Source organism: Nelumbo lutea, chromosome 1 (assembly GCF_056320005.1).
Source record: "Nelumbo lutea isolate HS-2025 chromosome 1, American lotus-T2T, whole genome shotgun sequence".
NCBI lineage: Eukaryota > Viridiplantae > Streptophyta > Magnoliopsida > Proteales > Nelumbonaceae > Nelumbo > Nelumbo lutea.
In genome coordinates this window covers 166,410,557-166,472,406 of record NC_142684.1, presented here as the reverse complement: position 1 = coordinate 166,472,406, position 61,850 = coordinate 166,410,557, and the positions used below count along the sequence as shown (strand labels likewise).

At 37.2% G+C, this 61,850-nt stretch overlaps 1 protein-coding gene, 2 long non-coding RNA genes and 1 pseudogene across 3 annotated transcripts; 2 read left to right on the top strand and 2 right to left on the bottom strand.

Annotated features, from left to right (window-relative positions):
* Nucleotides 1-16,903: 16,903 nt before the first annotated feature.
* Nucleotides 16,904-32,689, top strand: FLK (RNA-binding KH domain-containing protein). Its single transcript, XM_088960315.1, has 7 exons — nucleotides 16,904-17,137; nucleotides 21,274-21,574; nucleotides 26,185-26,434; nucleotides 30,715-30,863; nucleotides 31,004-31,285; nucleotides 31,586-31,780; nucleotides 32,102-32,689. Exons 2-7 carry the CDS (start codon nucleotides 21,293-21,295, stop codon nucleotides 32,282-32,284), a joined length of 1,341 nt encoding a protein of 446 aa, XP_088816441.1. The 5' UTR covers nucleotides 16,904-17,137; nucleotides 21,274-21,292; the 3' UTR covers nucleotides 32,285-32,689.
* A 6,522-nt stretch (nucleotides 32,690-39,211) lies between these two features.
* Nucleotides 39,212-39,800, bottom strand: LOC148878968 (cucurbitadienol 11-hydroxylase pseudogene; annotated as a pseudogene).
* A 486-nt stretch (nucleotides 39,801-40,286) lies between these two features.
* Nucleotides 40,287-42,281, bottom strand: LOC148878967 (uncharacterized). The gene is made up of 3 exons (XR_016105395.1): nucleotides 42,143-42,281; nucleotides 41,996-42,067; nucleotides 40,287-40,991 (listed from the first exon to the last, which is right to left on the bottom strand). It is a non-coding gene; the product is annotated as an uncharacterized LOC148878967 (long non-coding RNA).
* On the top strand, nucleotides 41,435-42,687 carry LOC148878966 (uncharacterized). The gene is made up of 2 exons (XR_016105396.1): nucleotides 41,435-41,550; nucleotides 41,622-42,687. It is a non-coding gene; the product is annotated as an uncharacterized LOC148878966 (long non-coding RNA).
* Nucleotides 42,688-61,850: the final 19,163 nt, after the last annotated feature.

Sequence of the window (61,850 nt, the reverse complement as noted above, 5' to 3'; positions counted from 1 at the left end):
TGTTCAATTAGATGTATTTCTCTCTTTTAATTAATATTGAACAAAATCATTGCTATTTGGTTATCTTTAAAAGTAGGTTCATTTTTCACTATATAATGATTTTAAAATGTGGATTTTGAGTATGGCTCCACAATTTTTATTATAGTTTTTCCATTTGTTTATAAGTAGTTTTTGCCCAATTTCAAGATATTCGAGAGGGTCTCATCTGAAATATCCATTTCAAAGATTCAATTTTTTTCTAAAAAAATTGTCAAATAGAGTTTAAAAGTTGATTTCTAAGATTATGAGCATCCCAATATCAACAAACAAAGAAAAATACTTAAGTATCTCGATTATTCAAGGCATAATTGATAAGAAGGCTTTGAATAACATAACAACTAAAATTAATTAAAAAAAATTAAGGTTGTAAATTGAAAACTCTTTTTAAAGATGAAAGAGTAATCATTATTAAATAAGTTTCGAATGTGGTTCTTCTATTTAAAAGGTGCCAATTGGCCAGTCGGTAAGGTCTCTTGATGGTTATATCAAAGAGACTTGGAATCAAATCCCACCTGCACCTAGATTAGGGGTTATGGGTTTGGGAAATGGGCCACCCCCGTTGTGTAGCCCCATGAAGTAAAAAAATGAAAAAAGAAAATATAATTCCTCTATTCCAAATGATGTTCAAATGAACATAACCTCGGAAAAATTAATAAAATTCAAAGTCAATTCTTTTAAGGCCCGAGAGAAGGCAAGGAAGCAATTGTAGGATAAGTTAGAAAAGGCTTTACAAATTAATGACTTTTATTTTTGGGAAAATCACTAAAAAGCCCTATAATTCTTGTAAAATCTATAAAAAGTATTTTCCCCTTTCTGTTAATGCTTTCATATTTGAATTTGAGGGCAAATCAAGTATATTGTTGATTGTTTAAAATGAGATTAAAATATGACAAATTGAGTCCTCCATTGTTAACTTCTTGCTGAATTGTATAAGAGGATAAAAATGGAATTCTTTTATGCTTCTTAAATAACTACACAACATGTCTGATTTTTTTTATAACTCGCAACATGTCTAGTATTTAGCTAGACAAATTTAACTACTCTAAACACTTGAAGCAACATGTTGATTTGTAGATGAATTACAAATTACTTGGATTCTATAAAAAGTGGCAATAGATCTTTAAGGCCTTTGGAACATTTTATTGACTTAAAATGCCCCTCCATTTTTCTCATGAAGATATAAATTGTAAATTGAATATTATTTTTCATTTCATTTTGTTCTCTCTCATTAAGTCTCATATTTAAGGTTAAGTTACATTCTCTCTCATTGAATCATATGTTTAATGTATTTTGTTTCTCATCATAAAATTTCACTAATTAAATTCACAAATAACAATTTTAATAGTATAAAACTTATGTATTCAAAATCGACTTGGGAAACAAAGCTGGTTTTTAGGTACAATAAATAAAAGAATTTTTAGTTTATGAATAATATAAGTGGAATACAGAATTTAAAACTACCTTAACAATGAAACCACTATTATGTTTGTTAAATGGTGGAAATGGAATACAATAATATAGAATAAGAAAAATTGATACAAGTCTTTAAGTTGAAAGGCACTAAATCACTAATATATACACAATTGTTGTTGTTGTTGTTGTTGTTGTTGTTGTTATTGTTATTTGAAATTACCACTTCCAAAGTACGTGCATATCATTTACTAGTTGACTAGCAAGGCCTGATGGAGAGGTGACATTTAGGGCTTGTTATGTTTTGTGGTTGGAAAAGGTGTGGCTCATCTCGGAACATAGCATAATAGCATGGTGTGTTTCATAATTTGTAGGTTGTAGTGGGGTGTGTTTTGGGATGAGACACAACAAATGATATGTTCTACATTATAGTGTTTTCTTAATAGAACATGTTAATATGTGATACATATATAACAGAAATTGATACAAACACTATTGATCATGCATCAACACATATTTTCAACATGTATTTTATATGAGTCACATTCTACAATTAATCAAAAGAAACTTTAAAGTTAATTTATACAAATAAAGCATCATAAAATCAATGTTTTAAAAACTGAATAGTAAGGCGAGCCATTTTTTGCCTTTTGGGTCAAAGATCACCAATTTGACCATCCAAGTCAAACTATTACGACCATGTCACACACACATATGTATGTATAAACACACAATTTATCAATAAATAATGTATAATTACATTCTATATGTAATATATGTATTATTTTATATTTAACTTATATTTTTTATTTAGTTTTTAATTTGTATTTGTAAATAAAATATTAAGATTGCAATTTGAGGCAATTTTTTTTTCACAAAATAATAGGGAAAGGTTCCTTGGAACATGTAGATCTCGAAAAGTTACCCAAAATAAAAAGATTTTAGTAGAACTGAACCTGGAATCATGTGATGGTTCGAACTAGGGCTATAAATGGATCATATTCAACAAAACCTAAATATGATTAAATTATTAAAAACTTGCATCCAAATCCAATATGAGTCGATTAGGATTTAAACACAATAGAAAAATATATAAGTATATAGGATCATTTAATAATTAATTAAACATAATAAAGTCGTAAATCTATAAGAGAGAGAGAGAATGGCAGTAAATGACCAATGGTGAACTGATGGAAGCCTTGGAATAGGGGATTTGAGACGCATGGGATAACAAAATATTGAGAATAGGTGTGGCTTGTTCCAAAACACAAGAAATTTGTGTCTAGAATGACACAATATTTTGTGTTCCAAAACCAACCACAACTCATTTTGAGATGTGCCATGAGATTCAACGAACACCATAATATGTTTTCCTTTCTATAACGGGTTGGAATGAGTATCCACCACATTATCGAACGTTGCCTTAGCTATTGTAACTCTCCAAAATAGGGTTGTCTAAGGACTCTAAAGATTTGATACATGATCCAACATTCGATTTGATTACTCGGATTTGAATATCAAAACCTGAAAAATAGGATGATATTAGCAAGGCCTAGTACGATGCACATGAAAATCTTATATGAAATTGAGGCCAAATTGGTTTGGTTGAAGCCTTAAATGTATCTAGTCCCAACCCTAAAGGTGCAAATCTTAAGTTCAAGTTTAGCCAACCTGAGGTCAAACCCAAGTACCCAAGCTCAATTTAAACTTAACCAAACACAATTCAAGTTAGGCACAATAGGCCCATCAATGATACTCAAAACTGCACGGCCCAATCCAACATTTGATTTAATTATCTAGGAGATTGATGAATTATATGCATTACCGGATCGGATTCAAATGGAATGAACATAATCCAATTAAAAAGTAGATTAAATTTGGATGGAGATGCATTTGATATGATAAAACTCCAATTATTATTTTTATTATTAGTTTTAATGTTTATTATAAATAATAAATATATTGTATCAACTATCAAGTATCAACCCAATTCGACAATACAACCTACGACTCTCAACCCTAGGGCCTATTGTAATTACTCATTACTCAAACAATAAATGACAAGACACCCGAACAAGCCCACCACTAGGATCTAATAAACGATTGGTTATAATTTAAAAGCCCGTATAAGCAATTCCATCTTTTTCGAGTTCTTTTTCTTCTTTGTTTCAAAGTCTGTTGTTTGTCCAACTCTCAATTTCAACATACCAAATAGGGGTGGCCACGAGCCAAGCTTTTCACAAGTTATTTGAGCTCAACTCATAAAAAGCTCAACTCGTTTAAACTAAGCTTTGAGTCGAGCTTGAGCCTAATATATAGGCTCATTTGCTAATTGAGTCGAGCTCGAGCCTAGTGAAGCTCAGATCATGAGCTCGTGAGCCTAGTGTAATAATAGTTTTCTTATATAATAATATTTTTTTTATGTATAATATAGTAAATAATTTTTATAATTCTAGTTTTTTGTATGTAAAACAAAAACATTTTGATATGTATATTTTTTTATTTTTTATATGTATAATACTAAAAGATTTTTATAATTCTTAATTTGTTGTATGTAAACCAAAAGATATTTTTATATGTATATTTTTTATTTTTTTAGAAAAAAAAACTTGGTTGCAGTCGAGCTCAAACCAAGTCGAACTCAAACTTGCGATCTTTGAACTGAGTTGAGCTCGAGCCTAACACGGTTTCAACAAGCGGAGCTCGAATAACCAAGTATTCGGCTTTGCTCAGCTCGAATCCACCCCTAATACCAACCATGCTGAAAATCGACAACATCAATTGTTGAATTAGGTGAGGATTCACCAGCCTACCCTTTACGGCATTTCAATACTCCCAGCGAAACAAGAATACAAATCCTTAATATTTCATTTTTTTTTTCATGATCCTCTTGTTGTTTTCCATCGTAGCCATGGAAAAGAACTTCGTTTTCAGGGAGAAAAGGCTCTTTCCCCATTCAATTTAACATTTTAAAAAGACAACCTAATCTCAAGAGATCATCTATTAAAATCTCTCTTTTGTTTTTTTTCTCTCTCAATAGGGTTTTGAATTTTGATTTCTATTTTGTGTTTTAGGCACTTGGTTCTAGTTCAACTATTTTCTCCTCTCTTTTTTTGTTTGATTTTATTAAATTCAAATGGAATATGGAATCTGATATATCTTGCCGGAGTTAACTTTGGATTTATTTCTTATGCATCCGGACAAAGATTAGATTGAATTCGGATGGGATATTTTCATTATCAAATCAAACTTGAATGTATGGACACCCGATCTGATTACAGGCCAAAGGCACAAGCTTTGGCTCAAGGTTAGGGTCAGGGTGCAACCAAGCCAAGTCGAGCCAAACTTTGGTATGTGTTGACTCGATTCGACTAAAATACTACCAAGTTCAAGTTTGAGCTCAAGTTTGATTTAAACTATATTTTCCTATTCGAGCTTGGATTAATTAAATATTTGATGAACTCAAGCTCAGCTCGAAAGCTCAAAATTGAATATATTTTTATATTATCTTATATATATTTTAATAATATATGTTATAAAATATATTTTTATATTATATAAAAATACATAATGTATGTATGTATGTATGCGTTAATTAAGCCAAAGTTTTTGTTGGTCAAGCTCAAACTCAAATAACTAATTGAGCTTACTCCAATGTTCAAATTCAATTTGAGCTCGATTAGAATTAAACTCAAGCCCAAACTTTTCGATTGGAGCTCGATTCAATTGCAGCCTTATTCAAAGTGTGTAGGGTTGGGATTAGTTGGATTGGTCGGGTTTGAAATAATTTATGGCTATAATTTTATATAACATTTTTTATTGGGCTTTGTGGTGCAATTGATTCAAATTGTGCACAAATTTCATTAACAAATGTAATATACATATTTTATACATATACATGTAGGGGTGGTTGTGGAGTAGACTAGGCTTTGCATTTTTAATATGGAATATAGCCTAGGCTTGGGCCTTGCTCGAGTTACAAGCCTGAAACATAAGGCTTGGCCTAGGCCTACATGGTCCCATAATTTTTGAGCCAGGTAGGGGCAAGCTGAAAATTATCACCCCTATATACACGTTTATATAATTAAAAAAAAGATATTCTTATATAAATATAATGCATGTGTGTATACATTTGTCTAGATAGATTTGAGTTGGGTTAGGGCTGCAAATAAGACGAATCAGATCAAATCCGAGTCCAATATCAATCCGTTAAGAAGCGGATTCAGATATTCCTCATGATCTTAATAAATCGGATTGGATCAGAAAGGCTAATATGTTAATTTAACAAATAGAATCCAGATATTGGCCGATCCAATCTGTTGTAACCCGATCTGATCAGTTAATTATGAAATATTATATATTATATATTATTTACATATTATATATGCATATTCTATATATTATTTATATAATTTTATATTTTATAATATATTATTTTATAAATATAGTTCTAGTTGAATTGGATTCAAATCAGATATCCAATGATATATTCGAATTCGAAATCATGCTTTTGAAAATCCAACAAATCCTTATTGAATTCAGATCAACCAGGTCTTCTTAACGGGTCCGATCAGCTATGCCCTTACTGAATCCAATTTGATCCGTTTGCAGCCCTAAGTTGGGTTGAGCTTATGTTCGACTTGATCATGGTCATCGAGCTTTGGCTAACTACCCAAGGCATTAACCTAAGCACAACCAAAATAAAGGTTATGGATTTAATGCAAAAATTCAATTATAAAATTTCTATTTTATAATCGCATACTAGCTCATGTTGCCACTTCCCCATATTATCAAATAATGATTGATGAGATAGTAGTAATAGGAAAATGAGTTAAAGGCCCTACACCATATGAGATTATATGCACTTTCTTTTTTATGAAAAAGTTAAAGAGCTTAAATAGTATTTTAACTATTATTTTCGAAAAGTTAATACATATGTACTTACCATCATGTGTGATGGTTGGGCAAGGCCTATAAGATGGTTTACTATGATGGACAAATAATTTTTCATAAGTCAGATGATGCATAAGAAAAGACACATGACACAAACTATTTGTATAAATTGATTGATATAGTTGTTGATGAAGTGGGAGTAGAAAAAGTCATTCAAATAATCACTAACAATGGGAGTGCAAACAAAAAAGCTAAAAAGTTATTAGATCTAGACCTGTTCATGGGCCGAGTGACCCGACCCCGGGACGGGCTTGAACATGCTTATAGGCCCATGGGCTTAAAGTCAGGCCAAAAAGAGCCTGGCCCACAAAAAATTTGAGCTAGGCTCGGGTTTTGTCAAAATAGCCCGGCCCGACCCGACCTAATATTAAACTTAAAATTAGTTATGTGATTATGTCCATTTGAATAAATTTTTTGATTTAAGAATGTAAAATTGTGTTTTAAAATATAAAAGAAAGGGAAAATTACCATCTTGTAGGCCAATTGTTCATTTAAATAGAAAAAAAATACTATCTAAATTTGTAATTCTAATTTGAATAGGGAAATTTGTTTTTTTTTCAATTAGGTCGGGCTTCGGGCTCGGGCTTGGGTTTCGGGCTTTTTACCAGGGTCGGGCTCGGGCTCGGGCCTAGTATATTTTCATTAGTGACAAGTGAAAGCCCGGGCCGGCCCATGAACAGGTCTAATTAGAGCATAAGAGAAATCACTTATATTGGACTCCATGTGTAGCTCACTGTATTGATCTAATATTGAAAGATATTTCAAAACTTCAACATGTTGTTAAATTCATTGGAGAAGGTCGAAAAGTTCCAAATTTTATTTATAATCACCATTCAATCATTCATTTAATGAGACAATATATAAATCATGAACTAATACGTCAATGGCCTACTAGATTTGCAACAGATTTTATTGCACTCCAAAACATTCTTAGTCAAAGAGCTTGTTTGAGGGTTATGATAGATTCCAATGAATGAAGACAATTGAAAAAACATCAATATCAATTGTGAAAAATGTGGAAACCATAATCAGTGACATTAACTTTTGGAGATAGTGTGAACTATATTGTCAAATGATTAAACCAATTGTGAAACTGCTAAGGATTGTAAATGGTGAAAAACAAACAACAATGGGTATTGTTATAAAGTCATGCGTAGAACTTGCGTTGTTATTGAAAAAGCCCATAAAAAATTTTACAAACAGATATTAATTATTATAGAAACTAGATAGAATAAGCAAATTCTTCATGATTTACATGCAACAGGTATGTTTGGTTAGTCATTTTTAATTATATTTACATAATTTGAATATTTAAGTTGATATTAATAATATTTTGTTATTATTATTGAATTTTAGCATATTATTTACACCCAAAATATCAATACTCTTTGAACCTTGGTGCTAATCAAGATTTATTAAGATAGTTAAGGCTTATTATCATAAAGCAGGAAAGAGATGAAAATAAGGCAGCTAGGGCATTACAAGAGGTAATAAAAAGTAAAATTTGAATAATTTTATAATAACATATTAAAGCTCTTGTATTAATAATCATTGTTGCAAAATAGATAAAAACATTTAATGAGACACAATGGTCTTTTAAAAATTCTTCGAGCAGAAGATTAAGAGATAATTCCGATCCAGATAATTTAATTTTTGTAACCTTTATAATATTAAATATTAAATGATAAGTTATGTATTATACAAATATATGATTCTTTTGTAGTTGAATTGTGATTTTTATTTGGAGAAAACGTTCAAATTTGCAATCCATTGCAATGAAAGTATTGTCACAAACTCAAGGTTCAAAGTATTGATTGGTCTCGATACACCTATTTATAGGTGTTTCAGGACCCCTGGTTCATTTCAGTAAAAAAAACCATTAAAAACCATCTTTAAAAATTATATTTTGAAAAAAAAACTAAAAAAACCATTGAGCATGTATTTTTAAGTACTGATACGCTCATGCCAATCGATATACAAGGGCGTATCGATACTTTGAACCATGCACAAACTGCATCTTCAAGTGGGTGTGAACGTAATTAGAGCACTTTTATCCTTATACACTCAAAGCAGCGAAATTGTCTATCATATAAGAACTTGGAAATGTTAGTTTATGTCCACTACAACATGAGGTTAAATATTACAAATCTTATAAATGATAAGAAACATTCAGAGAGATATTTTGATCCTATAAATTTGGATGACATATATGACGATGATGATTTGCCAATAGAATGGCACAAATTCAAATTTTTGAAAAATATATAATGTAGCTAGATGAGCTTGGTGATCCACCTAAATCTAATACATTCATTGCTGAGAAATTACATGTACATGTTGATATCTAAGTTGCAGAATAATACACTCAAAGGAATATTGATGAAATATAACCTGCTGATGATAATAATAGAAATGATAGTCATGGTAGTGATGATGGTTATGATGGAGGTGGCTATGATGAGAAATGCGGTGGTGGTGGTTACAGTGAAACTCAATATACACCATCAATAAGCAATGTTGATAATGATAATAAAATTATATTTAATCGATAGGCAATGTTGATAGTGATGATAGAATTGTATTTACTCAAGAGGCAATGTTAATAATGATGATAAAATTGTATTTACTTTTTACTTAAAAACAATTTTTTAATCATGCCACACAAAACCAAAATCATTCTAATCGTATAATTAAACAATCAAATCGTAATCATGAAAGACAATCCCATTATTATGATGAAATGATGCAAGACTTTAGTAGATTGACTTTGTATTCATCAACTTCAATATATGATTCATATGGTTATGGTTATGATTCATATGAACAAGACAGTTTTTACTAGTTTGCAGTTAGTTCTTAACTCTTTGGTTATGGTCCTTCTGAGGGATATGATGATAATGGTGGTGTATCTTTACATGGATTTAGAACACAATACGTCCCTCAATAAATATATCAACAAATTTTGAATGAGTTAAGAGATTATTATTACAATTATATTAGAAATATGCATAACATTGAGATTAGCCACATTGATCCTGATTATCAGCCTCCACATAACTCCATGTGGTATTAATGCTAGGTATGTTGTTAAATGACTAAGCATTTTTATTATCTTCTTAATAATTTTATTTATATACAATATTTTTTCATTCTTAATTATATATTTTTAGGTCATAAAAATTTTTAAATTATTGGATTGAATTCACTTGGGTTGCAGATATTGGACTTCAGCCTCCACATAACTCCATGTGGTATTAATGCTAGGTATGTTGTTAAATGACTAAGCATTTTTATTATCTTCTTAATAATTTTATTTATATACAATATTTTTTCATTCTTAATTATATATTTTTAGGTCATAAAAATTTTTAAATTATTGGATTGAATTCACTTGGGTTGCAGATATTGGACTTCAAAGGTACAATCTTATTTTACATCATTTTCATTTCATTAAAGTTAATGTATTTAATAATAAATTTTTATTAAATTGAAACTATAAAAATTGTTTGGTAAAATTTGTAATCTTCTTTTACAAATTTGTAATTTTTATTAATGTATTCAAATGTACAATCTTATTTTACATACATGATTTAGAGTTACTGTTTATTGTTGGTTATAATGTTTTTCTTCTTTTAACTTATTAAAATATGCATTTTTAATATGACTATACCTTATTTATATATAATTCATCTTTAAACTTAATGTTATTAATGTATTTATATGATTTTTATGCATTTTTAAAGCATATCCAAGTGTTTATATTTTATTCATGTATATCCAAGAGTATCCATAGCATATTCGTATCCAAGTTGTCTGATACGATACGCGATACCGATACTTTAATCATTGGGTATCTCTATAGTACATGTGATTGGTCTGGTCAGGAATAACTAAAATTAGCCCCAACCCAATTATATTTGGGAGATAATATCAAAATTGTGAAATGTTGAACCAATTAATTACAATCAATACACCTAACCCAATCCTCGAGTCGGTTTAATTTGGTTTAGTTTTATAAGTTTCATTGGGGTCATTAACAGTTTTATCATTTGATCCAATTGCTTCAACCTTTCTAATGTATGTTGCTTTTTCAATACAACACAACAGTTTGAAAAACAAGAAAATAGAGGAACATTGACTTTTAATTATGGGTTATTTTACTATTAATTAATAGCTTCATTATAATCACAACACTATAGCTAACCGATTCAATCAAGCTAAATCAATCTAGACTAGATCAAACCGGTGCTTTAAGTTAAGTTGGTGCAATTGGCATTTAGGTTTAGTTCGAACCCGACCCATATAACTTATATCATCGACCTGTTTTGTGATAATGCGTTGGTTCATTTTAACGAATATAATACTCTATAGAGGTCATAAATACAAGGGGTTTTTATTGTTCAATCCACCCCAACAAATCTTAGCCCCATCATATAGGTTGGATGAATCCTGACTGTGAATCAAATTCAAATCCACGGTCAGGATGCGGTTTATAAGGGGGCTATAATTTCAGATTTTTGAGGTAGAGTGTAGTCTACTTATCCCTAAGTAACAACATCTTCTGCTGTTCAAAATAACAGATATGTTGTTGAGTCCCTAGATTTTGGTTTTAGATAGAAAATTGACTAAATGCCACAAAATAACAAAAAATCAGCCCAAGTTTTGTCAACATTATTCTGTTTTAAAACTTTGATTGAGAATGATTGGATGTACTAGGAAAGGCGCTTCTTTTCTTTCATTTACACTTTTTCTAAATTGTTTGATGGGGCAATCAATTTTGGAAGAAAAAAAAATCCAAGAACAGTATGAGTTTTGTTTGAAACAAAATGTCTGAAAATAAAGAATAGTGTTGAAGAAAATAAATTTGGCCCAAAATAAATAGTGAACGAGGAAATAATTTAAGTGCGATTCAAACCGAAGACAAAAAGAGCAAAGTGCTCTAAGAAAGGAATCCCACGAAAGCTTATTGATGAAGAATGAAGGATCGATGTGCGAATTGTTAGTTTTTTTTAAGCTTTGGTTCTTTTGGAAAATAAACATGATTAAATAGGGGAGCTAACATCCTCGAATTGAAGATGTTTGTGAAGAGACACAAAAAATAAAATAAAATAAGTGAAAGGACGATGATGAAGTAGGAATCAAACGGAGGAGGGGGAATAAGAAATTATAAAATAGAAAATTTATCTCCCCAACACTCGGTCCTATCCCTTTCCCTCTCTCGTTGTATTGGTTTTTATGTCAATATGCCCCAAGGATAAAGGTAAATGAGCATAGTTTTCTCAAATTTCGTCATCTAAATAAGCAACATGTGATTTTCTATCAATTTAAGGAAGAGGGAGAGGTTTTGGGAAGGGAGAGTCTAGTCAAGGTGGCTTCTTGAGAGAGTATGGAACAATATAAGGAATAATGATTATGAACAGTTTGATTGGGGTATGAAAGAAAGGAGAAGCCATCTAACTCTACTATATTTCTTTGATACAACCAGATTTGATAAATATATAAGTCCAATTATATATAATATCATAATAAATGTATACATATATTATATGTGATATTCTATATGGATATGCCTTTTTATATATGTATAAGTTACAAAATTAATTATTACTTTTTATTTATCTAAATGATAATAGAACAAGTTGGATTAAATCTGATTTTTATCCAAAATTGATATTTTGAATTTCATATTAATTTTGGATTTGCAATTTCAATAAACCATTTGAATTCATATGGGATTGATATTTTTCCATATTCCACCTATTTTCAACCCTACAAGCAAGACATTAACCTTTTAGTTTTAAGGGTTGGACTATGATATGAAAAGTATATGATATCTGAAAAACTTATGACCAATCAGAATCATAAACATAGTAGCCAATTAGGTGTTATTTATCAAAATTCATGGGTGGGTTTTGTTTGGTCAAAACTCTTCTCATACCATATATTTTCCACATCATAGATTTTCCCAATGTTATATATTCATCATAATAAATAAAAAATAATTGTTAAAATAAAATATATTTTTATTTATGGAAAAAGTGGAATACAAAATTGAATAATAATAATAATAATGGTAGTAGTAGTAGTAGTAGTAATTGTTATTGTAATTTAAAATTCCCACATGCAATGCACATGCACATTTACTACAAGCATTTGAGTTTATTTTTAATCATATTGTTACTCTTATTAATTTTTAATTTTATTTTAATTATGATATATCTAAAATTCAATTAATTAATATTAGAAAATTTTCTCACATGCAATCCACATGCAATCCACATGCTTAATTACATGCAATCCACATTCTTTTATTTATTTATTTATTTGATAAGCATCTTGTCAATTTATTTTGATATAGGCACGCCATGACTATTTTAATTTGATATGAGCACCACCACAACTAAATTATTTTGATATGGTCATACCACATTTTGCATCATGTTAGTGCATGGAAACATGAAGAATACTTTATTATTTGGGGGTAAGAGTGCAATTGAATGATAGGTAGGTAAACCAAAATTTGATTTGTTAATATTCTAAATTGAATAAAATCTTATCTATTGGAGGACTTCTCCTTTAGACAAGTGGCAACATATTTTACACCATTATTACATGTCATGCAATTTCAAAAGTTAGATGCTATTAAAACTAGGGAAAATATTACTTGACCAATCAAAATCCACCCATGAATTTTGATTTAGATACTACGTTTATGATTCCAGTTGATTGGTCATAAGTTTTTTAGATATCATATATTTTTCCATATCATAGTCCAATCCTATAACATTATAAATGTTCCCAAATGTGATAGAATTTTTTACTTTTTCATTGTTTATGTTTTATCTTTTTTTTTATTCATTTATGACATCATGAGTTTCTTTGAAAAGATTGATCATTGATCTACAATCTAAATAAAAAAAATAGCTTTACTTTTGGATTTGTTTTAATTTATATATCATCTCCATTATATAACTATTTTTTACTTAAGTATACTTAATTTTTGTTTGACGTAGTTAATATAATATATAACTTTTTATATATTCTTTTGATTACTTGTACTTTTTTATTTTTTAAAGATTTATCATTTAACTATCATACAACCGGTTAATGCATTTGACCCAGATCACTAATCCACAAACCAAAAAGGAAAATAATTTGATTTGTAGGTTGATATGAATTTTATATTACATTTACATCATTGATAATGAATGTATATTATTAGAGATATACCCGATATTTATTTTTATGAATATATATCATTAGATATATGCCCAAAATTTTTCTATTTTATTTTTGTTATTATTTATATTTCTATTTTTAAAAGTTTTATTATTAGACTATGACATCATTTCATTTATAGGTTATTTTTAACTTTGGTATTTTATTTTCATCATTAATATATAAAATTAATTATTACATTTCATACTCGTTTTTATTTAGTATAATGAATATGCAATATTAGATATATGTCGAGTTCTTTTTATTTTTTGTATTATATATTTTAATTTTTATTATTTAATTATGATATTATTTATTAACCCATTTGATCCAAAATGGTTGAATTTCTTACCCACCATTTGGAGGGAAGAAAATAGTTTTTTTTTTCAAAATATTAAAAATAATTAAGTGGATTTAATAAGGGAATATACCTTAATATGAGATTTAATGAGAGAGAATAAGAAACTAATTTTATTTCTAATTGGCTTTAAATGTTATATTCCATTTCCATCATTAATAAAAATATTTCTTATTTATCATACTTATTATTGTTTAAATGTTGAATATATTATGTTAAAAATATTGATTTTTTAATTTCTATATTTTTTTGCATATTATCTATTTTTCAAATTTATTATTTAATCGTGACAACATGGATTGGCCCATTTTACCCGAAATGATTTAATTTCTTACTACTTCCTAGATGAAAACACTATTTTTTAAGTAGATTTTAAAAGTAAGGTTTTTTTATTGGAATTATTAATTTATTATGTATGGATTTAATTAATATAATTCAATGATGAGAATAAATACAAATTTCTTAAATATATGATTTAACAAAGGTGAATGCAAATTAATACTTTAAGTATTGGATTTAATGAGAGGAAAATGAATGCATTGAATATCTTATAATTGTCTCTTTTCAACTCATTTAATATTAATAATTGATTACCCTTTTGCCCTCTTTTTTATCAATAAATTTAAATATGAAAGGGTGATTTTTGTCCTCAGCAAAATCCATAAATATGACTAAGGTTATTTGTGCTTCTTAAAGTAGTATAGATGTTTTGCATGGAGTCATAACATCACAGTGGGGAAGTAAAGTCAATGGACAAAATAAAATGAAATTTATTAATTTTAATAATTACTATATAATATTATAATAATTATTACATAAAACTTTTATTACGGTCCTAAAAATTAATCATTCAAGGTGCTCCATCTATTTTATCTACATTACCAAACATTAAAAGCCTTTTTATTGGAATTTGCATCAAGAGAGTATATTGGAGTGAGGGGTAGGACCGTAACCATTTTGCTTATTGTAGTCATTGTGCAAGATTGTTTGTGCTATTTGACACTTTAACATTATAATTCAAATTCATTTCAGTCTCAAATAGCCTCTCACAATTGATTGCCTAGCTTGTATTTGTTAAAACTATTAGTGTGTAATAATTCATGTTAAACCTTTTTTTTTTTCCAAGTTATGGGTTTGTTAGATAATACAAAGTCCAATGAAGCTTGTCTTCAATTTGTGAGCACCCAAAATTGTTAGTAAATTTCATTTTATGAGAATCCAAGACTATTGTCGTCATTGTAATGGGCAGAGTTTATAACATTTAGAAAAAGAAATAAAATAAAAAACAGAAGAAAAAACTAGGCTTGGGTAACCTTGCTTTAATGCAAAAATATAGAGTTAGGATTTAATGGGATATTAGAGAGATTGATTGATTGGGTAGCATACCATGAGTGGCATTAAACAATAATAGACTAGTTTGGTGTTTTGAATTCATTAATGGCCCCTTTTTGGCATGTCTTTCTGTGTGGGTTGTGATTGTTTAGAAGTCTAGTAGCCCATGTTTTGGTATTTTCCTGTTTGGTTGGGAGAAGATCAATCATCAAAAGATTATGCCCCGAAAATATGTGAGAAGCCTGTTTTGGACTAAATTTGGGAAACTCCAATTGAAAATTTACAGCCTTTTTTCATCTCATTTTCGTGTGGAAAGATGCACCTCAAACCAAAGAGTACGTGGGCTGCCAATATCTTCTTTATATAAAAGCCCATTGCATTTTTTGACTATACGAACTTTAAGAAGATCTTTCAAATTGCCACATGACACCTAAGACAGAAATCGGTCTCGTTTTTGGCCTAGAAATCCGTTTGAGAGGGCTTATGTGTTAATTGAATTGCGATGGTTGAGCATTGGTGTTCCAAAGAAGTATATAGGAGCAATGGTTTGGGTGTTTGGAAAGTTCATGTTGGCTTTTCCAAATTTTACTAGATATATACAACTTTTAGTATTACCATATAGGCCCAGCTTGGAACCCCATAAGCCACGTTTCGAAAGCCCTTCCAAATTGGCATTAGGTTATTTTATGTTCAACCTAGCTTGGCTATACCCCCTTGAACATAGGTGGTAAGAAGCTCATCCAAGCTCATGATCAAAGCTTGCTTACTCAAGCAAATGAAATCTAACTTTTTAATTTAAATTTCGAATCTTAGGCTCAGTTTGAAAGGAGTGCAAATACAAATATGTAGAATGCAAATACATGTAAAATAATACAAAATACAAGGTTTTGCACTCTACATATTTGCATTTGTACTCCTTCCAATATGAGCTTTAGTTTATTTTCAAGACCACCAAAAATATATATAGGTTCCATTTATTTCTGATGCGATTTCATATAAATGGTTTGAAGTACAAATTCTAGTTGACTTATTTATTTATTTATTTTACCTTGAATTTTATTTTACTCCTGCTTGGAAGAAGTATAAATACAATTATATACAATACAAATACATATAAAATAATATAAAATATAAGGTTTTGTACACTATAAATTTGTATTTGTACTCTTCTAAACTGAGCCTAATATAAATACAGATATATATATAGTATAAATCCATACAAAATAATATAAAATACATAGTTTTGCATTCAACTCATTTACACTCTGCTTTGTACCAGTGCAAATAATATTGCACCGCATACAAATTACCGAATTAGGCCATAAGATTTTATTGTATATTAAATCCATACTGTGTTGATCTTTTTGGGTCCGAGATTATAGGTATCAGGCGGTGCGGGCTTGATGTAGGCTGGTCTAGTGGTCTAGGCTTGGATCCTTGGATGAAAAACTTGTTACGTCCTCCAGAGCCCAAAAACTTTCAGGCAGGCCAGGAAACGCAGGCCCAGCCCACAAATGATCATCTTTTTAGTTCTTTGCCGGCCCCAAACCCTGACTCGCAAATTTCAATTTTAACAAATAATAGGGTCTTTATGTAAATACAGATATTGAAAGGGTCTGAACCTAACACAAAATAACGTCTTCAAAAGAGAGAGCCTCCCAATTCCCCAATTTCCCTAATCCTGGACACGGGCTCTCATTTTGTCTCCGCAAACCCTTGGAAAGAACGGAAGCTCCACATTTTGTCATCGGCTCTCCCTCTTCCATTGCTTTGGAGCGGTGCTTACGCCATTTTTGGGTCTGCCGAGAAGCTCTCGTCGTTAACCATGTAAGCAAAATAGAAAACTCGTTCTTATAGTTCTAGGGTTTCTTGTCGGTTCTTTTTTACTGTGAATATACATTTTCTGTATCGTCTATTATCATATTTGTCTATCTTTTTTTGTTGGTGGTGGTTCTCAAGAGCGTTTCCTGTGATTTCCTCTCGTATTTCGTTTTGGGATTATATGTTTTCGTTCTCTCCTGCGCTCCCATGGCCACACCACAGCAACTTTATTTATTCTTCTTTCAAGAGGCGGAATTAATAAACGGGGTGAAAAATTTTGGTCTTGATGGGTTTGGATTTTTTGAGTTCTGGGCACCTGGGTTTAGGGTTTTAGTAAGGATACTATTTTCTTCACCTTTTTTTCCTAATTGAGATTGTTTTCTTTTTTGTTGTTTTTCTCTTATGTTTCTGCGGTCTTTCTTAGGGTTTTGTTAATTAGTTCTTTGAATAGTGCCTTTTTTGGTTTCTCAAATATTTGCTTTATAAATAATTTAAGTAAGATTTAATTGCTAAATTAAATGACGTCCTTGAATGATTGAAGGGTTTCTGGTAAATTTCTTGTTAGAATAGCAGGGGGACTTTTTTTTTTTTTTGAGCTCTCTAGTTGTGACGTGAGTATCCATGAAGTAAGGGTAGACAAAACATGCGCAAGGTATCAAAGGATGCCTTTCTATTTTCAAGTTCTTTTATAAGTGCCTACGAGTGGTCCGGCTTGTAAAGAGAGAAATGGACCCGTGTTATCAAACACTCGGCCAGTCTAGTAGTCTACCAACTAGTCAACAAATAAGGGCCGGGCCAATGGTATCACTAACTAGTTGGTTAATACTCCTCGTGTGGTTGCCTAGGATGATCAACCTAGTCAACCACAGTGTCATTTCGAGGCTTTATTTTCTGTTTGTATCTCAAATTATTAGAAATAATATAGAATATGTTCACATTTTTGTGTTCATGCTGTTGCTTTAAATATTTGTTATGCAACATGATTGAATGATGGTATATAAAATAGAAAAAGTATAAAATGAAGGAATCCAAAGGAGGAGTTCTTTTGAGTTCTCTTCCAGTTAGTTGTGTGTTGGTATGGAATTGCTACAAACAAATGGCACATTGAATAGTCAAAGTTGCACCTTTTCTTTGAAAAAAGGACATTGATATTGAACATTGTAAACCGAATGTTCAATATCACCCTTTTATTAACTCGTATACGAGATTGCAAATATCTTATTTTCTTAAAAAAAGAATATTTCTTTTTTAATAAAAAAGAACATATCTTATTTTAATTGACTAGTTGGCACCTGGGTATTTATCAGATAGAGAGGTCAAAATGACTAACCATTACTTCACTGTATTGACAATGCTGGGATGGAGTTTAGTACCCAGAACTGTTGCCTCCCCATTGCATTTGGCATGCCATTGGAGCAGGCACACATCTGAACCCCTTGAAATCTGCTAATCTTTGATGCATGTTCAAACATCCATACATACATACATACTCCACTGGTCCTCCCTACCCCCCTTTCAATTTACTCCCTTGTCTTTCTCTTTCTGAGCCTCTCTTTTGATGGCAACTCGTTTGCATGTTGTGGACATCTTGATAAAAATGCCGTCATCCACTATCAAGCCTGTTTCCTTAATGTCCCTCAAACTGCTATCTTAAACATTTAATGGCTATGTTGCATGGAATGGACGCTTCAAAATAGGTCCATTTTTTTGATCATGCAAAATTTAGAATTGCAGTAAAAATCCATGAAAGAAAATACAAGAAAGAGAGCCTGTGTTTGCCAGAGGGCTGTACACTGTTTCAACACAAATAGAACTTCGAAATTTGTCCAATTTCTAATGTAAATTTTTAATATAAAACTTGTCTGTAATGTTTCTTAATATAAACTGTTCACCACTTATATAAAAAGATATGAAGCTTTGTCATAAAGAAAGGACATCCATCACAAGGTTTTGGATTGTCTTTACACTTCACATTAAGTGTATGAAATAGAAATGGGAGCCACAACTGTGTAACATAGTCTGGGTTAGCCCACTACATGGGTGCTGTAAATCTAATATGGACTGGTTCTGAAGACATGATAAATGTATAAAGTCTCCCATTTTGTGATTTGTCTGACTTGGCCATGCCATTCATCTTAAATGGCTAAAATATAGCTCAGTGACTTGGTTTTTTGACTCAGCTTGGCAAGGTCAGGGGCTGAGGTGACCAAAGAATCTGTTAAGAAAATCTTTTCTTATCTTCATTATTTCTAATTTAATCGGGACCTGGCAAATTTGCATTGTTAGTTCCACCGTTGTTTCATCATTTATACCATAGATATAATATATGCTATGCAAATTTAATAATAATGATAAGAGTGCAAATCAGGGTACAATTAGGATGGAGACCAAGAGAACCTTTTTCCATTACCTTGGTTTGATAATTGATAACCAGGGAGAGACTGAGGAAGATGCCATTTATACTATTAGAGCAGGATAGGTAAATTTAGAGGTGTATCCGGAGTCTTATCTCTTATCTGATAGGAAAATACCAAGTAGACCTGTTTACGGGCCAGGCTTTGTCTCTGTATTAACAGAATACATTGAGGCCTGAGCCCGGCCAGAAATTTGAAAAAAGATTTTTTTCCTATTTTTATTCAACAAAAACTGTTTTATTTATATTAAAAGACCTCAAAACCCTAAAATAATGAAAGATCTCACTATTACTTGAAAAAAGGGAAGAGGAACAAAGAAAAAACATATTGTATATATATTAATTATTATATAAAAAATATTATTTATTCTATAATATATTATAAATCAGGCTTGGGCCGGGCTTTTTTGAGAAATCCCGAGCCCAGTCTGAAAAAAAAGGTCAGGCTTTGTGTTTTGGGCGGTTGGGCCTGAGCCCGCCGAGCCCATGGGCCTAAAGTCACATCCAAGCCTGACTTAGAACAGACTGGCCTGGCCTGTTGGCTACCCGGCCCATGAATGGCTCTAATGCCAAGGGAAGATTTTATAAAACAGTTCTAAGGCCAGAAATGCTGTATGGAGTAGAGTGTTGAGCGGTCAAGATATAACATGTCTATAACATGATCGAAGAAGAGATGCATATGCTGTGGTGGATGAATTGAAAAACTAGAAAGGTAGAGTAAAAAATGATTTCATTTGAAGGAACCTAGGAGTAGCTCCAAGCTTCGAATAGGTGGTAAAATGATAGAAAGTTGACTGAGATGGTTTGATTACTTTCATGGATGACCACCTACAGCACCCATAAGAAGTGTTCCATTGCAAATTGAAGGGGATAGAAGGGCTAGGGGCAGACCAAAAATGACATTGGATGAAGTAATAAGAAATGATTTTAAGAGCTCATAAATTTAACAGTGGATATGGTACTGGCTAAACAAAATGGAATGGCAAAACAGGATTAATGTAGTTGACCCCATATGGTTGGGATAAGTCTTAGATGATGATGATACAGAGACAATAAAACTATAGAAGTAGAAAAGTGGAATAATCAAACATTGTAAACAAAATATTGCTTAATATTTACTTTTTTTGCCATTCTAAAACATGCATTTGATCTTGGAATCCTCAATGATGTTGTATCTTTACATCAGTTTGGAGAACAGGGCATCAAGGAATGAGAATTGCAATTTAGTTTTTAGAACAAAAGTACAAAGCAAGTTCCTAGGAAGTCATCTTCCATCATTGTTTTTGCTTCTTGTTTATTTCGTAATTTTCTCCTTGCAACACTATGTTGTGGTCATGAAATGAAAAAAATATAGCATACCTTTTTTAGGGAGAAACCTATATCTGCTAAATATGTAGGAAGAAGTTTTAAATTTCCAACATAGCATTGGAGCAATTATTTGCTTATTTTTATTGGAACATTATTATCAACTCATCAGGGCATATTGAGAAATGAGAATCGTTCAAGGAAATACTCTTTTATCTTTTCTTTTTGGATATTTTGCCTCTTAATGCACAGGTGATCATTTTTATGGTTGTGTTAACTAACTCGGTCTGTTTTCATTACTTATACTATGGTTTGCGTAACGGCAGAAACAACTTCACCTATGGGCTAGTGCATTGGATTTTATGATATTGTTGTTGCCCCATGGAACATTTCTGTTAATTTGTATTTTGTATCTATTATTCAGCATTGTAGTGTGAAACATTATGGCTGCTCCTAGTGAGAATTTTGGTGAACTTGACATGACTGGAATGCCTGGGAACTCCAACATTCAACAAAAACGAGGACGTGAAGATGATTCAGGAGCTACAGGGGGTGAAAAGAGGTGGCCTGGATGGCCCGGTGAGAATGTTTTCCGAATATTAGTTCCTGCACAGAAGGTCGGTGGTATCATTGGACGCAAGGGAGAGTTCATAAAAAAAATGTGTGAGGAGACGAAGGCTCGCATAAAGATTCTTGATGGTCCTCAAGGGACTTCAGAGAGAGCTGTAAGTTGCTTCATAATACATTATCAGTCCAGGCCCAGCTGATGCTCATCATGTATTGTCATTTAACCTACCCTTGTTGGTCATATTTTTTGATCAATTATCTGGTACTTCCATCAAGCATCAAATTTATTCCTGCAGTAATATTTGTCATCTAAATTAACAGTTGTTAGTTTCTTTAAATGAAATCTTGCTTAGCAATGTAAATGCCCATGCTTTCTATACTTTTGCTGGATCATATATTGAAAAAGCATGTTGTTTTTTATAATCTTATATCAGCTTATTTGTTTTGCTTGATGGAGGCTGCTGGCATTCCTTCTATTCTCTCCCTCCCAGCTTCTGCCATCCTACCTGTTATTAGGAACAAAATAAAATATTTGTGCTATACAAGTGAATGTAATCTTGACGACATTACCATTTGCTGAGTATAACGTGGTTCTGTGGCTAGCATTTCTTGAATTGCTTATCTGGTTGGTTACATTAGCCAGGCCTGTTGCCTATTTTACTAAAAGCAATCACTTAAGAATTCATATCTTGTGATTTAAGAACCCTGAAATTAAGTAGCGATCTTTTGGTGTCCCCCCATAACTAATGCTATGGTAAAGATGAAAATGTAACCTGTAATATACATAATGTTAACCTTCAAAATGTGTTACTTAAAAAACAGGACTAAAAAAGAACATGCAAAATTAAAATATGACCTTAAACCGGACATGAATCCAAATACAGCACCTTGTATCACAATAACCGAATGAATCTGTGCAGGTTCTGTCCGTGAACCTAAGGCAACAAATCAATCACTAAAGTGACTTCAAACTAGAAGAACCAAAGATCCAGATTGCAGGGATCAGCATTGAGCATTACAAGTGCTGAAAAGTTTATCTGACTAAGCACTCAGAGATACCTTGTACAAACATCTGTTCCAAGAAGCTCTGCGTTCTATCTGGTAACTTCAGAACTTGGTTGATTGATGTCTTGCCACACATGGTCAAACTTATATAAGAAACCTATGACAATTAGCATGAATAAATATGATATAGAAGGTAATTCTTAAATCTTAGGCTAATTTTTTTTTGATCAGCATAAATCTTAGGCTAAAATTGCTTTCCAGACCTGACCTACTCACCTACACATTCTTATATAAGCACAATAAAAGTATAATAATTTTAACTAATTAACAGGACACAAAAAATTGTGTTTAAAATATAATACAGTCCTTTAAACATATCTCCTGGACCTTATATTATTTATAATTTACTCTAATAAATCCTTACCTATCAACACTTAATATGTTCAAAATAGCTGGTACTTTAAAATTTTAAAGTCACACACAAAACTCAGTTTTCTTAATTTGTCCATTCCAGCATATGTTCTTGATTCATTTATGAAATGTACAGTGGAGACACCGTTAATTTAGAAGGAAATAATTTTTGATTTATGCTCATATGGAAACATGACAACCAATATTCCCATGGATTGAATTAATTATAAAAAAAGAAAATTCTCATGAATCGACAAATTACTACCTTTTTTTAGGGTAATTAATATGCAGGTTTTCATATCAAAGGAAATCTATATACACAGCATGTAAATGACTGTGTATATAGAAAATGCAACTTTTGACAGGCGGAGTTGTCTTTCCACATTGTACAATTTCATGTATAAGATAGTATTTGGCTTCATTGTTTGATGGATCGTACCTAAGAGTTCCCATCAGTTATATTCCTATCCGAACCGATGGTTGTGATTGTCTGTTCCACAATTTCATAGATCTTTTTGGCCATCTGAAAGGTCATATATAAGACTTTGTAATTGTCTGGTTGTGTTCTTTTCAACAAAGATATTCTTGGTGGCAGTCATGATAGTGGTTGGTTGTTCACCTTTATGTTTATCACACAAAAGGGGCAAATGGAGATATCTTCTTTTTAGTAGTGTGCTGATTTCATTATTGTACAACTAGTTATTGATTTGCACCTGTAAAAAGATGAACTTCCTTGACAAGTTGCTTGATGAAAATAGTAGAAATATAATGTAGCTCTTGTAATAATCTAATACAGAATTGATAATGCAGAATTGTGGGACATCATATAAGGGGATTTTTTTGGCCTAGAAAATGCTGTAAAAATATAAGAGGCTTTTTCTCTTATATGATGAAAAAGAGCTAAGTGGTATCCATTAAAAAAGGTCTGATCCGTGTGGTCTTTTGATTGTTGGTATAACCAGCCTAACACCACTTGAAAATCTTTCTCAACCAGAACTTGTCGAGTCCTTGGGAGGAATTCAAAGAGGAAATTTTGATTTTTGAACTGTGTATTGAGTTCTTAGCTTGCTAAAACATGTCTTTGCTCTTCAAGGGAAATACTAAACCCCCTACCCTTAACAAAAGGGGAAAAATCCAATGAAATCCCTTGCCTATTTCTGTCAAGAAAGAAAGATACACTAATCTGTTCAAAGAAATGCCTTCAATGCTTACGTGGAGATTCCTTGTTTATGAGGCTGCATTCTACATGCAGTTTGTTAGCATTTATGATCAACCTAACTGTGCCTACCCCACACTTAAGCTACCTTGTATTTCAAAGGGGAGACATGATGCAACTGCAAAGCGGGTCAAGCTGGAACCTTTCTCTGTCAGATACACATTCGTGGGCTATCTCAGGCAATTATTGGTTTTGCCTTTGTGTGTGCACATAGATTGGTGAGCGAATAAATGGTTTGGTGGACTATTTCTTTGAGTCTGTTTTATTTGATGGGCTTTGATGTGCTAGGTTCGTTCTATTGGCACTTGGGAATGATCATATTATGGAATGTTTTCATACTTCTAACATCATAGGCCTGTTTATATTGTTTTGGACGATGATGAACCTGACCAAGTGAAGCCTAGTTGCTTAACCCAAATCTGCATTTTAATTTCTTGTTTTACATGATGCTATTTGCATGATCAAAGCTTCTAGTTTTAACATTCTTGGTATCTACTCTGAATCTGTTGTTTCATTTGATCCTATGGTCTGTTAATGTGACTCCAACTCCGTTTCTAGAGAGAGTATAAGGAGATGTTCCTTGTATTTGTGTTGTAGCACTTTTCTTGTTTTTTCCACTGTTTTTGTGGATCTGTATTTGAATAGCAACTTTATCATTTCAATGTTATTTGGTTATTAATAATAAAAATTCTCAATTTTCTGGGTATATTCTTTATTACCTGCTTAACATAGTTGGTGAGGTGTCACCTAGGCACTTGCTTAAGCACCAGGCCATTTTTTAGAGGGTTGCCTTGCTTGGGCAGGCTGGGATTGTGCATTCTCCAAAATTTGAATAGGCCTGACCCAAGGGCTTGGGCCATAGGGCCATATAGGGGTGCTCAACAAAAATTGAAAAACCGAACTGAAACAAGGAATTCAAACTGAAAAATCCACTTAACTGAACTGATCAGTTCGGGGTGCTCAACAAAAATTGAAAAACCGAACTGAAACAAGGATTTCAAACTGAAAAATCCACTTAACTGAACTGATCAGTTCGGTGTTTTTCAAAAATGGTGGTGGTTCAGTTTTGGTTAACCTAAGACAAAAAATGGGGGTTAAGTGAACCAAGCGGTATATATATCTAACACACGTATCTATATGTTAAAATATATCTATATCCATATGCTAAATATCTATATGTTATATATAAATATGTTATTTGTTATTTATAATATATTATACTATGTTATTGTAGTATTTATATTTATTTATATAATTATTTATAATATATGTTGCAAATATAAAAAACTGAGGAACCGAACTGATGAACCAGTCAATCGATTGGTTTCGGTTTGCAGTTTTTCAAATGCCGGTGGTACCGGTTTGGTTTCCAAAAGAGCCCATGGTTGGGTACTGAGTACTGACTTGCATGACACTACAAAATATTTTTGATAATTTGAAATTGTAGTAATAAATAGACATTATTAACTAAATTGTTCATTCTGTGGGTTTATATGCCAACATATTTTTATTAGTTCTTCTATTTGTTAGGGTTCAATCAACAAACATGTTGGTATGTGCTGTCTTAGACCCTCGAAGACTTCAAAACCTGAACCAATAAGCAAGGAAGAGCTTAAAATTTGTTCACTACACAGTCTCCTGATTCCTCTTCCTCCTTCTCTTCCACCCTTTCTTTTTTCTTTTCCTAGGACAGAAGTCAGAAACAGGGTCATAGCCCCTATATTTTCTGGATTTTCTTTTTTCTTTTCTTTTCATGAATATGTTGATTTTCTATGTTTTAATACGAAGTCTGTACATTGCACGGAGATAATTGATAATTTCTAACGAGAAATGGTTGCCGGTTGCTCTTGCCTAGCCTTACCTTGGCACCTTGAATTGGTTCTCACTATTTGCCAGTTACTAATGGTGCATTAGATATTTCATCAAAATTGAGTTAAGCCAGTACCATACCAAAACTTGTAATTGTGTATTAGATATGTTCCCTATTTCAAAAGAAACTAGATTTGGATATTTGTGGATTTTTTTGATCAATAGGATATTTGTGGATTTTTCTTAGCCTAATAATGGGTATTTGTTTTTTGATAATTAATATAATAATGGATATTTATTGTTCACCCTCTGCTGCTTTTTTAATAGGTATTGATTTCAGCAAAGGAAGAGCCTGATGCTTCTGTGCCTCCTGCAATGGATGCTCTATTGAGGGTCCATAAACGCACTGTAGATGGTTTAGATGGTGATTTTTCTCATCCTCCAGGTTCTGGAGGCACAACTTCAACAAGGCTACTAGTTGCAGCTTCACAAGCTGGAAGTTTAATTGGAAAGCAGGGAGCAACCATAAAATCTGTTCAAGAAGCATCAAATTGTGTAGTCCGTGTTCTTGGACCAGGTAACTTCAGATCAATTCTTGCCTATAGCCTTTTGCTTCTTGGTTTAAAATACAATTTCTTCTGATATGATTGCTTCTTCACTTGCTTTTGCTTTTTCCTACTTTTAAATGTTTTACTTAAACTACTTTATTGCCTCTTTTTATTTTTCTTTCTCAAGTCAGTGTTTGGTAAGAGTGCAAAAAGTGAATGCACTGATCTAAATGCAATTTCGTTCAAACAGAAGATTACTGGGTTCAGGTTTGCATTCATAAGTTTATAGTGTCTTGCTTGGTTCTGCATTAGCACTCTTACCAAACACATCCTAACAAAGAACTGTGTTCAGTGATTTAAAGGTGCGCCTAGGCACACAGGCGAGCCACATTTTTGGGTATGCACCCCACCTAGGTCAGGCGTAGCCCTGGTGTGCCTTTTGAAAATTTCACGCTTTTTTGCTTTTTTTGAACCTAGTGGCTGGGCCGGTGGCTCTGACCCCGGATCCTCGTACCACGCCCCTCGAGGCAGGCCTGAACAAGTTGGATACCTCAATTTTTCAGAAGCTGTGTCCATATAACATATGGCAACTTATTAGTTGCATTACCTTTTTTGGCACAATCTGGAATTGGGAGTTCGTATAAATGCCAAATTGTATTTTCCTAAATGATGTTAGATATCTTTCAGATCCTCCAATTTCTTGTTAGTGTTATAAAAATGTTCATTTGGTGCTAACTAGGCAGGTAGGCATTTTGGAGGCTTCTTGCCTGAGCAATTAAATAGCTGTGGTATCGATATATGCATTTAAGTGTATCTATAAAAATAAAAAAAAGATATATGCATTTAAGTGGGGGAAAATAGGTTATTATTCCCTTTTATATATGGATATAAGTGTGCATAAACCATTTGGTTCATATTGAGTGTATTGTGGTTATTTATCTCTGTTTGTCTGTTGCTATTTGTATGGTTGGTATTTAATCATTTAGTGATTAGTGATTCAATCTGTTCTGTAGCTTAATAGTTTACAAATTACAACTAACATGTATATACACAAACTTATCTGTACTTGCGCATAAACACTTTATGCAATATGTTTCTTTATTTATTGTACTTGTCAATAATTATGTTTAGGTAATGGGTTTGCTGGTTGGTTTGTTTAGTTAACATCCCAAGAAGATCTGAGGATCTATTACATGGCAATTTAATTTGGAGCTCAAAATATTTGCACATGATTATTTAATCCTCTCCCACCTGAGCCCACCTGTTCTGCATGGAGAACCTTTTGTTGCAAAAGACATTGCCACATGTGAAGACTTTTACCCCTCTATTGTTAATACCTTTTACATTAAAAATGAGAATTATGGTGTAGCTTATATAGATTGGGTAAATTTCCAGTTTAAAGTTGGCTATAAAGCTTTAAGGTGATTAGGTGAAGGAACTGTACCTGTGTTCAACCCAGCTGGTCACCTTTAAGATGGACATTGTGGATTGGCTATAGGGTGTCTCTTAGACCTGGCAAAAAGTTGACCCAACCTGTGAACCTGGCTCAACCCGAAGAAAACATGGTTAGGATCTCATATTTAGCCACCCGAATTTGAGAATGACCCGACCTGGAAAAAACTGGGCTGGCTTGGGTCATGGGTCAACCTGCTGACCCGATTGTCAGGTCTAATTGGGACTATTTATGTATTGTTAGAAGTTTCCACTCTTTAATCTTTACTCTTTACTGGTTACTCTTTGAATTGTTAAATGCTCAAGTTTTTTATTTTATTTTTGGAGTTTTAAGGTTAATTCCTTTAATTTTGGCAATTTTCATGTATTTTTCTTTATTTTAAAATTGCAGTTATTTTTTTGGATGACCTGAAATCACCTGTGGGTCAAACCCTAACCCAAACACTTAGGGTAAGGGTCTAGCATTTGCCAACCAAACCCAAAATTCAACACGGCCCAAAATCAACCTGAATTGTCTTGACCCAACCTGATCCTGGCCCACCCAACCCAATTGCCAGGTCTAGTGTCTCTGCATTGCAGAAATAGGTATACTTTAGGGAAGCTCTTTTCTTGATCAGATTAGGAATCATTATCTATTTGTTTTTGCCACCAAGGGGATGCCTAGTTTTTGCCTAGGTGTTGACTCACCTTACCAGGCCAAAACACCTATGCAGTATGCCTTAACTACATTGTGATGAAAAGCTGTTTTGCAAACATTAATTCTTAAATCATTTAGCAAACTGAAGCCTCTGCCAGTTCCTATCTTGGATGGACCCAAAGGGTTATTCATGGAACTTAAATTAAGGTTCAGCCTGATGGATTTCCCTGCTTTCCTTGGGAGTAGGAGTGCATTTACTGGTGCCAACTGCCAAGGCATTTCCTTGGGAATGCTTACAGGTTTAAAATTAAGCTCAAATAATATATGAAACCTGGTTCCTTATCTGGTCTGGAATTGGATAAACAGACACCCAAGTTGAATTTGATTTGATATACATGATGAGATTTAAGAGACTGGACCTTTTTGCCGGATAAAAGGGTGTACTTAAGAGCTGAAAATGATTTGAAGAGGTTGAACCCTAACAGGCTGGAAGAGAAGACAGAGAGCAGAGATCATAGCAGCTTCAAACCCAAACAGAACAGGTGTAGTAGCTGTATCCAAACCATTGACCCCTGCACCTGGTAGGGTATTTCATGTTTCCAGAGCTGCGTTTCTTGCCTTGTTCTTGAAGGACTAGATCTCCATAGCAGCTATGAACCATTAACCAAACTGAACCAGCTTCATGTTTTAAGTCTCAAGAGGAATTGTTCCTTTGGCCTCACTGCAGAAAAGCTTCTTTTCCTCATCTACAAAGGCTTCATTGGAGACTTTGCCTCCTCCTTACCATCACTTTTCCGGCCACTATGACATCTGCTATGATGCAGGAATAACTTCCTTACCTCTGTTAAGTTTCTCATTGTACAGGGGTTTCTTTGTATATGCTTTTTGATTAATGAAATACTTCACCTTACAGTTAAAAAAAATCATAGCTCTGAACCCTTAACCAAACTGAACCAGTTTCATGCTTTAAGTCTCAAGAAGCATTGTTCCTTTTGCCTCACTGCAGAAAAGCTTCTTTTCCTCTTCTAGAAAGGCTTCACTGGAGTGGAGACTTCCAATCCTTACCATCACTTTTTTGGCCACTGAGACCTCTGGCTATTACACAGGAATAGACATCCCCTCAACCAATTTTCAATTGAATCTTAAGGGACCAACAACTGATGGCAGTGAGCAGAAAGCCTGCCGAATACGACATGATGTTTGCTTCAATAAGATGGTGGCGGCTGCGACAGCAACTGGCGTTCACTTTAGGTAGGTTTAGGATTTGGCACACTGGAAGTGTGAAGAGGATAAAGGAGAGAATGACAAAACCTATTATATTGATCTATTTATTTGAGGTTAGCTGTCAGGGTTTGTTTATTTGTTTTGTTTATCAAGGCCTCAAGGGTTTCATAAAAATAATATAAATTCCTTATTTTATGATTATATAATATGATTTACATTATGATACATATTTTATATTATGTATGAGATTGAATCAAATCAGATTTTAACAGATAAATAGGAAATGACTTAGTTTGATCCAAAACTTAATGGATCACAAATGCCAATCCAATTTGATTTGTTTAATTGCTAACAAATATCCAAATCAGGAATAAACGGATTGGATTCATATTTTAATCAAATTGGTATCTGATTCATTTGCAGCCCTAGGCTCAGAAGGGAACAGGGCCCATTGGTCTAGACTAGCCCATGATTGCCCCAGCTCACTGCTGAGTACAAAGCTCCAAAAAAACATACCCATCGTGCTAATGCTTTTGATGTCTTTAGAGATTAAGACCACAGCAGCAATCCTAATAACCATTGATCACGGTATTGTGATTGGAAAATTTTGTTACCTTCAGGGGGATCTTTTTATTTCCAGTCAAATGCTCAGATTTCAAATGGCAGCACTGGAAACAAATTTTCCATTTTTTGATGAATTGGAAAAAAAATCCTCTTCCTGCAAAAACTGGTTTGCAATTGCAAAAAAGAGATCACAACATCCAATTGAAAATACAATGAAACCTTAGTGTTCCACAATAGGGGGAAATGGATCGCAATGCCTTTGTCTATTCAAGGTTTTACCCCAAATATGTTTTCCAATGCGCCCCATGTTTGTTCCATGGAACTGTTATCCCATTTATTGAGTTCTGCATGAATGTAGGAAAATGTGTTTCTTAAAATCTGATCAGATTGCATCTAACTTTTTTTGTACTTCTTTTCATGAAATATCTGCAGAAGATCTACCAATTTTTGCACTACAAGATGACAGAGTCGTTGAGATACAGGGGGAGCCTGCAGGGTTGCATAAGGCTGTTGAGCTAATTGCTTCTCATCTCAGGAAATTTTTGGTCGATCGTAGTGTAATTCCCCTTTTTGAAATGCATGTAAGTCTGTTGTTATCAACCTTTTGAATAATTGCACTCTAAAGTCATTCTGTTTTGTTTACTGGATATTATGTGATATGGACATGCAATCAAATGAAATTATTTTGTTTTAGTGAACTGTTGGACCTTTCTCCTGGCAGATGCAAATGCCAAATCCCCAGATGGAACAGAACATGCCACCTCATCAGTCTTGGGGTCCCCCTCCACAAGGACTACCCCCAAATGTTGGTGGTGGTCCTGGTTTTGGTGCTAATCCCCAATACATGCCACCACCACGACAACATGAAAATTATTATCCTTCATCTGACCTGCCTCCTTTGGACAAACAACCACATCAGGCTTTATCAGCATATGGTAGAGAGGCTCCAATGGGTGTCCATTCTTCATCTAATGTGCCGCAACAAGCACCAGTCATTACACAGGTAATCTCTTCTTGCTTTTTTATTTGCAAGATTAAACCTATAAAAAGAAAAGAAATGGGAAGATAATTATCGTTGGGTGTTCTATTAATGCTATCTCTAGAAACCATCCAAAGCAGGCCCAGAATTTTCTCCAAGGAAAATTTGAACTGCAATGCAAAATCCAACTTCCTGTTGGTGGGAATCTACCCTCCATCCAACTTCCTTTCTCATTTCAATTGGACATTTCACAATTGATCCCTGCCATACCGAATCTAGCCTCCACTGTAGTTTGCCATTGAAGGTTTGGTTTTATGCTTGCAGGTCACACAACACATGCAAATTCCACTATCCTATGCTGATGCAGTGATTGGAACAGCTGGTGCAAGTATAAGCTATATACGACGTGCCAGTGGGGCAACCATTACAATACAGGAAACAAGGGGTGTGCCTGGGGAAATGACCGTAGAGATTAATGGATCTGCTTCTCAAGTACAGGCAGCACAACAGTTGATACAGGCATGTATTATGTTTTGAGACATCCTTTCAAGTATATTCTGAATTTTGTTTTTTCATGTTCTTTTGTTCCTACCGATCCAATGTGAGTTTTGAGTGGCATTTTTCATTTTTTAGCTTCAATTTTGGAGACATTGCTGCTTGGTTAATTTCGAAAATTATGAAAGTTGTCTTATTACTGTTAGTTTTGCACCTAGACTTTGTCAATGTTTTACCTTTTGTGCACAACTGCTGTTGATTGCAGTACATGTACATTTTATGACGTTAGTATATTTAGGTAATTGGATTAATTACCCGCTGATAAACAATTTCCGTGTATTGCAGAATTTCATGGCTGAAGCTGCAGGTCCTACACAGAACTCAGTTGGCGGCACAACTGACCAAGGTTATAATTCATATCCACCCCATGGTTCCATGTATGCATCTCCCCCATCCAATAATACAGGGCCTGCAGGACAGACTGCTGCAGGTTATGGTTCAGTCTATGGCACCAACTATGGGTATTAGGCTGGGCAAGACGTAATCCTTCGATCATCGGTGAGAAAGATAAAGCTTAGCCAGACTCACCTGATAAAGTTGTAGGGAGGCAGTTGTACTTCTGTACTGAAATGTTGCGCTTTGGCTGTCTGCTTTACAATTAGTTAGAGGATAATATTGGTAGGTTTCATTTGTACAATAGGCAAACCTTTTCGGGGGGTGGGGGGGTGAGCCCATCTCGGCTTTCAAGATTTTTGTTTCTTCATTAACTTTGTAGCTGCTCTTCCCCTTCCGGTTATTGAGACCCTGATTCTTGTGTAGTGGTGATCCCTTGGGTGGTGGTGCTATGCCATGCTTGCATTTTATTTTGTTTTCCCGTGCTTTGGAATGATTTGTGACGTACCTGAAATTAGTGGACTTTGATCCTGACTTAAATGCCGTTTTTAAGAGCAATTTTAGTGAAAATATTCCTCCTGTAACTTTCAATGTTGTCCTTGGGAGTTCAGAGCCGATATGACTATTTTAGGTGCCTGCCTGGTTATGAACTTTGCGATTTTTCTTTCATTCTCTTTTTAGGCTATGATTGGTTTGAAGGAAAAGGTAGGAAAAAGGAAACATAGGGAAACCTATACGAGGTTTGTAACATTTCCCTTTCCCTACCATTTCCTTCAAACCAAATACAGCCTTAAATCTTTATTTTTTATGGTGAGGCATCGGGTTTCCCATCTGATGGATGGTCTTGATCGGTGTCAACATGCTTTCGGTGACCAAAAGAAACCAACAGCTTCCTCTACCAGGTGCCAACCCTTTATTTTTCATGTCTTACCCCTCGTTTAGGCAAATCATGTTTATGTTTGGATGACTTGACCTCGGTTCAGTCTCTATTCAAGTTTAACTCCGTTCTAAACAAAGGACTCGATGAAACCCCACCGGCCACCTCATTGTGACATTTGTGTAATGTATATGCCATATGCCTACTTCCGAAACAAATTAGGGTATTATGTTTCAGACCGGTTTTATTTAGGAGTTTGATGAACCTGAAGTTGATGTCTTGAGAGGAATTTTGTAACGTTGCCTCTTCTCTTAAAAATGGAATTTTGCAACTTTTTGTTTTCTAATGATTTCTTCAAAAAGCAAACAAAGGTTCTCAATCATGTGTTAAAATGGATATTTGACAATGCTAACAACATTCATTGCATTCAGAGTTTAGAGGAAAGAAATGTTCACCAAGATCAATTTATCTCTTACTGTAATTATGGCACTTTTAGATGTTAGAGAAAGCCAACAACTCCCAAATGATTTTCTGCTTTTAAAAGGTTATGAAAAGGCAAGGTTATTTGAGTTGGAGCAATTCATCTTAAACTGTGAAATTTACATCTTTAGCTCTATAAATTGAATGTCCAATAATATTTTAAATTATAAAAAGAATATTAAAAATATCCAATAAAATAAGTTTCTATTAATTAATAAATATCATGATTTATTAAAATATATAGTTATTAATAATATTTATTTATTATTGTCAACTAATGGTAAATAAAAATATCCAATAAAATGCATCGTCTTGGACCGAGCATGAAAGTGCTTTGTTTATGAAAATAATGTTTCATTGGGTTTCATTTTATGTTGACTAGTGTAAGAACATGTACAAGATGTGCGAATAGTAACCATATATGACATATAGTATTGGATTTAGTTTTTATAACACGCACAAAATTTAAGACAAGTATTTATTTTATATATTCATTTAAAAGCAAGAAAAATTGAAGAACTAGAAGAATTATTTTTCTCAAAAACAGGATTTCATAGATATGGATTGGAGAAAGTTTTTACAGACCTAGTAAAGGAAGACTAATACAATAAATAAGACAAACATCTGGCCGGCCACTGTAGTCCTAAGTCCTAACTTACTTTTATATGATCACTAGCTATCCCCCATAATCCGATCAACACTACTTAACAATGATAACAAACTCTTGTATCGGATTGAGCTTATTTAATTAACTTAAACAGCAGACTTATCAAAGTTACTCTAAATTCTAATTGCATGCATCAATCCATTTCCAAAACTCAAATCAGGAGTCCGGGTCAGTTTGATTCCCTTGATTTTTGTCCACCTGAATCACCCAACAAATTTTAAAACATTATATATATATAACACAAGAAACCTAAATTAATCTCAAAGAAAATTTAAGTACAAGTAGGGAGAGATAAACTGCCTTGACTCCCCAATAAGATCTGAGGCCACTAATTAAAAAACAAAATAAACAGTAATTAAAATAGCCCAGAACAACGAATCCCTATTCACACCTTACTTGGCCAACAATTTAATTTTTTTCTTTTCGTTGTTGTAGCTCCACATTCCAATTTTGTCTTCCTTTAACCAGTTTACCGCCACCTCCGTATCAATGTTCATTTTCTCTTGCCCTTTGGATTTTGTTACAGATCTAATCTATATTGATTTCAGTCCTAGAACAGTAGAGAAGTAAAACAAAGTAGAAGAGGGAAGAGAGAAAGAACAAAAGGATAGATAGAGAAGAAAATCTGATTTGAACTAGAGAGAAAGTCTTACTCTCTAGTTGGCTAGGTATTATTTAAAGGTTTTTAATTTAAGTTACAAAGACACTTATGCCCCTAACTAAGTACGTGACATAACACTTAAATCAAACCATATAAGGACATTACAACATGCTACTAGTATAGGGGAAAGTGTTCAAACTATCCCTTACTAGTCGACTTTGATTTCCTTGTTGTAGATTACAATATTCTTGGTAAAGCTGATATACTTTGGTGGTGTTATTTTGCTTAGAATAAAACTTCTTTACATGGTCCCAAATCTCTTTGGTTGTATCTAAAAACATAAGGTTCACACTAATCTTGGGTTCTATGCTATTACACAACCATGCCATAATTTGTGCATATTTTTGTTCTCAGTCATTGTACCCCTAAAAGTCAACTGAGGGTTTTTCCTCTCTCAGATGCTTCACTATCTTTTTAGCCCTAAGAAAGACCTCTATAGACTTAAACTAAGGCACATAATTCTCACTATTCAATTTAATGGAAGTCATCTGCACATTTAAGTAATTAGGGGGAATCATAACACTAGACTTCTATTTACTCTATTTACTATTGTCTCCCATAACTATCATAATAAAAATAAACTTCCCACTCACTAGGATATCACACCATTTCATGTGCTACCCACCACACTGCACCACTAATGATTGATTATTGTTATAAACATCTACTGTCATAGTTTCAGCAATAACAGTCACTGCTTCAATAGCACAAAACCACCTAGATACAGTCCACACACATACCACTAAGTCTACAACTAAACAATACTTTTTTCACATTGTAACACCCATGAAACCCACCTATTTAAACCACACAAATCAGCCCTGTACCAATTTGTCCACTACACCACTTGAAACGACCGTCTTCGGTCCATCGATTAAAGGGTTTCTACCAACCACATGAAACACTCACTACACCACCAACTTGAGGTATCAAAACCTCCAAAAGAAGAAAACAATCACTCCCTTTTAGCCCTTTTGTGAAGGTGATCTAAAATTATGGGTTAACTTCTGATTCAATCACAACCGCTTCGATACCATTTTCCAAATATAATTTTATTTGATTTCAGTCCTAGAACAATAGAGAAGTTTAACAAAAAAGAAGAAAGAAGAGAAGGAGAGATAAAGAATAAAATTTGGTTCGAACTAGAGAGAAAGGCTTACTCTCTAGTCAGTTAGGTATAATTTAAATGTTTCTAATTTAAGTTACAAAGACTCTTATGCCCCCAACTAAGGTTGAAACATGACACTTAAATCAAAACATAAAGGGCATTACAACATACTACAAATATAGGACAAAATGACCAAACTACCCCTTAATAGCCGACTTTAACAGATTCCTTCCAAGACCGTAAAGATCTCAACCCTGAGTGAGTCTTGTTCTCCAATTGAGCTAGAGAACAATGCTAAGATATTCCCCCTTCTCATTCCTGAAAACTCCCCAATACTAGAAAGTCTTAGATTCCCAAAACTAATACCATCAAAATTCAGTTTTATGAAGGCAAAGGGGGTGGGATCCAAGAAGTGCTTGCAACTCTCTTAACCTAGGCAGAACTTGCTATCTCTTTCCAAATTCTTAGCAAATCATCCAATGTAAAATCTATGAATAAATTTGAAGACTTTGGCCATTGTGCCACTCTTATATGGATTGACTCTATTAAGTTCTCACTACTTCTCTTATCATTTGAGAATATTCTTGAATTTCTTTCTGTCCATAAGGATCAAACTACAACAACCCTAATACACCTCCACATACTCCTTCCTCTTTTCATTGGCCAGCTGAATTTAGAGGAGGAAAACAATCTTTACACATTCAACGAGGGATTCCAACTACACCCAAAATGGAAAAAAACCATTCCCAAATAGTTTTAGCAAAGAGTCAAGATACTAATAAGTGACATCCAGTCTCCCCATTAGCTTTTGTAGAGAATACACCTATGCGAGATAAACAAGTCCTATCTCTCTTACTTTGAGGTAAATCATTAATGTTGATTCTGTTTAGGATAACTTCTCAACAAAAAATCCCAACCCAAGTTGGAATGAGCTTGCACCAAACCTCTTTATCAGGGAAAGACAATCCAAGGGAAATAATTGGCTGAGTTAAGGTCTTAAAAAATGAAGCACAAGAGGAGGAGCCTATGGGGAAAGGGGTCCAAATTCTGCTATCCTCCTTTGTAGGGTCCAAGAAACCATTTCCAAGAATAGCCAGGTGAGTTAAGGTGCTCCCCAACTCCGTATTCTTGACAGCCCTTCTTAGCCCCATATTCCACCCAAAATTAGAAACCAAGTCTAAAGGAACAAGAAATGATGATATAGGCTCATTTTTCAAGTCAAAGAGGGCATACAAAGAAGGAAATTGGTTCTTCAAGGGAGAGTCCCCAACCCATGTTTATTCCTAGAATTTTATAAGGCTGTGTGTTTGGTTTGAAGGAAGGAGTAGGAAAAGGAAGGGGAAGGTAGGGAAACCTTTACAAACCTTGTATAGGTTTTCCTACTTTTCCCTTCCTTTTCCCTATTTTTTCCTTCAAACCAAACATAGCATAAGGTTACGTAAATTCAAATCATACCTGATCCAGGGGGAGAAAGTTGGTAGTGGGTCATGGATTGCTTTTCATTGTAAAGCACTTGTAGTCATTGCTAGAATTCCAGGATCCCAACCATTGTCCTCAAGCCAATGAATGCTAGCAACTATTTTATCTCACAACTTTTCCTTTTCTAGAGGAAGCCTCCAAAGCCACTTCCCCAATAATGCCATATTTATTTTCCTAATGTTTCCAATCCCAAGGCCTTTTAGTAGGGGTGGATTTGAGTTGAGCTGAGCCGAGTAGTATGAGGCTTGAGCTCGAGTAAAAAACTCATAAGCTCGAGCTCGATTTCAGAAAAATGTTTTATAAAAATAAAATTATATATAAAAAATATTTTATTTGATATTTAAAAAATAAAAAATTATAATAATTAAGAATTATATTTCTATAATTTTATTATATATTCAAGCTCAGCTCACGAACCTCACGATCTGAGCTCTATTAGACTTGAGCTCGGCTTGTTTATAAATCGAGCCTATAAATTGGTCTCGAGCTCGATTGAAATCGAGCCGAGCCGAGCTTTTCACGAGTCGAGCTCGAGCAAATCATGAATAGCTCAGCTCATGGCCACCCCTACCTCTTAGCCTCTTACTTCTAGTCACTACCTCCCAACCCACCCTATGGTCCCTCTTTTCCTCTCCTAGCTCTCACAAAAAGTTCCTCATTATTTTTTCCAATTTACTAGATACCTTTGTAGGGATCTTGAACACTAATAAAAAATAGATGATAAATTAGTTAGGGTAGTCTTGATCAGTGTAGCCATTTCCTTAAAAAAGATAAATTTTCTTCCAAAAAACAAGTCTTTTTTCAAATCTTTTCACCACAGGATTTCAGAAACTTCCTTTCTTGAGATTATCTCCTAGGGATAGGCCTAAATAATTTAGAAACCAATCCAAAATTGCAGATCCTAAGATATCTGCGCACTCCCTAATCTCCCTCCCCTCCATGTTCACTCTCACTATACAACTTTTCTCAAAGTTCACCTTAAGACTGGACATTGGCTCAAAAAGTTGTATAGTCAACTTCAAATTTCGAATCCAACATAAGTTCCCACTTTAATTCATGAAATAAGATTGTATCATTTGTAAATTGCAAGTGGGTAAGATTAACTTGTATTTCATGACCAAGACAAGGAGAAACATGGACATAACCATTTTGCTGAACTCTGCACCAACACACGGTCTACACCCTCCACCAGAAGGCATGAAATTCTTAAATTTAACATCTTGTCCAATATCCTATATCATTTCCAAGAGTCTATATATTAGTAGAGGACTAATTACAAATTAGGAAAAGCATAGCTATTAGCTTCAAATAAGGGAAGAGTCATAAATCCACCTTCCAACGCCATGGGTTGATGATGAGGGGATCTCCAAATATATCAAGATTCATATGAATAGCAAAAGGAATAACCATGATTGCCCATCCAACTGAAATTGTCTTGAATATAAATTTCATTTTAGCTCAGAACAATTAAATTTGCATCAAGTAAGTGTAGCAACTGTGTGCATGGTTTTCAAAATTGGACCAGACCGGATGGTCAGACCAAAAAAACCAAGAACCGGTCAGGTGACCAGTTCTGGTTTTCCCCAAAATCGGATTTTTTCCAAAAAATGTTGATTTGGTCAGCAAACTGCTGACCCAGGCAGTTAAACTGTTCAAACCATTGAATGGTTTTGACCGTTTTTATTATTTTTTTTATTTTTTGATCAAAACGGGCCATTCATTCAATTCGAATGATCGGACTGTTCGACCCGAAAACTGGACCCCTGACCGGGTTGTTGTCTAGGTCAGTTTTAAAAACCTTGGCTGTGTGAATTACCATTCACTTCAATATCCTTTATAGCCTTTCTTAAAATTCCAGGGAGCCCGTTTAGTCTAAGGGTTTCATTTATAACCTGCAACAGACCAAATTAAGTACTGCTTGTAAGGCAAAGCCATCGATTAAGTTGTGAGGAAACCAAATTAAAGAACTCACATAGGACGTGAAGGTCATTGATTTGTATTCTTTCCACGTAATTGGAGAGTCCAAATCCTCCTTGTTCTTCACAATTGCCTCATACTCCTTTTGAAATCACACCCATATTAATCAAAATATAAGCTAAACATGAAGGGCCAAAATTAAAAATGTAACAAGAAAAAGAGATCTGCTATGGGGCCAAGAACCTCTAATTCCTGCACCACTGAAGGATGGTAAGTGACCAATACAATGGCTGAAGAGAAGGCTGTGGAGATCGACTCAAAGGCAACAAGAAATGCAAACAATAAGAAAACAACATAATTTTCTGTCAAGAATGTCTCGTTTGGCATGTCCTCGACGATAATATCGAGTAAATCCTTATGTTCCCTTTCAAGAGAAGCTCTTCTCTGTTGTATTGTGTCCATTATCATTTTTCTGTCTTCTTCTGATTCTGGGCCATTGAATTGATTCAAGTCAATTAAAGGTCACAGAGTTATGGTGTGTCTGTGTTGCTTCATGGGTCTAAAAGGAAAAGAATAATATATTTGTGGAGAGAATTCGGTACAGTTGAAACAGTGCGTTTCACTTCAACAGAAGCTTGGGTGGAGCAAACTCTTAGACATTGATGAACCATCTCTTACACTTTAGGGAGCAACTTGTCTTGTAGGGTCCCAATATCAATGAGTTTCAGGAAATAGTTTCGGATATAGTTGTTGATATAGCATAATCTGACTACTCCCTGCTGGAGGATGATCTGACTTTCAGTTGGGCAGCGAGTTAGGTGAATCTGCAAGAAAGAGGATCAGAGAATCGGGGGTGGCTAATCCGGCGAGGTCGCTCCGATGCTTAAGTCAGTAAACTGATGCGAGCTGAAAAGATTTGATAGCTTAGAGAACTAGATAACTAGAGAGTAGAAAAATCAATTGTCATTGGGGTTGGTGCCTTTATATAGTTGAGCCCTTGCGGGTTTTGCGGACCAGTTCCGGGATCTTCGTCCTGATGGGATCTGTTTCCGCTTTAATTGGGGATTAACATTATCAACTAATAAACATTATCAATTCTGCTCGATCCGAGTGGGGAGAGGATAAGATTGCCGTTACGCGGCGTGATCCCGTGAGGTTTGGAGTTTGTTGGAGAGATTTTCGGGATCATTACGTGATGGCCCAAGTCGGTAGCCCCGAGCTGATACTTCAGTCTTTTTAGTTCCAAACTGGATTGAGTGCCGAGGTGACTATGTGCCGTGGTGACCTTGCACTGAGGTGACTTTGTGTCGAGGTGACCCTTGTGGCGAGGTGGCCTTTGTGCCGAGGTTATTGAATACCCGAGCTCAATTGTTACGAACTAATCTGACTAGGCTGAGCTGTCATCTCTTAGTTAGTTCGTATCCACATGTCTCTTTTTTGCTAGATCAGACCAAATCACCCTTCATCACTTGTGAATGTATCCCGCTCGTGCAAGTGATCTTTGTTCCCCAAGAATCTTCTAGAAGGAGTAAAAAAACCCTGCACAACTCCACCAGCTTCCCTTCTTGGTGGAAGATGAAATTGCTGAAGTTGGCATTGGATGTTACTACAAGCGGCCGGCCGGCCAACCTAGTCTTGAACAGCGGTCCATACCTATAGAATACGCACAAGAGAATTGATTAATGAAACAACTAAGTAATTATATATTAATGAAATCACAGCAGAAACAAACAAAGTGATCAGTGCAACATTATACATTAATGGTGGTTAGCTTACTTTTGAAATCGTTTCTTGAAGAAGGGTGGAACATCCCAGTGAGTCGGGGTGCATGAAACCATAGGAAGTTCTTAAGAAACAGAACTAAGATAAAATTTTTTATTTTAATCATCAAAATTCTCTTAAATAATGAAATCTCGATTTTTTTTTTTAATTTTGCCTCCAAAATGTATATCTTGATTCTTGAAATTGATAAAATTATACTTTTATTTGACATCTTTTTGAAAGATCTGATGGGCTTTTAGAATCTCAATAGACCAAAAAAGGTCTTTTTCTGTTGGGCTAGTAAAAGTCCCGCTGGACCGAAAGACAAAAGACCATAAAAGCCTAGAGTGGTCTAGATTTGATAAGCTACAAATGAAGCTTATAGTATTTTCGAGCTTGCAAGCTTCCGATGTGTTCGGCAAAAATTCCAAAACGTCGATTGAAACTCCCGGTACTTCTGCGACACAGGTGCGTTCTTCTCATTTTCTTCTTTCTTCTTCTACTAATTGAAACGAGTTGCAGGAGGGAGAAGATGAAGGAAATGGCTCGGAGGTGATTTCTACCCAATCCGCCGGGTTCAGATCTATCGCCACTGCAATTTGCAGCGGCGGTGACGAAACGAAGGGAGATAGAGAAATGGGGAAGAAGAAGAAGAAGAGCAGGAGAAAAAAATATAAATAGAGAGAGCGAGAGATCGGCGGAAGAGTAGGACACGGGTTCAGATCTACCGCCGCTGCAATTTGCAGCGTAAATCGCAAGCACAGGTTGAGGAATGCGTAAATCACTCCGCTCATTCCACAGGCTACAGTCCTCTCACATGCAAAACACAGTCGTCTCTATCCAAACAATCTCAAAAGGCAACCAGTAAATTCAGGGATTTCAAGTGATGTACTCACGCAGTGATCCTTTATCGACGATCTCGGCGATTTGGCCGAACATGATGCATGGGCACCAACAAGTGATGCAACCTGTGAAAATAGAGCACAGCCCATGAAACGGCGACAAGTGGACGAAATGAAAGAAAACAGAGATTGAGAACATACAGTTGGGACATCGGCACAGCAATAGCAGACACCAGTCGACCATGGTGTCTGGGCTTGGGGTTGAGTTTGGTAGACAGGCGGGGTACTCAGCGGGACCCCGATGACCGGGGGTTGTTGAATGAATTGAGGACCATGTGGTGCGGGTGGTGCCGTAATTTATGACAGAATGTGCGTGAGGCGCCAGATGTGAGGAGCAGATCCGGTCTCCGTATTTATATGTTTCTGGTGGGTATTGCTGCTTTTCCTTTTGTTCTGGTAAACTTCGCTGATTTTTCTTTGGACTAGGTAGTCGGGTAGGGATGTCAACCCCATCGGGTAGGGATATCGCATTACTGTGTATTGCTCTAAAGTCTAAACAAATCCTAACCCCATCCGATTAGAATTAGGATGTCAGCAATTGGACAATTGGATAAATTTCAAATCCATTTTTATTACAGAAATGGACTGGATTGGATGGGATAGACCATAATCCATTTCAAAATTTCAAATATATGCACATCTAACAAATCTATTTTTTCTTCAATAAATTCTTTCTTTTCTATGTAATTTTTTTCCTGCCAAATTCTATATCATCTTTAGAGAATGATGCATATATGGAAAAAGGGTTTTAATATTTATTATATGTAATTTAATGAAAATAATATATAATATATATTTATTATATATAATATAAATAGTTTTTTATTATATGTAATAGTGTTGGGTTGGGATCGGGCCCGGGCCCAGCTTGAAAAATAGTTGGACTTGGTATTTAAAGCCCAAGCCTAAGCCACTGGGCCTGAAATTATGTAAGAGGGACCAGCAAGTATACTTGCCAAACGGTTTTTTGGTCTTTCTATCTTTTAAGAAGATCTTTGAAAAGAATTGGAATCAAACGGTCTTTGGTCTTCGAAGATCTATCTATGAAAGCTCATCAGTCTTTTGAGGTCTTGAGCTTTTAGAAGATCTTTCTAAAAAGACTTGCCAAACGCCTCCTTTATAAACATTAAGAGGGTCAGTTCAGAAAGAATACAAATACAAATATATACGACACAAATACATACAAAATAATTAATACAAAATATAAGGCTTTACACTCTACTCCTTCCAAACTAACCCTTAAATGAAGTTTTATCATTTCAAAAAATTTCTTTTATGTTATTCTTTTCCACCTTTCATGAATACTTTTCCCTTCAAAAAGTATAAATAAGTCTAGGTTGTCCACAATAAATAGTGAAAACTAAAAAGTTGAAATATTCCATTTGTGTTTTCCATGGCTTTCAAAGCTGGACCAGACCAGACGATTGGACTAGAAAACCGAGAGCTGATTAGGTTACCGATTCCGTTTTTCCAAAAAATCGGATTTTTCCAAAAAATCGTTGATTTTGATTAGCAAACCACTGACCATTCAAATGATTTTGACCGTTTTTTATTTTTATTTATTTATTTTTGTCATAATGGGTTGACTGTTCAGTTCGAACAGTCAGACTGTTCGACCCAGGAACCGGACCCCTGACTGGTTTGTTCCCCGGGTTGGTTTTAAAAACCTTGGTGTTTTCCTAATACATAATGATGTGGTCGGTGCTCATTCGGTGATCACTAAACTTGCTCATGGGTAGGGCTAGGCTTTGCCTATGTGTCAATAGAATATATTTAGGCTCGAGCCTGAGCTTGGATTGACCATCAGGCCTAGGTCTTGAGCTGCCCAGCCTTCATATAAAGCCTGAAACCTGAGCCCAAGCCTGCCTCGACCATCGGGCCTAGGTCTTGAGTCCAAGACCAGCCCTCATATAAAGCCCGAAGCCCAGGCCCGAGCCTGAACCCGACTAAAAATTTGAAAATATTTTTTTTATTCAATAAAAATGTTTTATTTATGTTAAAAGCCCTATCAACAACATTGTTAGAATCTCATCGCCACTCTCTTCTAATCATTGTTCCGTTTTACAACTACATAAGAACCCCAAACTCATCAACACCTCTTCGTCTTGGCTGATGTAAAGAGCCCATGATCGAGTTGCCTGAAATTAAAAAGGTGCTAGCCCAAAACAAAATTAATATTTAATGCTTGGACATCCCTTGAAGAGTGAATTTAGTTTTGCTTTGTAAAACAAAAATAACCATTAGTGCTTGACCATTGGCTGATGTAGAACATTATATTCACTCAATTTTCAGATAAAATAGAGAAGCATTTAAAACGGGTGTCTATAACGTGTATTTACAACAAAAAAAAAAGCACCTTTTACATCCCATCTCACATCATAAGAGACCTACACTAAGGTTAAACAATGTTGAGTGTTAATTGAAGAGAAAACGCCTATAATGGAACTCAAGAGAGAAAATCATTCCAACATACCTAATGATGGAGGATAATTTGACCAACCTATGAAATGATGAAATGTGGACTTGACTCAGTACGAGCAACAGCTCAGCATCATAGGCTGATCACGGCTAAGTAACGAGCCCATATAGCAGCTCGCTATATCATAGTTCACTGTAGGAGGAGCTCGCTACAACACAAGCTCTGGGCCCCCCAAGCTACCCAGAAGGGGATACTCCAAGACTGCTTCAGCTCGCGAGCTAGGGAAACCAGCTCACTCCAGCCCCTAAGTGGATAAGTCACCCCAGAGAACAACCTTAGTAAGGGTAACCCCGAAGTATTCCTAAGCTCGCTACAAAGTAGCTCACGAATGAACAGCGCAGACGTTTCTCAGGAAGCTTCTACTTGACAAATCGTACCGATTAGACTGCGCCCTGTCTCTTGACTGACGACGCAGTCCCTGTCCTTTCGACAGTCTGCACCCACGTCTCTCAGCAGGCGGAGGTGTGCCTGCCCCTTTAAGACGTGTCACTCATCTGAACAAGAGGTACGTTGCAACGATCACTTGCGCAGCCCTGGTAGGTAATGACTGCGGCAGGGGCCCAGTGGTGGTTACGCCCGATTTGACAAGAACTCCCCTATAAAAGCCCTTGAGGCAAAGGAGAAGAGAGAGATTTTTTCTTAGATTTTTGAATACTTCCGCACTCTCATATTCTCAACCTGAATCTTTACTTGCTCGCGAGCTAATCTCTCGAGCACAGTGATAAAGCGCAACCTACACTCTTAGCTTTCGCACTTTTCTTTCTCCTTCCCCAACGTTCTGACTTAATCTTCGGGGTATTCCCACTGGGTAAATCCCTGAGAAACATTCTTTTCCATCTTCTTAGGTGCCGTCCGTTGTCAACAAGGAGCCAATCAGCAGTCAATTAGGAGTGCTTGGATCGTGCTGCATCATTTGGCCCCGTCTATGGGAAACACTTCTAAAATCCTTCCTCCAAGCTTTTATAGTACTTTTCTTCCAAAAACTTAGCATTCTTCATGGCTTCTTCTAGCAATGCCGGACGTGGCAACAACTAGAACGCTAGTGGGGAGCAGCCCCAGCTTCCTACTGTCTGTATTGGACAGTTTACCGTCTCCCTCACTGTGGACGGAGTCCCCAGTCTGGATGTGCCTCTTACAGTGGCACCCGCCATTGCTCTGCTCCCTTCTACTGTAGGAGCAACCTCTACTAAACCCTCGGTTGTGCCCCCAGCGGCCAACCCAAACCAACTGGAGGACTTAGTGCAATGCATGCGGGCCATGCATGCTCAAATGCAATAGTTCCAACAGTTTCAACTCTACCAACAGCAAGTGCTGCACCAGGTTTCCCAGTACCAGTACCAGTACCAGTAGCAGTTTCCCTCTCTGCCTCAGGCCCAGATGTCGCTTCCACCTCGGCACCCACCCACGAAGTAGGCCAAATCAACCCGTCGGAGTGAGCGGCCTCATCGGGAAGAAGCTTCCCAAGTTCAAGATCCAACCAAGAGTCGCGCCTCTTCCCGTGGCAAGAAAGAGACGCTGGCTGCCATCTCAGCACCCGCCTCGCAGCCTACGGGCGGGTCAGGGGCCTCTCAACCAACAAAGCCCGCGTCACCACAACCTTCACAGTTTGAGCTCCCGTTAGCAGACAACCCGTTCGAGGTCCTAGCAGCAAGCTACAGACAGGGCCCTTCGGTCAAGAGCCGTTACCAGCAGTCTGAGCCTATCGAGCTTGGCAACACCAAGGCATCGAAAACCAACGCCGAACCAGCAAAGTAGCAGCGAAGGCGTCGACGAGCTTTCCGAACTTCTTCCAGAGCCTCTCCCGAGCTCAAAGGAAAGGAGGAGGTGTGCTCAGCTGAAGTGAAAACTACCCCCTCCTCTCAATTTCTTCCCCGTTATCTCTAGAACTCCTTGCTGTCCCCATGCCAAAGGATTTCAAGCTCCCTCCTCTAGACAAGTATGATGGGTTTTTTGATCCAAATGACCATGTGGACACCTTCCAGTCCCAGATGCACCTGGCACAAGCTAGCGAGTCTTGCATGTGCATGGCCTTTTCCACTACTTTCAAGGGAGTGGCCCGCACCTGGTACCGGAACCTCGTGCCAGGATCGATAAGAAGTTGGGCGCAGTTCGTGCAGGTCTTCATCTCCCACTTCGTCACCAGTAAGAGATGCCCGTGAACTCAGGAAAGCCTCATCGTCATAGTGCAAAAGGAAGGGGAGTCCATTCGGAGCTACATCAAGCGGTTCAATGACGCTTGCTTGCAGATACCCGACCTGGATCCTACAGTATGCCTCACAGCAGCCAAGTGAGGTATCACCCATAAGGAGTTCAAGTGGCATGTAGTTGTCAACCAACCCAAAACCGTAACCGAGTTCCTTAAGCTCACGGGTAGGTTTATTGGGACTAAGGAGGAGATCAACTAGAAGAGCGAACAGGCCCCCCAAAAAAGAAAGAGGGAACCAGAACCCCTGTATCAGGGCGACAGCAGGAAGAAGAAAGACATAGCTCGGGGGGCGAGGCCAGTCCAGCCCCCTCGAGCCCAACAGCAGAAAGGGACTACACGCCCCTCAATACAAAATGGGTTGAGATCCTCATGGCGATCAAGGACACTCCGTATGTGAAGTGGCCACCCCGACTGAAGGCTGACCCTAGCACAAGGAATAAAAATTTGTATTGTATTTTTCATAAAGATCACGATCATAGTACCGAGAGTTGTAAAAACCTCCACAATGAGATAGAAGAGCTCATCCGTCGCAGATATTTATGAAATTTTGTACAAAATAATAATAAAGCAGGTCAACAGGGGGAGCAAGGCAGAGACGCCCCCGAATCCAGCCAACAAGCGGAGCAACCGCAGAAGTAGCCCCCTGAAGAGAGACCAATTCGGGGGATCATCCCCTTCATAGTCGGAGGATCGATTGTGGCGGGTTGCACTTCAGTAGCAGCTCGCGCGTCAGCTCGTGAATCCGGTAGGGAAGAGTAGAACCCTTCAAAACGGCCAATGACAGAAGACCCCATCATCTTCACAGAGGACGATGCACACGGGGTCCACTACCCCCATGACGACGCGCTCGTCATAAAGCTAAGGGTCAACGACTTTGAAGTCAAGCGAGTCCTCGTTGATTCAGGCGTTTGACGGATATCCTCTTCAAAGCGGCCTTTGACAAATTCCAGCTTTAGGAGAGCGACCTAAAGCCCACAAACACTCCCCTGGTTGGCTTCAGCGGAGAGAAAGTTCGGCCCCTAGGAAGAGTAACAGTACCTATGGAAGTCGGCACCTGACCTAGCATTGTAAGGCTCAACCATGACTTCTTGGTGGTCGCAACCCCCTCCCCATACAACGCCATAGTAGGTCGGCCGATTACCCATGCCTTACGGGCTGTGATGTCCACCTACTACTTGACCATGAAGTTCCCCACAGACTTCGGTATCGGGGTAGCACAGGGTGACCAGCTTGAGTCCTGCAAGTGCTTATGTTGCCGCCATCAAGGGAAAAGCCAAGGTGGCCGATGACCTCGTGCTAGAGCGACCTGCGGAGCAGAGCAAGGAGCAAGCTACGCTTATGGAGGAAACTGTCTCCATTCCAACCTTGACAGAGGACCCTACCCGTACGCTTCAGATCGACGCTTCCGTCGAGGAGCCCCTGCGGTTTGAACTGGTACGCTTTTTATTTAAGAATTTAGATGTTTTTGCTTGGTCCGTGACAGAAATGCCCGGCATAGACCCCGACATTATAACTCATAAGCTTAATACTGATCCTGTAGTTAGGCCTGTTAAGCCAAAGAAATGCAACCTATCCCCAGAGCAGTGGAGTGCAGTCGACGAGGAGGTTGAGAAGCTCCTTGTAGCCGATTTTATCAGGGAAGTCCAATACCTGAGCTGGGTGGCCAACCCCGTTCTGGTGAAAAAGGCTAACGGTAAATGGCGCATGTGCGTCGACAACACCGACCTGAACCGAGCTTGCCTAAAGGACTGCTTCCCACTCCCCAAGATTGACCGCCTAGTGGACACGACCTCGGGGCATGAGTTGTTGAGCTTTCTAGACGCCTACTCGGGCTTCAATTAGATCGGGATGGACCCAATAGACGAGGAGAAAACTACCTTCATAACTGAGCTCAGCCTGTACTATTACAAGGTCATGTCCTTCGGGTTAAAAAATGCCAAGGCGACCTTCCAAAGACTTGTTAATAAACTATTCAGGCCATTAATTGGCCAAAAGTGGAATGATATGTATACGACATGGTCGTCAAAACCCAACTTTCTTGTGATTTAATAAAAGATTTGAACTTAGTTGTTGAACTTCTGCGTAAATTCAGTATGAAGTTGAACCCAAATAAGTGTGTCTTTGGAGTCGCTTCAGGTAAATTCTTAGGGCATATTGTGAATTGGCGCGGCATCGAGGCCAACCCGGACAAGATAAAGGCCATCATAGATATGAGACCACCTCGGAAAGTGAAGGAGGTTCAGAGGTTGAACGATAGGATAGCCACTCTGAGCCGCTTCATGTCCAAATCGGCAGACTGCTGCCTGCCTTTCTTTAAGGCAATGAAAAGCAAAGGGTTCGAATGGACCCAAGATTGTCAACTCGCGTTTGACGAGCTCAAGAGGTACCTCGCTAGTATTCCGGTTTTAACCCGACCCGTAGAGGGCGACGTTTTAGAACTGTATCTCTCGGCTAGCGACGAAGTGGTCAGCTTGGTACTAATAAAGAAAGTAGATCGGGTCCAACGGTCTATCTACTACGTTAGTAAAGTGTTGTAGGGAGCAGAGACAAGATATCTAGAGATAAATTGGCCTACGCACTAGTTATTGTAGCCCAAAAGCTCCGCCCGTACTTCCAAGCTCATACTGTTGTTGTCCTCACCAACAATCCTCTTAGGCGAATCTTAATCAAGCCCGAGGTCTCCGGTCGACTGATGAAATGGTCCATTGAGCTCAACAAGTACGATCTCCAATATAAGCCGCAAAATCTATCAAAGCCCAAGCCTTAGCAGATTTTGTTGCAGAATGCACTTTCAGCTCCGAAGTCCCTAGGTCGATTGAGCACGAGGCCCCCAGCTCGGACGAGCCCAAAGCTCCCAGTCCGGTTGAGTTTGAGCATCGTGAGGTTGCAGCTAGTGCGGCTTCTCTCCTAGTTAGGCCGAGCGCAAACTGGGATGAGGTGCCATGGATCCTTTACGTAGATGGCTCCTCGAACCAGTAGGGCAGAGGAGCCAGAATAGTCCTGCATGGCCCAAGTGGCACAAAGTTGGAGTATGCACTGCGCTTCGAGTTCACGACATCCAACAATGAAGCAGAGTATGAAGCGTTGATAGCCGGGCTAGCTCTAGCCAAAGAAATGAAGGCCAAGCACATTATCATCTGCAGCGACTCCCAGCTCGTGGTCAATCAGGTCACAGGAGAATATGAAGCTCGCGAACTGACTATGATTGCTTACTTAGCCAAAGTACAGAGGCCCTGCTCAACTTCCAGTCATACTTCATCAGGAAAATCCCAAGGTTAGAGAACGTTGAGGCCGACACCCTATCCTAGTTGGCCAGCACCAATGATAACACCATGAGGACCATGTACATAGAGAACGGGGTAGAGGAGGTCGCTCTCGTCGTTCAAGCAGAGCCGAGTTGGATCAACTTGCTCGCGAGCTTCCTGCTACACGGGACCCTCCCTGCGAACCGCAATGCCGCCAGAAGGGTAGAGCGTCAGGCAGCCAAATACGTCATAATAGATGAACGGATGTACCGAAGATCCTACACGCTCCCCTTCCTGTGCTGCCTGCGACCTTCCGAAGCTGAGCTTGTATTCCACGACACTCATGAAAGCCTGTGCGGTGGACACTTGGGGGGCAGGGCCCTCACCCAAAAAGCACTACGACAAGGGTACTACTGGCCAACAGTGAAAGCAGATGCCACCGAACTCGTCAGAAAATGCGACAAGTGCCAGAAGCACGCCAACATCCATCATTAGCCCGTTGCTGACCTCAAATACCTCACTAGCCCGTGGTCTTTTGCACAATGGGGTATCGACATACTTGGGCTGTTCCCACCAGCGACAGGACATAGGAAGTTCCTAGTGGTAGCAGTGGATTATTTCACCATGTGGGTAGAAGTTGAACCTCTTGTAACAATTACAACCCGAAACATCCAGAACTTCTTTTGGAAGAAAATAGTGTGCCACTTTGGTTTACCTCGGGTGCTAATCTCTGACAACGGCAAGCAGTTCGAGGACATAAAATTCCAGAACTGGTGCCAAGACATGGGGATACGACAGAACTTCACTTTGGTCGCACACCCTCAAGCGAACGATCAAGTAGAAGTTACGAACAGAGCTATTCTTCGTGGACTGAAAGCGTGCCTAGATCGAGCTAAAGGACTGTGGGCAGATGAGCTACCTAGCGTTTTATGGGCCTACCAAACCACAGAGAAGACCGCCGCAGGAGAAACTCCCTTCAACCTCACCTATGGCACTGAAGCAATCATCCCAGTTGAAATCGAGATTCCCTCATTACGACTAGAAGCATATGATGTTAAGGTAAATGAAGACGAGCTACGTACCAACCTCGACTTACTCAACAAAGTAAGGGACCTCGCATATATCTGGACTGCAACTTACCAACAAAGAGTAGCCCGGTACTATAACGCCAGGGTCAAGAAGCAAAACCTCTGCGTTGGCGATCTGGTCCTTCGGAAAGTTATGGTACCTGAGCCCGACGTTGGCAAGCTCGGACCGAATTGGGAAGGACCTTACTGAGTGAAATGAGTTCTCGGGGAAGGAGCATACGAGTTCGAGACCCTCGAAAGGGAAACAAGTACCTCGGGCATTTAATATTGTCAACTTAAGGCGATATTACCTATAACTACTGGGTAGACCATGAGTCACTCCCAGAGTCTAGGTGCCAAAATGCCGAGCTAACATGACCTCAGCGCAACAAAACCCAATCGCCTCCACGGCATGGGCAAACTTCAAGGGCAGACTATGTCACCCCCTCAACCTAAGGGCTAAAACACTGAGCTAACAAAAGAACTCAACTCCAGGAAAGACTTAGTTGCTTTAGTGGTGAAGGCAAAGTATGAAATATCAGAGGCGTTGGCAGCTCGGGTCCAAATCCCATGAAGCCTGGCTCATCTCGGCACATTGGTTGAACAAAAGTATTGGCAACAAACGTGTAGTTCAGGCATACATGGTGACCACTCCGCAGTATACTATAGAGATGCCTTAAACCTAACTGCCAAAAGGTCTTATTGTTGCCATATAGCCCTAACAGCTCGAAGTGATGAGATCGCTTTAGCAAAAACAAAAAGAGCACACCTTACTTGGAAGAAAAAGGAAATTTCATTACTGTCTCAAAAAAAAACAACAACCGAGCTAAAAAGCTCAAAAAAGTCTGATAGAAAATAAAAGGGCACAACCGCCCAACAAAAGATCCTTTCAAGACCGGGTTTATGGCACCCGGGAGCCACCAGTAGTCAAAGCAGATGATCAAACACCGCCGAAGCCTTGGGGATCCGCCTCCTCATCCTCATCCTCTGGAGAGTCATGCTTCTCTTCCTCCGCCTGGTCTGCTATCTTGGGAAACATGCCTTTCATAGTGATGCCGTCGAGGTTGATCCCAGAGAATTTCTTCCGGACCAACCACCGGCAAGGCTTGAACCCGGAGCAATACGAACTTGAGCCATACTCTACTTGGAGGTCATGATATTCCTGGGAGTCTTTGAAGTCCCAGATTGCCTTCTCTCGCTCGGCCTCCACCATGTTGTCTAAGTTCCGAGTTTGGTCCAGAAGAGTGGACTCCAAGTCTCGAACCTGTTGGCGAAGGAGCTCCCTCTCCACTGCCATCCTCGACGACTCCTTCTTGTAGCACACGCTCTCTTCAGAAAGTCTGGCAATTTGTGCCTCCTGGGACTCGCTCCCCTTGCGAGTGTGAAGGAGCTCGCCTCGAGTCTGGTCGAGCTTGCCCTGAAGCTTCTGAATGTTGACCTTCTGGTTATGAGTGCTGCAGGAGTGGACATGCTCCTGGAGGGCCATGACGTGTATGGCGGTGTTTACCTGCCAACAAGAGACTGGAGTCAAAGGACAACAAAAGGGAAGGCAAGACGAAGGAGAAGAGAAGGACCACTTACCACCATACAGTGAGAGGCGGCAAGCACGACAAGATCCCCAGGCTCCATCGCCCTCCACTTTGCAACCTCTTCATTGCAGATCGCTCTCCGGCTCCTCCGACGAGCCACAACGAAGTCATTTATGCCAACCCAGTTCCCCACTGGAAGCCGCGGGTAAGGAAACGACTGAGAAGGAACTGGGGGGACCACCCCTTGCTGCGGGAGCTCGCCCTCCTCAAGGCCAGCCCCGCCAGCACCTCCTTCGGATGGGGGTGGCGGAACTTCGGGTGGCAGAGAGGTGAAGCCTAGATCAGCAGACCCAAACTCGGTACCCCTAGAGGGGGGAGTCTGGTCGGGGCGCGACCTTTTCAATTTGCGCCTCTGGTTGCTTGAAAGGAGACGACGTGAGTCAACACCAGACATGATGGCTGCCAGGAAGAAACCATAAGGTATTAGTTCGGTAAGAACAAAGTATATGTATATACACAATGTTGTGACAAGGTACTACGCAACCTAAAGAGGCAACCTACCCGGGCTTAGGCCGGCCTGCACGAACTTCTCCTCGGTCAAGTAGTCCGAACAGAGGAAGCCTACTGATGCCTAGGACAGCATTGTTTTTTGAGTTTCATAGTCCAGCTCGACCCCGACGTCCTGGACGGCGCCCCTCCAAGAAGTAGGGAAGGGCCACCCCTCGGGGTTGCGGATCAAAAAATAATCCCGCTTCTAGGCGGGAATTTTATTTGGTAGCTCGTGTAAGAGCTTGTAGCAACGGCGGGGGGAGAGGTAGTAAAGACGCCTCTCCGGTGGAGCCTCGGGGGTGACATTCTTTATACAGAGAATAACAGAAAAGATGTCAAGGTCCAAAGGAAGATAGTATTCACAGCACAAGTATATAGTCCCAACCATGTTCCGAATGGCGTTGGGATGAAGCTGATCGATAGTGACGTTAAAATGGTTTAGCACCTCTACTATCAAGGGGTGCAGGGGGAGGCGCAGGCCAGCCTCGAGTTACTCCTGGTAGATGACTATCTCGTTGGGGCCGTGCTCCCATAGGAAGTTACCAGTGGGAAGGCAATAGACAAGGTCCCCAGGATGGTGGAAACAGCTGATTAGAGACCTAAGTCTCCCCGCTGTCATAGAGGAAGGGCCGAAAGTATCAGGCTCCCTTCCCCGGGCCCAAGCTCCCCTCGACCCCGAGGGAGCATCATCATCCTGGCCACCGCCCCGGTGGTGAGTATGGTACGGGTACCCAGACATGATTGACAGTGATTGAGACTCACTAGAAAAGACGGGATGAAGTAAACTGGGGAACTCAAGTAGACTTGACAGATGCATGACCTCAGAATCCGAAGACAGCAAGATGGCGTGAGAGAAAGTGAGACCTAGAGGGTTCGCAGGTGTGCTGATTGTACGCCTTCTGAAACCAAAAAGCGATTGGCTACACGTCTCCCATGATTGAGGTAACGACGGCTGCACGACATCCGGAGTTAAGAGCCACCTTAGCACATTTTCAAAATACGAAAGGTTAGAAAATCTCCCAATTCCCGTGAATGCATTTAACGTGAGTAGTCAATCAAGTTTAAATTTCGGTCAAATCAGTCCATCATACTTCATGAACTCCTTGCGCTAAGGCAACACTCTTAACTCGAGGAGTGGGGGCAATTGATGGAGGATGATTTGACCCAACCTATGAAATGATGACACGTGGACTTGACTCAGCACCGGCAACAGCTCAGTGGGCAATTGATGGAGGATGATTTGACCCAACCTATGAAATGATGACATGTGGACTTGACTCAGCACAGACAACAACTCAGAATCATAGCCTGATCACGACTAAGTAACGAGCCCATATAGCAACTCGCTATATCATAGTTCGCTGTAGAAGAAGCTCGCTACAACACAAGCTCCAGGTCCCCCGAGCTACCTAGAAGGGGATACTCCAAAGTATTCCTAAGCTCGCTACAAAGTAGCTCGCAAATGAGCAGTGCGGACGTTTCTCAGGAAGCTTCTACCTGACAAACCGTACCGATCAAATTGCGCCCCGTCTCTTGATTGATGGTGCAACCCCTGTCCTTTCGACAATCTGCACCCATGTCTCTCAGCAGGCGGAGGTGTGCCTGCCCTTTTAAGATGTGTCCCCTACAAAAGCCCTTGAGGCAAAGGAGAAGAGAGAGATTTTTTTTTTTTTTTTCAGATTTTTGAATACTTCCGCACTCTCATATTCTCAACCTGAGTCTTTACTTGCTCACGAGCTAATCTCTCGAGCACAGTGATAAAGCATGACCTACACTCTTAGCTTTCACACTCTTCTTTCTCCTTTCCCAATGTTCTGACTTAATCTTCGGAGTATTCCCATCGGGTAAATCCCTAGGAATCCTTCTTTTCCATCTTCTCACGTGTCGTCTGTTGTCAACAAGGAGCTAGTCAGCAGCTAGTTAGGAGTATCCGGATCGTGCCGCATCACCTAGGTTGACTTTCCTTGCAACTATAATAACAAAATCCTCTGTAACCAAAGTGGGTCAAATGAAAGTGCTTATTTTAATGCATGATCAAGCACAAGGAACGATCTAAGGGAGACTTTATCAAAAACAGAAAATATCAAAAATAGATTTTGACAACAGATGATTGATGCTAGGGTTTCGTGTTTCATGGAACTAAAGAGTCTTGTATGCACTCTAATATGCACCCGATTTTTATGAAAAAGTAGAGGAGAAAATAAAGAAAAATTGGAGATAATTTAGAACTTCTTATGCATTTAGTACTGTTAAAGGGTAGGGTTTTAGTGAAGGGGAAAACATCTCATTGATTGTTTAAAAAATGACATGAAATAAACAAATAAAAATTTCAAAAAAAAGAAAATTTCTTGACCGTTTTGTTTTAATATATATATATATATATATATATATATATATATATATATATATATATATATATATATATATAAGTAGTGTAAAAGGTAATATTTACAAAACTTAAATTTAATTTATAAGTTTTTAACCATATAATGATAATCAGCACATTAAGCTATATCCAATTTAATCAATCAAAATAATATAAGTTTTAAAATATATATTGTATTATTAAAAATCAAGATTTTAAATAACTTTTTATTTTATTTTTTGTAAAAAGAGAACAAAGAAAGTATAGGTTCCATGGGAAACCCTGGAACCGATTCCAAAACCACCAATGCCAATAACCAACACTGGAAACTCACCTTTAGAGGGTAAATTTCGATTCAATAAACCTATAATCGACTTTTAGGGGTCGGTTCCAGATTCTACCATATAACCAAACCAATCTGGCCTATACTCACCCTTAATACACACAAATAGAGAGAGAGAAAGAAAAAAAAATGAAAAACATGTAAAAAGACCCTAATTGATGGATGCCCGTTGGATATCCACCACCCAACCTGATAACTCGGGTTGACCCACCCACTATGACCCGGGGTTAAAAAATAGGACCCAACCTGCTAATAAATGGGTGGGCTGGGTTGAAAATTGCCACCGCTATATTTTTAGAAATATAATATAAATAGAATTTGCTCTCTCTCCTTTCGTCGGTGGGTTTTGCTTTGTTTCTTCTTTCTGCATGCACGAGAGAGTTTCACACCATTGGAACGTCTCCTTTGTTCGGTGTAAACTGTGTAGGGTTTTAAACTCAACATGCGACCGTTCAGTTTTTTTAATTTTTTTGTCAGAACGGGCCGGTCGTTCGATCCGAACAGCCAAATTGTTCGAACCAATAATTGGATCCCTAATCGATTCAGTTTTAAAAGCCATGATTTATACTATATTATAAAGCAATTAAATTCCCATCGAACTACCCAATCCATAAATAGGTATAATGATCACTGGTCACAAATTCTAATCTTTCCTTTTTTCTGAGCTATTTTGATAGCCATTCCGGGGGCAATGTATTAGGATTATTGTGGAGTGTTTGTCCCATCTCTTAATTATGATATTAACCTAAAACAAATTTCTGGGCTTGGGCCTAGGCCCTACTCTACACAGGTCTGGCGTAGCCTGTAATGTATATTATTATTATATTATAAATATATTTTTTGTTATCTTTTATTTATAAATATAATAATATTATTTTTCATAAAAATATTATAATACTACTAAGATTGCAGACTGCCAACAGATTCCAAAAATTTGATACCTGATTTAACATCGAATCCAATTGACATTCAATGGAGATTCATCATTTAAAGACCGCAATTATTCAAAACATAATGATGAGGAAGCATTGTAGTTATGGACTTCGCTAGATGCCTGGGCGGATTGGGTTGGGTTTATTGTCAATTCAGATTTGGCCCTGAAATTTGGGCTTAAGACTCAAAGTTGGTCCGAGTCCGAGGTCAAGTTTGATTTTCTTAATTCAAATCCTGCCCATCCTGTAATTTGATGTATTCGAGTTGAGTTCGGGCTTGGGCCGAGTTCTGGTTGACCAATGAATTCACTCTAAAATTATACATATAAATGTATTTATACAAATATATATACATATATTTATGTATGTATGTAAAAATATATGCAACATTTATATATATATATATATAATTGGGCTAGGTTCGAACTACCTAAGGATTAAATCAAGACTGGCTCAAAAAATAAAAAAGCCTGACTTTTTGAGCTGAACCCAACTCGAAGACCGAAAGTCCAAGCCCAAATCGTATAAAATTATGGATTAGAGTGGTTTGGGCTTGGGCTGGACCCACCCAAATTGCACCCCTAGGTAATTGTATGGTCTACTTTTTTTTCTTTCTTTCATTTTTTTTATTGGTTACTATTACTTTAATAACATAGAAAACTTGCTCTATTTGTGTTGCATGTAATCCAAAGACGATGAAGGGGGCCCCTAGGCAGCAACAGCTGCCCAACCCCCTACCCCATTAGGGTAATATATGTACAAGTCCATGGTTCTAACCTACTAATAAAATAAATCTCGCTTGCTAAAATAACTCAACCAATTAGAACAACAAACTCCTAGAATGTTTAGGAAAACCAGCTACTAATGTAACTAGGACAACCCAATCCCAGTGAAATTAGGAAAGCTATTAATGACTCAGAAAAATAGAAAATAAAAATGCTAACTATTGAAAAACCACAGCAACAGCCCTGCATCAAAGGTATCATGGGAAATGAAGATATACATAGTACCATGATAACCATTCAAAATGCATGGATTATTAGAGCCTCCCACAGCCTTCAGAATCTCTGCTCGGGATGCTAATAAACCATAGTTCAAGTAACTGCAATACAAAATGCAACATGTAAGAGGCTCATATTTAATAGGTCATTGTTATGCGCAAGGTTTAAAATATTTATATGCCCGATATGCCGGTAAGGGTGTATTGGATGAATCAATACCTTTTTTTTTTACTTTTTTTAATTTTTTTTCTGAAACCGGTTCAGGGGGGCCGGTTTAGGATTCCTTTACCTCCTGAACTGATCAGACCCTCGATACATCCATTATAGGGACATACCAGAGGGGTCTCAAAACGATACATATCAACTGATACGTGTCGATACTTTGAACCTTATTTATACATATACACATAAATACATACTGTATATGTTTATACGTAGGTATTTGTGTATGTATTTTGTATTCATGCAGAAAACTAAAAAGAAAGAGAAAAAACATTCTTAACAAGTTGCTGAGTCTTCGTGAAGACATCAATCAAAGAACAATAGTATATCGTTGAGGAATGACAGAGCAGTGAGTCCTTTTAATCAGAGGAGGTTTCAAGTCTTCAAGGATGCAAGCGCAACAGAAACTTCAGGGCCATCTTACATTTTATTCTCACGTACGCCTACTTGATTATGCTTCCTACTTTATATACCCACTATTCAACTTTGTTTTTCATACACCCTTCTATGGTTATTTCATGGATACATGGCAAATGTTGTCCAGATACAATAAATGTAGGAGGGTAGAAATGGAAATTGAGATAAAATTTGAAAGTAGAGTTGCAATAACAGCACCCTGGCAGAGAAAAAGCTTCATGTAATAATGAATATAAAATGGGTTCTTTTGTAAATGCTTAATTACTTTGGGGATAAATGACCCCACCTACCTAGTTTTTGCAAGTAGATAGGAAGTGGTGACTCCATCTTGATCCGTCCAAAATGGGCACTTTTGGACCACCAGATTTAATTTGGTAGGTCCCTCCTTGTATCAATTTACCTCCCTTCAAGGAAATTCTAAGGTGATTGTCCCTCAACTTAGGCTATGTTTGGTTTGAGGGAAAAAGGTAGGGAAAGGTAAGAAAAAAGTGTCCAAAATGAGCACTTTTGGACCACCTGATTCTATTGTAGATGGATGAAAGAATAAAGGTGCTTTCCAAAGTAGGACCTCAGAAGGGGCATATGACATCAAGATTTTGAGCCATTTGATCTGTTAATGGGCTTGCAGAATACCATTAATTTTGAACAAAAAAAGTATAAGAAATTAAGAATAGCGACTCTAGTGGGGCGGTCGGTCTGAGAGAGAATCATGGGTTTTAGGATTTTTAGGCCGAGAGCCCAAGACCACTAACTCTTCATCTCTTCATTGGACCAGATACCCCTCCTTCTCATGTCCCTATCTCTATCTTCTCTTTACCCCCACTCCTCCATTGGGGTAAGTGTGCTCCAATGTTTTGATGATTGATTCCATGAGAATGATACCTCACATGAAGGTTCGTTTTTTTTTGTTGGATATTGAAAGTCCCTTGATGCCAATCCAAAGGTAAATGATCGCCCCCTCTATTATGGGTCCCTCCTTGATATCACCCCTCCATTCATTTATTAATTAATTTATTTAATAATTGAGAAGGAACTTTCATTTCCTAAAAAAATAATCGAAATTTTTGTTTTTTCTTTTGATGGATTATTGGAAATTGTTGAGTGTGGCAATAGGTATGCAATGCTTCCAGTTTTAGTTTTAGACTTTTGTCCCTTATTCTTATTTAATGCATAACAATTTGTCTTTCATTTTCAAGTAAAGATGATGGCGTAGATATCTTCATACAAGTGAAAAACATTATACACGGTTTGATGATCATGGACATTGCAGGTAACCATTTCATTTGGAAAGGTGTACTAAATGCCATTCCACCAAGCATGGAATTCCTGGGACAGCTCCCCTGGAGCTGATATTTTCTGTTGCACCAGTCAGTATCCCATGGCTGTAATGTCAATTTCATCCGAGAAATGTTAAGAGAGAGAGAGAGAGTGCAACAAGCTACCAAAGCCTTTTAATTTTTCCTTTCTTGGGGGGTAGGAGGTGTTTGGATCTATGAGTTAGTGTTGCTTAAAGCTTTGACCCTGGTGACATGAGTATCTATATACCAGGTGGATGGCTTGCATTAGTGAAAAGAGGAATGGACCCCTCATGCCTTAATTTTCCATCAATATTAACCACTAAGAGAGCTTTTCTTGACTTCAAACTTAATTTGAATGGGAAGATGGGATAAAAGGAGGGAGGCTATGTTCTTATGAAACCACAAAGTGGGTTGAGAGATCCTTATAACTGGGGCCATTAGTTGATCCAGGAATACTTGCCTGAAAAATAAGGATATGTTTGAATCATGGTTTCTCAATGGCCTACAATTATTGGAGAGATAGTGAAAGGGCATTAGGTCCTTTTAGTGGGAAAATTTTTCCTTGATTAAGGAACCAACTATAACAAGACACTTGTCGTTTGTTGGCCATGCTATTGTATGAGAGAGAGAAATGTAAAAGTTGTGGGGTTTGGAGTAATGAGGTCATTTGGTGCTTTGAGTGGAAAGTAATTATCATTAGATAACATTATACTTAAATGATTTTATCAAAAAAATACTTAAAATGAGGGAATGGAAGAGATTCAAAAGATAAAAATGCAAGGAGGGGGTTCCACAAGGAAACTCCACATTGAGACAGTATTTTGCTTCTTGGACTTCCAAGATAGAGGAGAACTGCCCAACATTGTGACATGCCTGGTGGTTGAACATCAAGTAGTTGGGCAACTAGCCCAATCTGAGTCACAATAAGCTTTGAGTGTTAAATCACTTGATGCAGATAGGTATATGCCATGGAAAATTATGCCTTTCAAATATCTGAGAATGTGAAGTGCAGCATCCCAATGTTCTTATCGAGGTGCACTAATGAATTGTGTGAGCATATTGACAGTAAATGTTATGCCTTGTAGCTTGCAAATAGACTAGACATCCAACTAGTCTTCTGTATTGGGATGCATCTTGGAGTAACGCCCCAATTGCTATGGCAAGGTGTTGTTGTAGCATTGGAAATGGACTAGGCTTGCATCTTGTCATGCCAACATCCTGAAGAATATCCAAGGTGTATTTCCTCTAACAAAGGTGTATGCTAGTCTCAGATCATGAGACCTCAACCCCCAGAAAATAAGTGAGTGGCCCTAAATCCTTTATGTGGAAGCATGATCCCAAGTATTCTTTGAGAGCATGAATTTGGAAAGGGTCACTACTTGTAATGACAAGATCATCTACATATACTAAGACAGCAAGAAAGTTGTTTGGACTAGACAAGGTAAATAAAGTGCAATTTGCATTTGAGGCCTAAAAACTATGTAAATGGAGTGTAGCGGCAAGTTTCTCAAACCATTGTCTTGATGCTTTCTTAAGGCCATAAAGGGAGTGTTGTAGTTTGCAAACTCGAGTATCACCATCCTTAAGTAATCCCGGAGGGGGAAGCATATAAATTTCTTCATGTAAGTTTCCATGTAAGAAAGCCTTATTTACATCCATTTGATGGAGTTCCCACTTTCGGGCCACAACAATGGATGAGAGACATCGTAGGATAGTAAGCTTGGCTAGAGGAGCATATGTTTCATTGTAGTCAATGCCTTCTATTTAAGTGTAACCCTTTGCTACAAGCCTAGCCTTGTACTGTTCTATAGTTCCATTAGGTTTGAGCTTGACTTTATACACCCATTTTCATCCTATAGGTTGTTTGCCTCTTGGTAATTGATTTAGGTTCTAAGTATGGTTGCGGTTGAGAGTTTCAAGCTCATCATTCATTGCTTGACACCACTTCGGATTTGTAATAGCTTCATTGTATGAACAAGGTTCAGTGGTGTGTAGTAGGGAGGTAGTAAAGGCGGATGGGTGTTGTTCAACAAGGCATGCCAATGGATGAGCTATAAAAAAATTGGTGGCTGGTAAAGTGAGGCAAACGAAATGTAGAAAGTGTTTGGGAACTTGGGTGGTCCTAGTAGGTTTGGGATTTGACTGGACAAGTTCAGGTGGTCTTGAAACATGCTAAGGTGGTTTAGGTGGATTTGG

Coding starts and splice junctions, on each gene's coding strand:
- FLK (XM_088960315.1), top strand. CDS start 21,293: ATGGCTGCTCCTAGTGAGAATTTTGGTGAACTTGACATGACTGGAATG. Junction 21,575..26,184: donor AAGGGACTTCAGAGAGAGCT/GTAAGTTGCTTC, acceptor CTTTTTTAATAG/GTATTGATTTCAGCAAAGGA. Junction 31,781..32,101: donor CAGCACAACAGTTGATACAG/GCATGTATTATG, acceptor CGTGTATTGCAG/AATTTCATGGCTGAAGCTGC.